General features: G+C 35.6%; 4 pseudogenes; 3 read left to right on the forward strand and 1 right to left on the reverse strand.

The window, feature by feature from the left end:
• OR2T27HP (olfactory receptor family 2 subfamily T member 27H, pseudogene) lies at nt 8,912-9,865 on the forward strand (annotated as a pseudogene).
• On the reverse strand, nt 27,828-28,727 carry OR6AA9P (olfactory receptor family 6 subfamily AA member 9, pseudogene; annotated as a pseudogene).
• Nucleotides 43,795-44,619, forward strand: OR14AC2P (olfactory receptor family 14 subfamily AC member 2, pseudogene; annotated as a pseudogene).
• Nucleotides 58,106-59,071, forward strand: OR6AN1P (olfactory receptor family 6 subfamily AN member 1, pseudogene; annotated as a pseudogene).

Raw genomic sequence — 72,089 nt, forward strand, 5'->3', positions numbered from 1 at the left:
ATTTAACACCTCTGAATTGTACACTTAAAAATGGTTAAAATGATAAATTTTATGTTTTGTACATTTCATCACAATAAGATATTTAAAATTATTTATTTAACAACAAAGAAAATTCAGATGCAAACACGTGGACTATTATGTAAAGGCAATAAATGTGAGTTAAGTATCCATATAAGATATTCTTCAACTGAGGAAAGAATAATAAAATATATTTACATCATATCATAAATGGAAGAGAAATATTTTAGTAAAAATAAGTACTTGTTTCTTGGAATTTTTAAAATCCAATTAAAGAAGTCATTCATGTGATTGAGTGATTTATATCATATGCAGATACAAATTTCTCAAATATATACTGCATATATAACTGATTTGACACAAATTACGATGTATAAGTAGATAATATAAAACATTACATTCTCAACACCAAAAGTAAGAAAGGTCACTGCACAGGAGAAGTTGAAATATCCCAAAATCTTACACTACACATATACACACATGGAACATATTTTGAGAATTCTCATGGTTTTACCTGTTTCTCCTTCCGTCACTGCTGTATCAACATTTTTGTTTTGAGCTGACCAGTTTCATACTGGCAAGCCAGATGGGGCCCCATCATGCCAAGCCTCTCTTTCTGCCCTTTGCCATGAAGGGGCCACCAGGAACAATATTCTGAGTTTGTACAGGCACAGCTTGGAGGAGAACATCATAAAGGACCGCGTGGCTGGTTAGTGGAAGTTGCTCCTTTTTTTCCTCATGAAAGGCAGCGCTAAGATGCATCTGACCTGCCTTCTCCAGGGTCATCTAGAGGGTGCTTCCACACAGCCTTGGTAACTGTCACCGCAACAGATCATCTGGGCACTGACTTTTTTCCCCTGCTTTAACCACTATTCTTCTCCGCCCATCCCATTTGCTCTCTGGATCACATTCCTCAAGAAAATACTTGCAATTCAGTACCTATTTCCAGAAATCAATTTTCTGGTAAGCTCAAGCTAAGGAAAATTATGTATGAGAGTAATTTAATAGCAGTTATTGCAAATTGAACCCAAATCCTAAAATAGTAGGAGACACAGAAACTGTTCTAAAGTATCAAAATTAAAAAAAAATCCTCAACCAACCATACTAGAATAATTGAATTATCTTTTTCTTTTTCTTATAGAAAATGGTACTGTCTTATAAAGCACAATCACAGAATATGCAGCACAAAATTGTTGGAAAAAAATGGTTAAAGTGTTATATCAAGCAGTTAAATGACAAGATTATGTTAGTGTTTTTCTGAATTTCCTTTCAGTATTTGTTTGGCTTTTTTAATTTGTAATTCAAAGGGATTTCTTTTCTCATCAAATGAAAATATTTATGTTTGAAACTATGTAATCATGCTTTTATATCCTTTTTCTTAAGGAAGTCTCCGCATATTACACAAACTTTAGGCTCAGAAAACTTGAAATCCCACTGTCATTTATGCACATAGCAGGGAGAGGTAAATGTGAATTGCATGATAAAGAGCCAAGAGATAATGCAGAGGGAGATATCAGCATAGCAATACACCTTGGCCTAGGATTTTTTTCCAGAGTGTGAGCATTTGGGATAATATTGGAAAAGAGGGGAAAGGGAATCTTATTGTTCTTTAAGTAACTCAAAGATTTCATTTTCTTATTGCTTTTAGTTGTTTCATTACATATTTTGAATCCTTTGCAGCAATGAAATTTTTCTTATATCATTATGGGTGAAACTGGTGGCCAAATGACTATTAATGATTATCTTAAAAGTCATGTGGGATAAGCAACCTATTATCAGACTCCCACTAGGCTCCTAATAGATAACTTCTCTGACACCTGGGTCACCATGGTAACAGTTGCTTAAGTTGTTTTTGAGGAACTGAGAGTTGACTCCTTGTCCAGTTCAGGCTGGTTGACACCACTGACATGTCAAGTTTGCCTACACAAATGTTAGATAGGTGACCCTTTGACATCAGGGGGTGCCAAAATCTCCACCAGTCAGATCATGCTAAGGCCACCATTTTATGAAAGTGGATCATATGAAAAGCCATGCAGCTTGACTACATTTACATAGATCATCAATTATCTCACTTTTCCTTACCTCCAATCATCTATCCCCACACTTCGGAGCACCCTGCCCCTTTATCCCATAAATACCGCTAATGCCCATTTTCAGGTAGGTGGATTTGAGACGTGTTCTCCAATCTCCTTGTTTGGCTGCCTTGTGAATAAAGCCTTTCTCTGCTGCAAAATTTGTCTCAGTGACTAGCACACATGCAGTGGACAAAATGGTCTTGGCTTGCTAACAGAACTCATAAGGGAGACAAGATGTTTACACATACCAAGTGAATCCCTTAGTAACAGAGTGGGTCTAAAATGTAGCATTTTCAGGAAGACACTATTTCCCTATGAGGGGTGGATTTTCCTTTAATTTTTGAAGAGAGGAATGCATAAGAATTAGAATTGTGAAAAAGGAATTTTCCAAAATAAAGCCATGGAGAAAAAACACAAAAGTAATTAATTTAATTTGAGTGCAGAGTCCCACAGTCTGATTTATTTGAGGGCAGTTTAATTACTGTAATTCTTTATAAATTGAAAGGTTACATTTTTATGAATTTAAAAAAAAAAGGAAGGTGAAAGACCTTATCATATTTACATAAACTGTATAATGGCAGGCTAAGGACGAATTACCCCAGGGAATGATATTCTGATGTCAATTATTCTGTCAAATGGGAGTACTCATATAACGTGATGATTCAAGCTCTCTTATTTAAGTTGCTTATTTCTTTGTTTTTAGCAGCCTACATAAAGTAGCTGGTGCCCACTTTCATGCACCATCTTTCTTAGGCATTTAAGGACTTGGGCTTGTCCATATCTAGGTTATGAATCTATTTGCTCATCCTTGACTATTTTAAAGCATCTCACACTGATTAGGGACTGACTCTTAACCTTATGCCAACAAGATGTAATTCCATGCTCAAGCCACAGCACCATTTCATTATTTTTTTCCATTGATGGCCCCCCCCACCTTCATCCATGCCCTTCTCTTCGATTCTCTTTCCCCTCTTTGCTTTGCTTCTCTTCAGAATACCAGCTCTCAGTTTGAAAGGTCTGAATCATGTCTCTAAGTTACCCACGCTTACTTAAAAAATGCTGAGCAATTCCATTTACTACTTCAGTTCTATAAGATTTTTCTCCAAAAAGTAGGTATTTGACCTTTAGTTCAGACTGTCGGGTTTGGTGGAGGCTACCATGTGAGGTAAGTAATTTTGAGAACTTTTTGTCAGTTATGGGTGTTTGAAATATCAGATTCAGGAGTTAATTAATGGGAAACTGGTTCAAACTAGGGACATATTAGGAAATCTTGAGGTTGATATGTCTCAGTATTCTACTTATAGATATTCATGAATCAGTGCTACTTTTGTAAATTTTATACATTTTGATTTCATTTCTTCTCTCAGCTGACATTATAGATTCAGTTCTCTATTGTGTATTTCACAATGTAGGTGATTTTTCTGCTCAGGAAAGTTCTGTACAGATTTGGTTCAACGTAAAACTTGTCAACACAAATAAACCATAATCAATCCATAAATCAAAATTGGGGTGAGTTTATTCTATTTGCCAGTTTTGGGGACTATATCCCAGGAGAACAACCTTCACCAAAGAAGGAAGCCCTCCAAAGAAGTGGGCTGTACGGCACGGTTATATTTTGTCTTGGAACAAGGAACCCACAACTATGACAGGAATATCTGTCTTATTACAGTCACAAGATATTTTGCTAACACAACAGGTCAATGGTCACTAGATGAGCACAGGAGGACAGTAATTAATCCTTAATTTCTAGGAAAAATGCTTCTCTTTAAGAAATGCTGATATGAGGGAGACATACATCCCCATCTTTAAGAGCATCATTCTTGGTTTTGTGACAGTGTAAATGTTTAAAGTAGATGTGCAATGCATGCTTGACAGGCTATGTCAGTCCTTTCTGGGAAAACAATGTCGGGCCAAATTAGTTTTAAACCAAATAGCTTCCTCATATACCACACTATATTAAATTTTCTTATTGCTTTTCATTTATTCACAAACTTCAAGAAAGTTCTCATTGTTGAAAAAGTATATTCACTTATATAATTTTAAAGTATTTATAGGGACAGGAGTTTATCTAATTTAGTTGTACTATTATGTCTTCTCAGGTAATTTATTAATTTCTTGAAAGATAACTTAGGTAGAAAAATCTTAATATCCTACTCTAAGAAATTATCCCACCACATTTTCTTATTTTATGCTTAGAAACTACCGAAGGTAGACAGGACAAAATATATGAGTGGCTTTCCAGATATCAAGAAACTCATAAGTGATGAAGATAGGCAGTGAAAACAGGTTCCTGATCCCAAATATTGTTTCACGTTTATAATATTCATACAAAATGCCAAGGAAAATAAGTTTTAAGGGTGGGAATATACACAGGAAGACCTAGGTACAATTTTTCTTAAGATTTAGCTGAGAAAGTGATTAGGCCATTACTCTGGTTTCAAAATGAAAGATGGTCCTTTGCTTATGTTAAAATTTCTCTACCCTTCTGAAGATTCCCCAAATAACTTTACATTAAAAATGAAATTTTATCGCACAATTAGAGGTGAGGCTTGATATGAAAACACTACTGGGAAGGAAATAAAATGGATTAGATTATACATAGGACTAAATGACTTACAGTGAAGGTCAGTTTTTATCCCTGTTTGGCTAAGTCAGTCCCAATTTATGCCAATTGTCATCATGTCTTGTCTGGTTTAGACTTTTAGCACTTTCAAACATCATCTGAATTAGATGGTTACTTAGGGTTGTGCCAAAATTTGACATACAGCGTAGTTTGACAGGAAAGTGACAATATAGAAAAGGAAAGAGAAAAAGAAAAAGAAAACTAGCTATCTGCTATTGGACACTATTATTGGAGAGAAAAAATTTGGAAAGCACAGGGTAAGATTCCAAAATTTAATTGTCGCTGCTTTTACAATTTTGCTTAAGACTAACCTAAGACCCATCTGTTTTTAGTATCCATATTTTATGCCAGCATTGACACATGCAACACGGGTGAAGATTGACTCCACCCATGCTGACATTCCCCTTCCCAACACAGAGAAGTGGTGGACCTCATTGAGGTTATTCTTCATTTGCATCTGAACTATTTTGCTTATTTGAATAAGTAGAAATAGGACTTCTTGGCACCATCTGAAAGTACAAATTTATTATATATTTGGCCTTGTAGGGACAACTATAGTCTTAAATTTTTCAACAAAGAGCAAAATAAATTTATTTATGTACTAAAATATTAGACATTTAAAAATGTTGATAACTGGATTAAAACATAATTACATATTAATCAGAGACAAGTATGAGGAATAATGTTCCAAGCCAAACTCATAGGTCAAAGGAAAAAATAAATGTCTTAATTAAGTAATTAAATATTTACACCCTTTTTGGCCTAAAAATCAAACACAGTTACAATTTCAAGTAAAGGTTTGGATAATATTGTTGCAATAAATATTATACATAAAGAATGTGCTTATCCCATAAAGAGAAATGCTAATTTTTGAGAAACCTCCAATATAGAAAATAAGTAGGATCATGAACATTGAAAGCCCACAATAGAAAGACAAAATATACATATACTAATAAGTTTAAATTTCCAATAATCAAAGGAACTCATACTAAACTGAGTTTAGATACGATTGCTAAATGCTGCAGTGAGCACTATACTACAAGTAAGCTCCATTGTTGTTATTTCAGCATGACTGGCTACCAGCTTTGTATACAAATTTGGCTATGCACTTCAAAAGCCTAATAACACATCTTCCATGATCTATCCCATAAAATTAGCACCATAGTATTTTACATTATAAGCAAACATAGAAGCAATGTGAATGTCAACCAACTGAGGAATAAGAAAGTGCATGATATATCATTTAACAATATTCTGTGTAAAGACGGCGCATCTACATGGAAAGGGTATGCTTAGATTTAAAACTTATGCATAGACACAGACATAGATATTACACGGGGACGTGGAGTATTTCGGTTGATTCCTATTTTCTCATTTTCTAAATATCTTTAATGTTCCTATACTGCCTTGTAATTTTTTAAATGCAGGCATGAGTCAACACTGACAGAATGGGAGGGAAATGTTTTTAAAATCTGGGGAATTATGGAACTGCTGAAATCTCCCTTTCCCTTTGTGAAGAACGTTGGGGAGATCTCTAAGGCTTCAGTAGTGAGTTTCGGCACCAGGAATATTCACGGTCAAGGCTAAGGACATTCATGCTCTGAAAGGGAGATTTTGGGGCCCATTTGTCCCTCTTGGGCTTTAACATTCCCTGTGGACCAATAGCAGTCACTGTGCTTGGTCTCCACTTACCATCTACTATCCCCTTAAATTATAGTGAAATAATGAGCAAAACCCTCCAAGGAGCTTGCTCTTATTAAACTTCTGATGGGCAGGGCTGAGTGGGCATTTCCCATTCTCTCCATTCTGTGGATTGCTGCTGAACACTTGCTTTTAATTTCCCCAGTGGTTGCGAACAGTGAGGGGAAGAAAAAGAGAAACACAACAAAGATATCTTTTAGGAAAACAATTCATGGAAGTACTGGTGTAAAACTAGTAATATTTCAAGAATGAAAAAGCTTAAAAATTTATAAGGATGCAATGTGGGTCTCCTCAATAAAAATCTGGCTGATAATGTACTCTTCATAGTTATAGATGAATTTATCATGAAGTAGCCACTGGATTTCAGGTTCGATCACTTCCATTGAACTCTTCTCTCAATGTTCTGCCCTTTTCATGTTCTCCATTATACACTAGCTGGGTCAAAACCCCAGAGATTCTAATCAAAACCAATCACAAAGTGCACATGGGGCCAAACATATTATAAGAATTCCTATTTGCCTCAATTCTAGGCTCCTTGAAGGCAGAGATCACATCTTGTACATTCTTTTAGATCTCTTCAGAACTTAATACTTTAACTCATGCAGTGTGCCCTGGGAAATGTATGTGGAATGAATGAATTGATATCTATTTAGGATTATTGCAAAACCATATAGAGCGATCATAGTGTCACTTGTTAACTGGAGCCATGTGACTCTGAGAAAGTCTCTTAACCTGTTTAAATCTCATTAAATAGATAAAGCAGTGGCATAGTATTTCATAGGGTGGTTGGGGAAAGTAAATCAAATAAGACATGAAAAACTAAGCACTCTGCTATTAATGTGTTCTTACTACTGTTTGCAGGTGAATGCATATAGAGGTAATTCCTTTACTTTTTCAAATTTGCTTTTACTCGTGAATTTTTTGCTCAATTATTTCTAGTTCGGTTTGTGTTCAGTTCTGGGGGACTTGGTTTTATGGAGCAATGTGGAGCCATCATATCCTGGAAAAGGGATGCTCCCAAACGAGTGATGCCCAGTAGAAATCTGATGGATGCCACAGGGGTGATTTTAAATTTCATAGTAGCCAAATTATAAATGTAAAAAGAAACAGACAGAAATAATTTTAATCTATGTTATTAAACCAAATATTATCTATTTAGCATGTAATCAATATAAAATTTCAATGAGATATATTGCATATGTTTTTATCAATATAAATATTTAATGAGTTATGTTGCATACTTCTTTTATACTGTCTTTGATTCTTAATGCAATTTGTACTTAGAGTACATCTCCCTTCAGAACAGCCATGTTTCAGGTGCTCAACAACCTCATGTGGCTTCCAGCTACCATACTGGACAGTGCAGATCTATATGATGCTGATATAAACTGTTTGTCCAAATAACCTACCAGTTTATAACTGTAGTAATCTTATTTAACTAAATAGCTATCTATGCATAATTAAACTTCAGGTTTAAGCGGAAATTTTCCTCTTTGGGAAGACAATGCTCTATAGTATTATTTAAATCAGTTTTTTCCTTCTTTTTTCTATTAAATGTTATTCATTAGTTTTTGCTCCCATCTCACTAATCATATTAATATGGTATGTTATTAATCAGCAGTTTTCTGCTAAAAGAAGGAAAGTAAACACCACTTTATCCTAAACACTTTTTCCTTTGATTGTCTTCTTTCTCCTAATTCTTAGATTGTTTCTCAGAGCTCAGAGCTCTTGTATTTTATTTTTCAACATGAAATCATTATTTTCAAATATCCAACACCTAATAAATATAAGCTAAACACTCAAATTTTACAATGTACAAGTGAGTCAAGAATGTTGTAAACTAGGTAAAATCTGTCAAGGTCATTATCATTTCATAGGCAAAATGTATACTCTTGATCAGTGGTTTTCAAACTGAATTTCAAGTGTGAGAACTAGAGCCTCATGTTGGGAGAAAAGTGTATGGTAAGGATCCCCTCCCTTCCTTACCCACCACTCTATCCCTATTCAATCAAACAGGTTGCATATTAACTGTTTTATGTGTATCTTCCTCAATGAAAGATTACGCTTGAGCAAAAGTGAACAAGCTAATTAATTAATTAATGTTCTTGAGCCAAAGGACATAAAATTGTTTCATCATGACATCTAAATTAAGAATAGTCAGCAAGTCAAGCATATCATCCTTGAGTGAATGGTGTGACATAACATAATCCTGCTGAAGATGTTCTTCCAGAAATTAAAAATTCTGAGATTGATGAATGGATGTGTATCATACTTAGAACCCAAAGGTAAAAGGCTAATTTCACAAAGCAACCCATTAACTGGAATCAACCACAGTAAGTATTAGAAAAAGGAGGAAATTGCACAATGAGATGTGATTAATTTGCCTTGGTTTGTGCAGGGCCACACCATAAGGTTTTAATAAAATCAAATATTTATCTTTTGTGTCCAGCTTTGCCCATCATATCCATCTCTCTTTTGTGTAACCTACAGAGCTATGGAGTGGGGCAATTATTCCACGTATGCTGACTTTGTCCTCCTGGGCTTGTTCAGGAACTCCAGTTTCCCTTGGCTTCTCTTTGCCATCATCCTCCTGGTCTTTGTGATCTCCATAGCCAGTAACAGTATCATGATCATTCTCATCCACATGAACCCCCGCCTCCACACCCCCATGTACTTCCTGTTCAGCCAGCTCTCTCTCATGGACATCCTGTACATTTCCACCATTGTGCCCAAGATGCTGGTTGACCAGATGGTGAGTCAGAGGGCCATTTCCTTTGCAGGATGCACTGCCCAGCACTTCCTCTCCTTGACTTTGGCTGGAGCTGAGTTCTTCCTCCTAGGTCTCATGTCCTATGACTGATATGTTGCCATCTGCAACCCACTGCACTATCCTGTCCTCATGAGCCACAAAATCTGCTTGTTGATTGTGGTGGCAGCTTGGCTAGGAGGTTCCATAGATGGCTTTCTGCTCACCCCAGTCACCATGCAGTTCCATTTCTGTGCCTCTCGGGAAATCAACCACTTCTTCCGTGAGGTCCCTGCCCTTCTGAAGCTCTCCTGTGTGGACACATCAGCGTATGAGACAGCCATGTACGTATGTTGCATCATGATGCTCCTCATCCCTTTCTCTGTGATCTCAGCCTCTTACACAAAGATTCTCATCACTGTTTATAGGATGAGTGAGGCAGAGGGAAGGCGAAAGGCAGTGGCCACTTGTCCCTCACACATGGTGTTTGTCAGTCTTTTCTATGGGGCTGCCATGTACACCTATGTGCTGCCTCACTCTTACCATACCCTTGAGCAGCACAAGGCTGTGTCTGCCTTTTACACTATCCTGACTCCCTTGCTCAATCCACTCATTTATAGCCTTAGGAACAAGGATGTCACAGGGGCCCTACAGAAGGCTCCAGGGAGATGCTTGTGCTCAGGAAGGGTAATCACCTTCTAAAGAAACTGCATTTGCTGCTAGAGATTTGAACAAAAGGATACAGGAGTTTATCATCACTTTTGGACTTAAATATTCTCCACCTGGAAAATTAATGTAACTCATATGCCAGCTACTGTGAGGCATTCTTGGGATTTGGAAGATGACTGTGGGATTTTGAGGATATGGTCATGTTTTGAAAGGTGTGAGGGTTCTAACAATGGGCAATTTTGGATGGAAGGGGAATAAAGTTGGGGTTTCAGTGGTCACCCATCTGTTTCCCCTAAAGCATACTTACCACTGGAGACCATACAGTTTCCTGTTTGTTGTTGTGGTCAGTCACAGCAAAGAAATATTCATCTTCAGCTCCTTCTCTTACTTTTCACCAATGTCTCTCTTTAGACGCTCTGCAAATTGACCACTTCAAATATATAAACTTGTAAAATATTATTTTGATTGTATTTCAAATGTTATTTCAATATTTACTTGATTTTTTCTACAAATGGTACTTCTGATCATCAAAAACACTGAATTCAATCAAGCCAATATTGAGATAATAATTATTGAAAAAAATTGATTTGACTCTAACTTTCTCAACGGAATTTCATCATAATGGCTTGTAGATACAATAGTATACATCAAATTTTTGAGGATATCTTCACATTTATGTTTTCCCTACAAGATTTTGCTAAGCTCATTCCAGAAGGAAGGATTCAACGTAAAAATAAATGTAGTTTTGAGGCATTGATAAATATGGGTGGCTCCTACGTTTTCTACCCCTCATGTTCCAACCTCCTAAAATAATTTAAGAGAAGTAATCAGGACAGTTTTAAATCACATCTTTTTCACTGTATTTAAATTGTGTGGTGGCATAATACATTTCATTTCAAAGATTCTCATGCAAAAGAATGGGAGTTTTTTGAATGTTAAAGATTGATGTATCCTTTTGGAATTTAATATAAGTACTTTGTTCTATTTTAGTAGTATTTTAATTCAGTTTAATTTATTTAAGCAATTCAATGCTTGAATATTGACTAGCATTTTTCTGAACTAGGGAAAATTTTTATTTCCTCTTTTCCATGCCTTTGCTGAATTGACTAAAACTCATTTTAAGTCCTCTGTCTTTCCATCTTCCGACTTTTATATCTTGGAGTTTACTTATCATATATTTCATTCTCTAAGAAGGAAATATTTTGCATTACAAAGAACAATATATAATTACAGATAAATTCATTTTTATTTTTTGAGGAAGATTAGCCATGAGCTACCATCCACCACCAATCCTCCTCTTTTTGCTGAGGAAGATTGACCCTGAGCTTGCTCTACTTTATATGTAGGACACTGCCCACAGAATGGCTTGATAAGCAGTGCATAGGTCAATGCCTGGGATCTGAACCAGTGAACCCTGGGCTGCTGAAGCTGAGTGCGCAAACCTAACTTCTATGCCACTGGACCGGACCCTATAAATTCATTTTTAAAATGTAAAATATTAGGGTGGTTTAAATGTGTTTAGACAAGTTAGCTGGGGTTTGACATATGTTTTAGAAAATCCAGTACTTCCATACTCAGGAAAAGAAAAGGAGAAACATCTCATTATAGAGCTTTCAAAGGCACCTTATTTTTTATCTTGCATTTCCAAAGAGGATACATGGGTCAAATATGATATTGTTTTTTAATCCCTAAATGTAGGCATCTGTCCTATTTTCCCACAATAACATCCAGATTGGAACCAAGCTAGAGTCCACCACTGTATCCTAATCCCCTAGGATTCCTCAACTCAGTCCTTTACTCTCCTTGAACTTTACTTTCCAACACCTGTGTCATGGGGAGGATGACTGAGGTCAGGATTAGAATTTTTGCCATTTTCTGATTTATAAACTGTGAATATGTCTTAAAAATGGATTCTAGACAGGAAAGAAATAGTGAGATTAGGAAAATTGCATTTTCAAGATAGAGAAGCTTTGCTGTTATAACTCTTGTGAAGCTCTAATTATAGATGTGTTTACTATGTCAGGTTGAAGAAATTAATTCAACTTTTTGAACTCCTCTTTCTCAATATATTAAATTATAATATTCTAACCTGTTTCTTACCTTGGAGGGATAATTTTACAAGAATATGATAACTTGTACAAAGCAACTTTAGCTTTGGAAGGTGCTTAAACCATGAGGTATTATAACTAACTCATCACTACAGAGAAGGGGCAGTGAGATCTGTCTCCCTCAGCCACTTCTATTCCAGGACTGGGCTTGTCTCTTCACCTTGACCTTTAGGAAGAATTATTTCTTGCATAGATGAAGCTATAGAGGTTATTAAATTCTTCCAATTTCAACATAATACATTTTATAGAACATACAGAAAATATTTCAAGGACCAGTGTTAGTCTGACTGGCCATTACACATCCTTGTACTAAAATAATAGCCATTGCCTCTAGTGTGGCATGAGGAGCTGGACAGCATAACGTCTTTTCACACTCATTTCCCCCTAATTTTGGAAACTAAAGAAAACAGGCAAAAAACACCCCAACAAAAAGAAAATTTCTCCTTGGAAGAAAACTACTCAACCAACTGTGTATGGCTGACCCCACCTTTCCTAACCCAGTGAATCACAATGGGCCACATGCTTCCAGGCATATTTCTCATATATGTTTGCTGTCTTTCTTTTCCAGCTTAGTTTTAGGCATATAATTGGCACTCAAATAATATAAATTGAAAAAAAATAAATGTGTGTTCTATAATACATTTCTTTACAACATCACCTCATTCTCTCTCCTCTAGAGTAGTCTTATCAAATCTATGTCTCTCTGTCTTTCCCCAATTTAAGCCCTTTTTTCCTACCTTTCTTCTACCTTTTTCTGTTCCATAATTTGTAACCCTTCCTCTTACATACTTGACTAACAACCCCTACCTCCAAACCCATTTCCTCCTTTCTTTTTTCTCCCCTACTCTTGCAGTTTGTCCACTTCCCCTTTTTCTACTCTTTGACTGAGTTCCAGCATCCACTGCTGTGTGCAGTGATGCTGCTCTTCCCCAGTGGTGCGCTGGGTTTTAATTATCCTAGGTTAGCAGGATATCCAGGGACAGGGGAATTTCAGAATCTTTTAAAATGAGTTTCTAAAGTGTATTGACCGTGATATGAGAGGGAAAGGAGATGTGGCTAATGAAGAGATATTTGTAATGGAAACTTATTTAACACAGAAGTGTTTCTCTTGGTCAGATGCAATTAGTTATAGCAAGAAGAAGGTTTTGCAGAATGGAAAATGTAGGTAAATCTATACCTGCTCCCTTTATAATGCACAAAATAGGTCTCTTTGGTTCTAGTATATTGATACAGGTAAATTGTAGTCTAAAACAGACAGAAATTCCCTAACATTCAGAATCTACTGTTTCATAGTGAGCTGGATAAGTGTAGAGAAGTGCATTCCCTAATCTGGTCAGACACCTGATTCTTAACTGTGACTCCATTCCCTCTGTCTTGGGTGCCTGATCCTTCATGCGTGCTCTGGTTAGGTTCTGGCATCTGCTTATAGTTATAAGCACACTATTTGTTTATAGTCATAAACAATGACTGCTCATTGTTACTTATATCAACACCTTTTGCCTTAGAGTATAGACTTTAATTTTAGTGATTTCCAGTCTTTGTTTCTTGATACCCAAGAGCACCTTCAATAATATCAAAAGAAAAGCCCTAAACATAATTTTATTCACTTAGTTATTTATATCAAATAAACATGTTAAGTTAATAATAATAATAATAGAAGCCTGACTTAATTGTTATAGCAGCACTTCTCAAAAATTTTCATGACATGGATACCAAAATAAATGGTAGTCTTCTGCCACACTGGGGTAAACTGAGGTGGCTGTTGGCAGCTGACTCAACTACCTGCTGGTTGTAGACTGCTCAGGCATTACAGACAACTGGAGGACTGAGAGGGTCAATATCTAGTTTTCACCCATTCATGGCTCTGTAATGAACCCATCACACTGGAGGGAAAATTCTATTCAAACCAATTTGATGTCCAATTGAACAACTTTTATATTTATTGAAGACATAAAATATTCTTCAAGAAGAATTAGTTATTGATTAGCAACCTAAATGGCTGGAAGTGTGTGTGTTTTTTCATCTGTAATATAGAGGGTATGAAGTCTTAGGTTTATGTCTAACAAACTTGTGATGATTAGAAATCATATAACTAGCATGCCCATCGCCAGGCCTAGTGCACGAGAAGCATTCTATCATGGTATTTATTACTCTTATCATCGTTATTATTGTTACTTAAGTTCTTCACCTCTCCAAATGAGACCACTTCCTTTTTCATCTACCTCTCTAGAGAAATAAAAGAAACGAGTTTTAGGAAGTTCAATGTATCTCATGTTTAAATCTCTTGATAAACTTACGCAAAATAACCTTTAGAGAATATGTGACTCTGTTTTAATTCATCACTTGTTCCTTTCTTCCTTCTTTGCTTTCTTATTTTTCCTCTCCTCTTCACTTTTCTCTTCTCTTTATCATGTCTTCTTTATTTCATACTGAATTTGAATTCCTCCTCCACTACTCCCTAGATGAATGATTATTAAAAACAGTTAAATTCTGTGTCAAATCCATAATTTTAACGTAGTTTTTCCCAAATAAAATAGTCCAATGACATGGCAGAGATCAATTTTTAGTTTGGCATGCCTCTTTTTAGAAATTTTATGTTTTAACTTTAAGTTTAAGGTGAATCATACCCTCACTCCTAGATAACAATTACTTTTATTACTCTGAAGAGACTCCAGGATTATATAAATAGTCCTATGATGAAATATCAAGAAATGATTACAAAATTTCACTCAGGAAAACAACACACCCTCTGGAAATAGGGATGGGCTTTGGCTGATCTTCTTCTAATGCACAAGGTAAACCAAGTAAATTTAGATTAATTATTAAGCTGTGGATTCCTCGTTTGGGATGCTGAAATCCACTATGAATAAAAGTTTTATTCTGACCTAGTTCTACTTCCATATCTCAGCATTTAAGAAGTCCGCCATTTCACTGTTGACGTATTAAGGCTTGGACTCAGCTACTCTGAGGTAGGATCTTAGATTTTCATGGAAATCAGAAAAAACTTTCCCCATACACTAGGATCTTTTTTTTAGGCATCACTCTATGACTATTAGGAAATCTCTTCAAGATGAAGAAGGATGAATTGTGAATTTACTTTTTGGCTACCAGACTATTGAAAAAGGGATACTGTAGCTTAAAATATGGGAAGCTAAAGAGAATCAGGTAATAGTTTAAAAAGGCATGAACAAATTTACTGAAGAGGAAAGGGGCTTATAAGTGCTGATTGGTTGGAAGAGAGATCTTAGTATTCATTAAAGAGTTTACAAATACTAACAGGTAGGTGACAAGTTCCTATATTACTAAAGGAGAAACATGAATTTCCCTCCATTTTTGTCTGTCTGACAGTATTTATGTCCCCATTAATTTGAAGGATAGGCATGCTGGGTACAATATTCTTGGTTGGCAGTTGTTTCTTTTTTCCTTTCAATACTTTTAATACATAGTCTCACTCCCTTCTGGCATGCAAGGTTGTGCTGAAAAAAATCCACTGATAGTGGTTGCGTTTGCATGTTCTGCTTGGCAGCCTGGGCTTTGCTAGTTCAGATCCCGGGTGTGGCCTACATACCTGTTGACATGCCATGGCATGGCAGGTGTCCCACATATAAAGTAGAGGAAGATGGGCACAGATGTTAGCTCAGGGCCAGTCTTCCTCAGCAAAAAGAGGAGGATTGGTGGCAGATGGTAGCTCAGGGCTAATCCTCCTCAAACAAACAAATAAACAGAAATTCACTGATAATCTTATGGAGATTCTCTTGTATACAAGTCACTTTACTCTTGCTGCTTTCAAAATTTTTTCTTTGTCTTTAACTTTTGACAATTTGATTATAATATGTTTTGGTGAGAATCTCTCAATGCATCTTTTTCTTTCTCTTTGAATTTCTTGATCTGTGTGTCCATCTCTTTCCCAGGTTGGGAAAGTTTTTAGACTTTATTTCCTTGAATAGTATTTCTACCACTTTTTTTTCTCTGTTCTCCTTTTGGGGCTCACAGAATGCATATATTGGTCCATCTGAGGGTGTCCCATGAGTGCCTAAACTACCTTCACTATCCTTCATTCTTTTTTCTTTTACTCCTCTGTTTAGATAATTCCCACTGGCCTTTTTTTTGTGTGTTTGCTGCACCTTTCTTTTGCTTGACCTAGTGTGATGCTGATTCGCTCTACTGAGTTTTTCAGCTCAGTTATAGTATTTTTCAGCTCTATGATTTCTGTTGGTACCTTTTACAGTTTCCATGTCTGTGTTGAAATTCTCACTTGGGTCATGCTTTGCTTTCCAGAGCTCAATGAGCATCTTTATCACTATCATTTTTGGTTCTCCTTTGGTTACATCACTTACCTCTATTTGATAGAGTTGGTTTCAGAACACTTATCTTGTTCATCTTTTTCAAACATATTTCCCTTTCTGTACTTTGCTTGACTCTTTGTGTTTATTTCTGCACATTAGGTAAAACAGCCACCTCTCCCAAGCTCCACAGACTAGCTTTGTTTAGGACAGGAAGCTCTCCAACCAGCACAGTCAGAGATTCTGGTTGACTCCGTAACTTTTGTTTTAGTCCAAACTGCTGTCATTGTTCTTAATGGCTCTCAAAAAACTAGAATTTTATAAAGACCAGTCAGTGTCCCTCAGGTGGAGGAACACACACACCCTTTCAGGATTCTAGAAAACTACTAATTGCCTCTTCCTTCAGCTCCTAGGTGAAAGGTAATTGGAAAACCCACCTTTGGGCAGCATCTGAGAAAGTTTGGGTGTTAGATATGCAGTCTAGCCACTTTCACAGAGAAACTAAGACCTGTATATTGGCCTTCTGCTCTGTGCTGGGGTAGGGGGAATAGCCTCTGTAACTGCTTATGTGCCCATTAAAAAACATAAATTTGTTATCTGTGGTCCTGGGGTTTCGGGAATGCCAACTTCCATCAGCCCTCAGAGCCAGCTGATTTAGGAGTCACTCCCTCAGGTGGCAGTAATATAAGTTGGAGCCTGCTAGATGTGTGTCCAAACTTCTTCCAGGGAGAAGATGTAAAGTTGATTTTATCCTTGGGATGAGCCAGAGGAAGATGTGTGAAAGAAACAAATTAAATAATTTAAAAATATATATTTAAAAATAATTAACTGAATATTTGGAGAATAAAAAAAGCTAAAATTCTTTATGGGAGGAAAAAGTATGAGAAGAAAAAGAGGAAAAACAAACACATATCTGCAACTCATGGGTGAGCTATTAGTGAAACAAGCATCATTTCCTGCAACACCTTCAGGTTTTGAGTTCTTCTCCAGTTATGGGACATCACACCAGGGGTGGGGTTATGGCAAGACTGTGTCCTACCCTGTTCTGCCAGTTTTTATGTTGTTTTCTTCTCATTTGCCCAATAGGTAGTCATCATTCAGACAGCCTTTAGGGTTTTTACAGAGGGAGTTGTTCATATGTAGCTGTAGACTTAGTGCGTCCATGGGAAGAGGTGAGTGCAGGATCTTCCTGTATCACCATCTTAAACCAGAGCCTATAGCTTTAGAATATAGCTTGAAATCAGGAAGTGTGATGCTCCCACCTTGTTCTTCTTTCTCAGAAATGCTTTGCCTATTTGGGGTCTATTGTGGTTCCACCAAAATTTTAGGATATTTTTTCTGCTTCTGTAAAAAATGCCTTTAGAATATTGAAAGAGATTTCATTGACTCTATTGATGGCTTTGAGTGGTATGGACATTTTAACAACATTAATTCTTTCCATCTATAAGCATGGCATGCCTTTCCATTTATTTTTTTCTTCTTCAATTTCTTTCATCAATGTTTTGTATAATTTTTTTATAATTTGTATTGTAGAGATTTTTCAACTCCTTGGTTAAGTTTATAACTAAGTATTTTATTGTGTTTGATGATATTACGAATGAAATTTTTTTTTTATTTTTAAGAAATTATCTTATCTTTTATTTTTAAAGATTGGTACCTGAGCTAACATCTGTTGCCAATCTTTTTTTATTTTTCCTTCTCCCCAACCCACCCACCCCCCCCCGCCTCCCAGTACGTAGCTGTATATTCTAGTTGCAGGTCCTTCTGGTTGGTTGTTGCTGATGAGAAGAGTGGATAGAATCACTGAGATGGATCCTTACCTAGTGAGGTTATAGGATGGCCTCAGTTGTGGCCTGGGTTCTCTGGTCAGGGTAATCTGATTTTTGGGACTTAGTACTATATGCAGTAGTTGGAGCTATGAATTAACTTTTCTGCCCTGTTAGAGCAACAGAAAGAGCTTGAGGACTTGCACAGCTGGCTTTTTGTGGACACAAATCAGGCAAGGTTGGGCACTGAATTCACTAGCCAGGTAGAACTTCTGTTTTTGCCTCGCATATGGGTAAAGCCACAGACTGTGTGCTCACTTCAAGTGCCACTGTAAGCAGGGCTATTGGGTCAGCTAAGCAACTTCCCATGTGATTTGCTTAGATTCCCTGGTCAAGGGACTGAAGGCTGTATCCAGCAAAGGGTGGGGCTACAAATTAGTTTCCCTGGTCTGGGAAAGCAGGAGAATCAACTCCAAGACTGTCTAGCCTCTTTGTGATTATGATTCAAGGTGACTTGTGCCCCAAATTCCCTGGCCAAATGAGGACACTGGGTTTGTTCTGCAAATGATCAACTCTTCCTGCTGAACTCTCTGCATGAGCATTGCTGGATTATACAGTTTTCTTGACGTTCCAGCCAAGCTTTCTGGTTTAGTGGGATCTGGAACTAAACTCAGCAGTAGGCACGGCTATTAGTTACCTCCCCTGCAAGAGCAGAATGGGAAGGCCAGCTCTAGGCAACCTCCAAGGAGTTCACAGTCAGGCTTTCTGGTCAGGAAGGACAAGGAGCTATACTCAGTGGTGGATAAGGTGATGGTTTTCCTCTCTTCTCTGGGCTGAGGAAAGAACTTACTCTAAGCCCAGAAAGACTTTTTGTTTATGGTCTTAACTCAAGCCAAACTGATACCCATGATTGTTGGCCCAAAGGGTGCCATGGCTTTGCTTGGTGGACACTCAGCTCTGCCTACCATACACTCTGCTTGAGCATTGCCAGACTATACAGTTTTAAGGTGTTCTGGCTAGGCTTTTAGGTCAGATGGGGCTGGGAGCTATGCTCAGCAGTGAGCTGTGCTATAACTCAGCTCCCTTGCCTAGGTAAAGGCCAACCAGGCTCCAGTTCTAACAGGGCTTTTTTGTTTAAGGTCCTGAATCAGGCAGACCTGCACTCTGCTGAGTGCTCTGCTCAGATTGCACCACTATCTTGTCTGCAGGTGAGCATAGCTGGTGGTTAGGACTTCTACTTGGGTGCTGCAGGTAGGAATTTGGTGTGCCTAGATCTGAGTGCTTGTTGTCGAAAGCCCTTCCCTGCTTCTTTCTTTCCCAGTGGTCAAGCCCTGCAGATTCCCTTTCCAACCCCGTGGTCCAAGACTAGAATGGAGGATCCCAAGAAGTGATCTACAAGGCTGGTGAAACTGGGTGTCTATCTTTTCCCACTGGAAGAACTGTAGGCTCAGGGGAGAATTTTTAGTGTGGTGCTGCACCAGCCTGGGACAAAGCCTGATATTCTGACCCTTATAATGCTGTCCATCTCAGTCTCCGTGGTGCAGGGAGCGTGTTTTGGCTTCAGCCCTGTGTCATAGGATTTCTCAGTGGTATAGTTGTTAGCTCTTCTGAGGGGTGGTGATCAGGAATGACCTATGTTGCCATCTTAGTGACATCATTTTCTCTCTAATTTCTTAATATACATATTTATTCCTATAAACTTCCCTCTAAATTTCTGTTGCAGCATCTCATAAATTTTTGTTAGTTGTTTCCATTTGGCTTGTTTTGAATTATTCTTTGATTTCTTATTTTACGCAATGGCTGTTCATGAATGCATGGTTTAGTTTCCACATATTTGTAGATTTCCAGCTTTCCTCATATTGTTGATTTCTATTTTCATACCATTTTGGTCAGAAATGGTACTTACTATGATTTCAGTCTTTTTTAATTTGGTAAGATTTGTTTGTGATTTAATGTATGATCTATCCTGGAGAATGCCTTGTGTGAATTTGAGAAGAATGTATATTCTGTCACTGTGGATGGATTGTCTGGCATTTGTCTACTAGCTTCCTTTGTGCTAAAGTATAGTTTAAGTCTAATGTTCTCTTATTGATTTTCTGTCTTGACAGTGTTTCCGTTGTTGACAGTGACCTATGGAAATCCACTACCATTATTGTGTTGTTGTCTATTTCTCTCACTTCATATTTGTTAGAATTTGCTTAAAGTATTTAGTTGCTCCAATGTTTGGTGCAAATATATTTATGATTGTTATATATTTTTGATGAATTCTTCCCTTTATCATTTTATATTGATGTCCTGTCTGACTTCATATAGCTTTTGATTTAGAGTCTATTTTGTCTAATATAGCTATAGCTACCCCTGCTTTCATTTGTTTTCTATCTGCATTGAATGTCTTTTTCCATCCCTTCACTTTCAACTTTTGTGTTTTTTAAAATTGAAATGAGTCTTTTGTAGGCAGCATTTACTTCAATCTTTTAAATTATCTATTTTGCTGCTCTATGCTTTTTATTGAAGAATTCAACCCATCTATATTTAAAAATAATCATTTATAGTTAAGGACTTACTAATGATGTCTTACTGTTTTTTTCTTGATTTCTACTTCTTTTGTACTTTCTTCTTCTCTTCCTTTCTTTGTGAATGATGAGTTTCCGTAGTGATATGCTTTGATTCCCTTATGTTTGTTTTTTGTGTATCAACTGTAGGTTTTGGCTTTGTGTTTTCCTTAAGGCTTACCTAGAACATCCTATATTTATAACATTGTATGTTAAGCTGCTAACTTATCTTGGATTGAACACAAATATTCTACTCTTTTACTCCTGTCCTCTATATTTCATGTTCTTGATGTCACCACTTACCTCTTTTAATATTGTACATCTATTGTAGCTTTGTTTCTAATACTTTGTCTTTAACCTTTATACTAGAGTTAAGTGACAACACACCACTATATACAATATTGGAGTATGCTGATTTTGAATATACTAGTATCTTCAGCAGTGAGTTCTCTATTTTTACATGTTTTTAAGTTACTTGTCAGTGTTCTTTTATTTCGACTTGAAGAATTTCTCTCAGCTTTTCTCATAAGGCAGAACTAGTGACGAAGAATCCTCTTAGCTTTTGTTTGCCTTGGAGAGTTTTTGCCTCTTCATATTTGAAGGACACCTTTGCTGAGTAAAGCATTCTTGGCTGGCAAGGTTTTTTCCCTAGCACTTTGAAAATATTAGCCCACTCTTTCTGACCTGTTAACTTTCTGCTGAAATATCCAGTCTTAACCTTATGAGGGGTCCTCATATGTGTGGATTTTTTTCTCCTTCAGCTTTTAAAATTTATTTTTTGATTTTAACAGTTTTAGTCTAAGTTAAATAACAGCTTATGATTTAAATTGTTAAATAATAGCTTGAAAACTTATGAGCTTTATAAACGTGACTTAAATTTCCTACCCCACTCCCTCTGTTCCTTCTGGCACTCCAAAATGCATAGGTTGTTTCTCTTGATGGTTTCCAATAACTCATATAAAATGTATTCATTCTTTGTCTTTCTTTCTCCTTTGTTCTTCTCTTACTGGATAATTTTAAATGATCCATCTTTGACACAGGAGTTCTCTTTGATAAAGTCTGCTGTTGATGGTCTCTATTCCATTTTTTAAATTCATTTATTGTATTCTTCAGATCCAGAATTTCTATTTGGTTCTATTTATGATTTCCATCTCTTTAAGGACATTTTCATTTTGTTCATGTATTTTTTTCTGATTTTTATTGAATTGCCTTTCTGTGTTGTTCTTGCCTCTCTAAACTTCTTTACAACAACTATTTTGTGTGATTTAATGGGTAAATCACAGATCTCCATTTCTTTGAAGTTGATTGCTACAAAACTATTATTTTGCTACTATGGTGCCATGTTTCCATGATTCTTTATGTTCTTTGATATCTAGATTTAATGTCTTCACATTTGAAGGACTATCATTTCCTCTAGTCCTTACTGCCTCACCTCCTTAATGAGTGCAATCTCAGAATTTTGTTGTTTCCCTAAGGATGTACTGGAACACTTATGAGGCTATTTTCCCACCTCTGTTGTGGTTACATGGATGTGTTCACTTTATATTTGTTCATCAATCTTGCCACTTCTAATTTTTGCACTTTTCTATATACAGATGGCCAACAGGAACATGAAAACATGTTCAGTGTGACTAATTATTAGGCAAATGCAAATCGAAACTGCAATGAGAAATCACCTCACAACTGTCAGAATGGCTATAATTAATGTGATTACAAATAATATGTTGCAGAGGATGTGGAGAAAAGAGAGCCCTATTACACTGCTGGTGGGAATGCAACTAGTGCAGCCACAATGGAAAATATGGTGAAGATTTCTTTAAAAATTAAAAAAGAAATATCAGACAATCCAGCTATCCCATTACTGGGTATTTATTAAAAAATCATGAAATCAACAATAACAAAAAGATTTATGCAGCCTTATTCAAAAAATTCAAGGTGCAGAAGCAACCCAAGTGCTCATCAATGGATGAATTGATAAAAAAGATATGATGTATACATACATATATATATATATATATATATATATATGTATATCTCACACACACACACACACACACAGTGGAATACTACTCAGCCACAACAAAAAAAAAACAAAATTGTCCCATTTGCAACAACATGGATGACCGTGAGAGTATTCTGTTAACCAAAATAAGCCAGAGAGAGATAGGCAAACCTATGATTTCATTCATATGTGGAAGATAAGCTAATATATTGATAAAGAGAACAAATTAGTCATTACCGGAGGGTAAGGGGGTGAGAGGATAAGCAAAAGGGGTAAAGGGGCACATATGTATAGTGACGGACAAAAACTAGACTATTGATGCTGAGTACGATGCAGTGTATACAGAAACTGATATATAATAATGTAAACTTGAAATTACACAATGTTATAATCCAAAACAACCTTAATAAAATAAACAAGTAAAATAAAATACAGAATTGCCTACAAACAAAGAATAACAAGTGAAAAACCCTCTTTACCCTGGCATCAAACATATTTCAAGATCTTTATTAATTGAAAGCAAGGCAGAGTACAGTGTATATCCTATACTAGATTTTTGTGTTGGAATTACTGTAAATTTCTAGTTATTTTCTATGCTTTCTGTCCCCAGCCTCCCACAAAAAAATTTAGAAGTATATCAAGTAATCACTGCATCTATACACAAGGAGCCACTTTAAATTGTTTACTTATTTAGTCGAAGGTAAACAGTGTAGACAGGTAAAGTGAAATATCATAATTTCTAAATATTTATCTTATATATTTTGGGGGTTTTGGAGGAAGATTAGCCCTGAGCTAGCATCCACCACCAATTCTCCTCTTTTTGCTAAGCAAGATTGTGCCTGACCTAACATCTGTGCCCATCTTACTCTATTTTATATGTGGGATGCCTGCCACATCATAGCTTGATAAGCGATGAATAGTCTGTGCCCATGATCCGAACTGGTGAATCCAGGGCCGCACAAACAGAGAGTGCAAACTTAATGGCTGTGCCACAGGGCCAGCCCCTAGTTCTGGTTTTTGAGACACACTATCATTTATTTTTGAAGTGAAATAAAATAAGTCAGTTAAATATCATGATCTTATAATCATACAGATTGTGTGAATTTGTAATTGTACAAAATTTGAGTGAAAGTTACATGGTGATTTGAAGTAGGTGATTTAGAGACCCTTGAGTTTTAGCTGTGCGTTCAGGGACTCTGCCTTAGGAAAGTGATACCTGAGGGGAGATCCTAAGTAAGAGCCACATGCACTGACAGCTACAGGTGGGAGACTCCAATGTGAGCAACATGTGCACAGAATATGGGGGAAAGTGCATGGTGAGTATATGGTGATGAGACTGTCTACTGTTGTTTGAACTTTGACAAGAGAAGGAACAAGGAAATAAGAAAGGCCAGACCATACAGTGTTTCTAGTTTAGGATTAGTGATTTAATTTATATTCTTAAAAGTAGGAGAAAGACATTTATCTGTTTTAAGAAGGAAGAAAACATGTTCTGATTGACGTTCTAAAATGTCTATTCTGATTGTAGTATGCAGACCTCATTGGAGCAGGTCCTGAGAGGAAGGGGTCAGATCCTTAAGGGAGATACTGTGCTATCCAATATGGACATTTCTAGGTCAGATTCTGCTATTGGTTAAGGAGATGAAAATGTGTCGATTCATTTGTGAAGAATTTGGCATCAAAAATAAGAATTTGCAATGGATTGGCTATGAATACTGATGGATTAGAGCATGACAGGGAAAACTCTAAGATGCCAGAATTTCTGACTTAAATAATGAGGGGCCACGACACAATATAGTTTATTTTTCCTTCAAGATGGTGTACTAAAGCTGACTTCATTTTTCTACAACTAAAGTTGCACAATTTACACCTGTTTTCACAAGGAAATGTTCAGTGAGGCAGACAGATACTTTACATGGAAACTAAGTACAATGATAATTCAGCATAACAGGATTACAATATTAACAATCATAATATAAATTTTGACATATGTTTTAGCAAATTTAAACCACAGAAAAATGTACAGCCAAACAAACAAGATGTTTACAATTCCTAAGTCAGGAAGTTGCTTTAATACTTATAAAATTTGCCCTTTATACACATTGCCATCCAGTTTGTAAAACTATGTGTATAAATGTATTGTCAGTATTTAGAAAATAACTTGTAAGTAAATGTTGTCTGTATAAAATATTTACCTACATTAAATTATGTAAAATTTCATTAAATGTTCTTCGAGTTTTATGAACAATATAAAATTAAATATTATTTGACTTTCCTTTAGGCTTTTTCACATTGGGTTTTTTACATTGTCTGACATTTGCCTCTTGTTTTATGCTATTACACAGCTTTATGAAGATCACCAGCAGAAAGGTCCTGAGACTCCATAATAATCTGCTTTAATGCAATCTGCTTAAAGGAAATGTAATAGTTATTATTATTACCAAAACTTCCCCTTTCCAGTGAAACCATCCTTATTGCGGTTTTTTAAAGTAACACCAAGGAGTTTGCAAACATATAACAATGGAATAAAAATAAGCGAATGTGACAGGCAGGGTTCTTTTGTATGATTTAAATTGTAGATGGAGAAGGCAATGCACTCTTTCCCTTATGAGTGACTCCAAACCGCCCATGTCTCCTGGCTTGCTCTAGGAAAAAAAGAAAAAAGTTCTACTGAGAGCTTTATGTTAAACAAAATGAGAAAAGGGGAAAGGCTTTACACATTCTGCCAAGGAATTGGATTTGGAAAGATTACTATCACAAAATCTCTCTTGAGTTGTTAGGAATTAAGAATATGCTACACCTGAATATGCTGCTTTGGCATCTTGACTATTTTGAGCTGAAGACACTTGAGAAACAGCAGAAGTAAGGAGGGCTCACTGACCTCCCACTTTCTACCTAAAAGTGGGTCATATGATTTCCTATTGGATGTGCTCTCCCTGTGCCAGGAAGAGAACATTCTTATCACTGCAGACTGTGTGTTGATCCCAAAATGGACCTGTAAAACAAACCAAGTAAAATAATCCTTTACATTTTTTTGGTAAGATTTTATTTTTCCTTTTTCTCCCCAAAGCCCCTGGTACACAGTTGTGCATTTTTAGTTGTGGGTCCTTCTAGTTGTGGTATGTGGGATGCCGCCTCACTGTGGCCTGACAAGCAGCACCATGTCTGCGCCCAGGAAACCCTTGGCCACCAAAGTGGAGTCTGTGACCTTAACCACTCGGCCACAGGCCGGCCCCACTTTGTTTACATTTTTATTTATTTATTTAATATTTTTCTAAGATTGGCCCTGAGTTAATATCTTTTGTCAATCTTCTTTTCTTTTTCTTCTTCTCCCCAAAGCCCCCCAGTACATAGTTTTATATTCTGGTTGTAGGTCCTTCTTGCTCTGTGGGACACCATCTCAGCATGACTTGATGAGTGGTACCATGTCCAAGCTCGGGATCCCGACCAGGGAAACCCTGGGCTTCCAAAGCGGAGCATGAGAATTGAACCACTCTGCCACACAGCTGGCCCCATGCTTACCTTACTTTAGTTTCTCCCATATATTTTATAGATACTCCCACAATTTACTGCCCCTTGCTCAAGCTCCTTCATCTTGTCATATACTTACAATTTATTGTTCTTTGTTAAAAATGTATATATGCTTTTGAGACTAACTACTTCTTTGAGTAACTTTTCTCTTTGAAGACACCTATGTGCACATAAAAATGAAAATAAAATGTGTATGCTTTTCTTCTGTTAATCTGTCTTATGTTACTTTGATACTTAGGCACAGATACAAATCCTAAGAAGGTAGAAGGAATTTTTCCTCCCCTACAATAGGATGGCATACAGATTTAGCTGTGTGTTGTTACAGAATGTTTCACTATTATTGTGAGAGTTTTCATATAGATTTCAATATTCTGATGGGAAAATTAGGTTAAAAAATGTTTTTGTATGTCTTAAGTTTTTCATTTCCATAGTAGGTAATTTTGACAATAGCTTCCATTAATGTGTACTGTTTTAAAATTAAAACTTAATTAGGCTTTCAGGAAAATATATTACAGTTTTCATATGTATTAGAAAATGACATGTCAAAGTTTAAACAGAAAAATTTCTAGCATTGGTATTTGCAAGAAACTCCTGATTTCATTATATATTATTGCCATAAAAATAGATTGTTTAAAATCTTGGTTGCCTAAAATAGTCCTTCTCATGATTTAATCTGCATACCAGTCAACTGGGGAACTTGTGGCAATGCATGGTCCCATTCAACATGTCTGGGATGTGGTTCTGCATTTCTAACAAGATCACAGATGACCCTGATGCTTCTAGTCCACTGACCACACTTTGAAAAGAAGACTAGAGGAGGTGATCAAGTGGAGGATACTTACTCTAGAAATCTCTGATAGGATTTATTTTTCCCAGCAATCTACTTATCCCATTTATTACTAAAATGTACTGAAATAATGGAAAATCATAAAACTACTTCATTAACATAGGGATGTGAACATAGTAATGGAAAAACATTTTTCTCTTTCTTTTTTTCTATTTTTTCATCTCTCTCTGAATGAAATTCGTTTATGCTGAAATGATTGCCTACTTGAATATTTTATAACAATGATTGATACTTGTTTTACCATGTTAGATATCACATTCTTAAACTGACCAGTTCTAAGTATTTCCTCTTTTCCTTTCCAATTATTATTCTTATTACTTCTGCTAAAATTTTGAAATCCAGTTATATTATCCAGAAAAAACCTTTATCTAGTATTTTCCTACTGTTCTTCTTCTAAGTCTCCAGTTATGTTTATATTAATACTTAAATCAACATTCATGCTTAAGAATAGTGCTTGGCTCATTATATATGTGTAATGAATGTTTATTGAGTGACTTATTTTGAGGTACCAAGTGATATTCTTATAATAAGCCCATCTACCAGATGGAGTAACACTGCTCTACTTAACAAAAACAATTTTTGGCCCATACTTAGTCTTATGATATAAATTATGAAAACATTCAAATAAATGGGAGTAAATCAGCCTATTTTCTGATTGTTAATGCCTATGTTCAGGGAGCTTTTATTATCTCTTTATCCTTATGACATTGCACTAAGACATTCTTAAACACAGTAATTATAGAATATCAATTGCATTAGAATTCAACTCAAAATGTAAAGTGCAGAGAGATGTTCATATTAGGTGGTATCAATTTCATAAAATAATTATCAGTGCCTGCCATTTGTAAATGTGATTTGGGAATCCATTCCAAGTTGGTCATTTTAGTTGATCTCTCAAATATCATGTGTGTTTCTGGTCAACAGCAAGGTCTTTTGTGCTAGAGCTTTCCTGAAAGCTTTCTTCATGTCTTTGCTTCTCGGGGTGTATTTGAGAGGATTTACCAATGGGTGACCACACAATAGAACACTAAGACCACTTTAACAATTGTGAAGTTGTACTTGGCTGGAGGGTGAACATAGGCAAAGATAATGATGCCATAACAGATGGTGACCACAGTGAAGTGGGGGTACAGATGGAAAATGTCTTCTTCCAAGCCTCCCTGGAAGACTGTACAATTATTATGACCACAATGAGTCCACAGGCAGATGTAGTGAGAAAGTAACAACTTAGAATCATGACAGAGCTACATTCTCCACCAAAAAAGTATCTGAGCAGGACAGTTTATAAATGGCATCAGAGTCATAAAAGAAATGGTTGATCTTCTGGGGGCTACAAAAGTTTACACAAGAAAGGAGCGTGGTAGATGAGAAGTGGGCAATAAGGCCCCCAGTTCCAGATCCAGCTGAAAACCACAGGCACAGACAAAAAATTCATGAGCAAGTAATGTAGAGGGCAGTAAATGGCCAGATATCTGTCATAACCCATCACTAGTAAAAGGATGCACTCTGTGGCTCTCATGGAGAAAAGAGAAATAGTATTGAGTTATACGAGCAGAAATAGAGGTAATGACAACTGGGAGAGGCAGGTGGCCAACAAATTAGGCGATGTGGCTGTGGGGTACCATATTTCCAGGAAGGAGAAATTTCCTAAGAAAATGTACACGGGCGTTTGGAGTGTGGGTTATATCACAAAAAGAAAATGATGAGGATGTTTCCCATAAGGGAGAGGAGATACACAGTGGGAACTATCATAAACAATGTGAGTCACAGATAGAGAACACCAGAAAACCCAAGAAAAATAAACTGTCACTGCAGTTTGATTTGTGACATCCATATGTTATCTTCTTTGACTTTGCATGAGCCACCAAATAACAGAATATTATTGATGAGCAAAGAACAAGATTAGAACATGTTTATATTCATTTATTTCATGATGATAATGAACCCTTAATAGTAATAAAATTGATGTCTGGCTAAAACATAATTGGCATTTTATAAAAATTTTACATGGATTGCCTCAGTTGATTCACAAGATAAATCTCCGTTATAAATATTCTAATAATCTTCATTTTACAAATGAAGAAGCTTAAGGGAGTAAATAGTTTTCCCACAATTACTTCACTTTAAGTGGTGGGTAAAGTTTTGAACTCAGGTAGGTTGATTCAAAAGACAAGGTCCAAGCTAATAGGAAAAATGTGATTGGGTGATTGTCTCATCACTGAGGAATTCAAATCCTAGACATTAGAGGATTATGAATAAATCTGTAGACATTGCAGATAAGGGACCAGTAGATCTCAGGGGGAGCATGGGGTGCCACTCAGAATGGAGATTCTAGGCCATGCTAGTTGTCACGTGAAGACAAAATTTTATCTTCAAGATCTCTGATTTAGTCCATCAATTAGACTTATCTGAGAGATGTGTAAATGAGTAAACTATATCTCCAGAAAACAGAGAGTAGGATTCAGAGTCTATATGGGAGACATTATGTTTATAAATATTAAATTTCTTAATCTTTGGCTTGTCTGTTTTTAGAATCATCACATTCATCTGATTTCCTACATTTCTTGGGAATAGGCAAAGAAATAAATTTTTTAAAGTATCAGAAATCTATTTATCCTTCAATAGACAGTGAAGTTGTTTCCATATCTTGGTTGTTGTGAAAGAAGACAACATGAGATCTACCCACTTTCCAAATACTTAAGTGTACAATGCTGTATTGCTAACTACAATTATGTTGTGTTTACACCATAATAAAAGAAAGAAATTTTGTCTTTAAAGAAACACAGAGTGTTTCTTTAAACACATGAGTGTCTTCATGTATACATGTGCTTTAGCACCAAAGGATACCAATGATGAGTGTAAAGTACAGCAGAAAAAAAGTTTTAGTACTCACAATAAAAACATTCTTGTACATGTGATATTTTGATATTCTTTAAAATTCTCTGTATTAAACATATAGACTTGATATCTCCTATATCACAATGAATAAATCAGTTGAATGAAAAGCATGGGTAATCGGACCCATTCCAACGGATTTTTTGTTAAACTTTTATAGAGTTTTGGAACCATAAAACTATTAAAAATATGTGTATGGGGGCAGGCGTCATGGCCGAGTGGTTAAGTGCACGTGCTCCACTGCAGGCAGCCCAGTGTTTCATCAGTTCGAATCCTGGACGTGGACATGGCACTGCTCATCAAGCCACGCTGGAGTGGCATCCCTCCTGCCACAGCTGGAAGGACCCATGACTAAGAATATGTACAGGGGGCTTTGGGGAGAAAAAGGAAAAAGAAATCTTTAAAAAAATATGTATACATTTTATGCCACAGCATTAATGGTCCACGTGTTACATTATTGATGTAGCAGAGAATCGTTCAAGATACAGATCATAGAAATTATCACTTAGATGTAAAGAGTCAAGAAAAGTTGGTAAGGAGAGGAAATATTTATTTGTTCCACTACACCAACCTGTAGGTAGAAAACCCCTAAAAATGGCAGGATTTTTGATATTTTACTCTAACAAAAATATCCTTGTACTTTTTGAAGTCTACAACTATTCAAAGACATATATTTTTAAATTTATTTTGATGAGTTTACATTGTTTTATAACATTACATAAATTTTGGGTGTACATCATTATATTTAGACTTCTGTATAGACTGCACTGTTTTCACCACCAAAAGTCTAGTTTCCATCCATTCACCACACATGCGCCTCTTTACCCACTTCTCTTTCCCCCCATCCACTTCCTCTCTGGTAACCACCAGTGTGTTCTCCATATCGCTTTGTTTGTTTGATTATCTTCCATATATTAGTGAAGTCATACAGTAATTGTCTTTCTATGACTTATTTTGATTAGCAAAATGCCTTTAAAGTCGATTCATGTTGTCACAAAAGTCACAATTTCCTCTTTAAAATACGATTAGCAAATACACAGAACTTATAATTTAAGAAACTCATCAGATGAAAGAGTTTGGGATGTTTTTAAAATATATTTCTTTATTTTGATTTTCTGGCTCCATATGAAAAAATTTATGTATACTATTATTATATTATGTATAGTTATAAATTATACTGCTTATATCATTCATTTATATTATGGTATTCATATATTTTATTTATATTATTCATTTTCAATCAAAAGTCCAAGATATCTGTATTCTTATTATGTAAAGAAGATTGCATGGCTATTTTTATCCTAACACAGAAAAAGCAATAACAATTTGAAAAGAAAAATTATAGCACTTTGGCAACAGAATTAAGTCAAAATCATGTCAAACAGAAAATATCTTTTTTTTTCTAAAATATGTTGCAACTGTCTAATTCTGCCTTTGGTAAAAAGAGGGTTATACACTCTTTCACTGTATATAATCTTATAAGGAACTGGGAATTAGAGAAAATTCCTTTTCAGTTAATATTTTATAAAATTAAATAACATTTAAATATGAAAAATAACTTAGATATCATTTGACATACTTATTGTTTTTAATTTATTACTTATTTTCACTAATCCTACATGCTAAGTGAATGCTAGAGGAAGTTTATTGCCTCTGATTACAGAAGTGTCTAAAATTATAAAAGTACTGTAAATCCACTAATCTTTAGAAAAGGCAGAAATAACATGAATGCTATAAATTAAATTTCCCTTTAAACGTTGCTTTTCAGCAAGGCTATGTATTAGCAGATAAGGCAATGCAAATGGATCATAAGAGAAGCTAAAAAGTCTCTTCAATGCTATGTCATTGTCTGTCTCACACCTTCTATGCTACAGATAAACACTGAATTCCCTGTTTGTTTGTTTGTTTTATTCCACTTTTTCCCCTTGTAGCCACGATGCAAGGAAAATCACAGTCTGAAATCCTTCTTGTGACATTTAGTAAGATTTCCTCAGCCTGGAGCCTTGGAGATCTGCCCTCCAACTTCCAATATCCACAAAGATCACATGATGACTTTCCTTTGGTGAGAGGTAGAGTATTCTCCCTTTGGGACAAAAGGAACAACAAAGTGTGGGGAGCAACAGAAATGTATCCATAGGTACTTAAGGAATAGCTTCCAAATTGACTTCATTAGCTGCCACTGCCTGCAATATTCACACTTCATTTATGATTACAGAATTGCATTCCTCAATATTTCAGCCACCACAGCATAGCCAGAAGATCATATTCTCTAGCATATAATGCACACAATACATCACATTTAAAAGTCTTCCTTTACAATAACAGAGCTAAAAAACAAACAAAACAAAAAACAACACTGACATGGAATCTCTTTACAGCAAATAACTGCACTAAAAATCATTTACTTAGTGTGTGTGGAAACAATACTGCTCAATGTAGTAGATATTGAAGTTGAGTCATGTCACAAAAAGTTTGTCACAAGAGCATAGAGAATATGTGTAGACCATATGAAAAACTGGCAATCCATGGGGCAAAAGAAGAAGAGAATGATGATATAGGACATTGAATAAAATAAACCTAGACAGGTGTGGTGGAAAGAGAACTCAGAATACAAGGTTGAGGTTGTTCACATCAGTCAAGGAAAACAATGTTTTGTTCAATATATTATTTGTGAAAATTGGTTAGCCTACAAGCAAAATGTTAAAAAACTCTCAATCTTTATGCATAAATAAGAAGTGGATCAAAAATTTATGCAAAAAAGAAAAAAATTGTAAAAAAGTGGTTATCATTGAGAAAATTAAAGGTACCAGGAGATACTGGAAAATGTATGGAGGCAGTTTGTTTGAAGGAACATGGGATGTTGGTGGCATGTTTTGATATGAGCATGAAGAATGCTAAATATCTCAGGATGCCAAATACCCCACACAAGGTATTAACAGTGATCCCATTCAGAATCACTGGCCTGAAGACAATATAATGTTTATTGAGGTCACGTTGGTTTATAAAATTATGTAAATTTCAGATATATATCAGTAATTATCCAAAGAACATGAAAACACTAATTTGAAAATATGCATGCACCCCTATGTTCATTGCAGCATTATTCACAATAGCCAAGACTTGGAAGTAACCTAAAATAAATGTTTTGAGCTATAATTCAAATAATATAAAATACACCCATTATAAGTATAGGGTTCAATGAGTTTTGATAAATGTATACATGTATGTGACTATCACCATAATCAAGAAATACAGCACTCTGGAGTGACATCAGCAACATGGTGGACTGAGTTGTTCCCTTTATCTCTCCCCCTTTGAACTACAACTAAATGGGCATTCATTGTCCAACAGAGGTTACCCACACAGCACAACAGGACACCTGAAAGACCCATAAAGCTCTACATCTGAAGGTGGATGGATTCACTGTGCCTCTGAGAATTAGTGGAGATAGGTGAACACTCCCTCATGCTGCCCCACGAGACCTGTGTGGGCACACAAATGCTTTCCTGCTGCCGAGACCAGCTAGGCAGCCAGCTGAAGGGGCAGATGGAATTAATATACAGAATACATCTATATAATAGACACAACACACTCTATATTATTTAATGGGACAGGGACCATCAGCGTCAAGGTCTGAGTTGACATCCCTCTGATGGCCATGTATTTATTTGCAAGCTGAAAAGTACAAGCATAGCAGGAACTCATGCCTGCAGGAACATGCAAGTCAAAGCTCAGCAGTTCTAATCTTCCCCCTTTAATGTACCCCGGCCCTATGCAAGGCCATTCTTTGAGAGAACATCCTGTGAACAGACAATCTGGCAAGTTATGCAGAGGGTGTTCTGTTCCTGCAAGGGCCCAGCGTTCTTAAGCCCCTTGTCTTCATGTTTGGTAAGAAACTACCTTCTGGCCTTTGATTCCAAAGCACAAACTGTCTAACACAGTAATTTATGAGAATCACCAAGTTGCATATTTCTCAGTCACCCATTTTGTAATTTCTTCTTGCTGAGCTTAAAGCCTTGCAATAATGATGCTATGCTCTCCTGCAACACTTTCGCAGCAAGGAATGCCCATAGTGACCATGCGGTCCCACAAGTGGGAAGGGACCTTGGCTTGACTGTAAGAAGAGTCAGAGGCAGCTCTGAGGCATTGCATGAACACTTTCCCAGCTGACAGGGGAGCCCACTATGCTGCTACAGTCCCAATGGCTGGGCGAGGCTCAAACCTCATGAAGAAGTGCCAGTCACCAATCACAGTGGCTGGTCTGACCATAGGAAGAAGTGGTGGGAGACACATACACATGTATGAAACTTTGTCAGCCAGCAGGAGCACCAATAGTACTTCTGAGGCCACACAAATGGGAACACATGTCATTGTGACTGTCAGAAGAAGCAGAGGCAGCCTTGAGCCCATGCATGAACGCTTTCAGAGGTGGGAGAAGAGCCCACTGTGCTGCTGTGGTTGCAAAAAGTGGCTCAGGCTCAGTCCCCATGAAGAAGCCCTGGCCACCAAGAATAGCAGCTGGCACAACTCCCAGAAGAGGTGGCAGCAGATCTATGAATATGCATGAATGTTTTCATGGCTACCAGGTGTGACTATACTGCCACAGTAACCCCACAAGTGGGGATGCATCTTGGTATGACTGTAAGAAGATATGATGGCAACACTGAGCTCAGCCATGAATGCTTTTCCAGCCAGTTGGGGTGCCCACCGTACCCCCAAAACTTCCAGCAGATGGGGTCAGATCAGAAACACAGCTCCTGTTTCCTCCTAGAGGTAGCAGGTGGAATCTGTGACTTGATACTAACATAAATGTGCTAGCAAAAGATTAGTTCATCAAACACCATGGGAAACTACAGCAACAATTCAGAGAAGGAAAATAATGAGTCTCCAACATCCAGCTCTGAAGTCACAGGAACTTACAATCTAAATGACAGAAAATTCAAAATAGCTGTCATAAAGGAACTCCATGAGTTAAAAGAAAATTCAGAAAGACAATTCAATGAGCTCAGGAATAATATTAATGAGAAGAAAGTGTACTTCACCAAAGAGATTGAGACTATAAGAAAAAAAAAAAAAAACAAGCAGAAATTCTGGATATGAAGAACACAATTAATGAGATAAAAAATAATTTAGAATTCTTTAAAAAAATAGAGCTGATGTTATGGAGGAAAGAATTAGTGATTTGGAGGATAGAAATATAGAACTACTTCAAGCAGACGAGTAGAGAGAACTAAAATTTTAAGAAAATGAAGGGATTCTTCAAGAAATATCTGACTCAATTACGAAAAGCAAAATAAAGATTATAGGTATGCCAGAGGGAGAAGAGAGGTAGAAAGGAGCGGAGAGTTTGATCAATTAAATAATAGCTGAGAACTTCCCAAACCTGGGGAAGGAACCAGACTTACAAATACATGATGCCAGGAGCCGTGGCTACATCATTTGATTGGCTGTTTGACAGGGTCCAGCCGATTAACGCCTAGGGGTGCAGGGTAGCCCCTTGGTGAAGAATAACTGGCCAGCCCCTCACGTAGTTCTGAAACCTGTGCTGCTTCTAATTGCCCTTCATTCCTTTTCCTTTCTTAACCTCCAGGTTTCACTCCTTTTGGTGGCTGCTTGGGAGGCACTACCTCCGGGGAAAATTAGATATAGTAAGAGAATGTGACCACCTGCAGGTAACTTTCAAGATATTTTTCAGTTAATTATTGGAGGAGCACACAGTCCCATTTGAGACAAGCAGAAAGGAATCCTACCCAGATAAGATGTCGAATTAGGTTTATGGCCTCTATCTGGTTAATGTTTCCTTCTCCCTCCAGTTCTTTGTCTAAATATATATGCATCATCCTTCTAAGTTTGCTGGTTAATTGGATGATCAAGAAGTATCTACATATTATTCTTGACCTTCTGCTTTCTGTTAAAATGTTATAGAGGTTTTCTCCTAAAAGCAATAAATAATAAACAATTGATGAGTAGAACGGCCGAGGGGTGCAGGGATGCCCCTCTGTGAAGAATGGCTGGCCAACACCCCTGATATTTTCTGAATTATATGCATGCTTTCTAGCAAGGTTATGTCTATACTTATTTCTGTTTTTTACTCTTGAAGATATATAGTTTAGCTTAGCTTTTCAGCACTTTACTTTACTAACAAAATGGTACTTTCTCTGGGCAGTGTGCTTAAGGGACTGTTAGCTCCACAATCTAAAAGACAAAGGAATGCTTTCACCCCATAAAGGGCGCGAAAATGTAAAGATGTTTAACTGCCCGCTGAGAATGCAGATAGCCCTGGGGATAAGATACCCTGGAGTCGCCTTTTGTTCCCATTAACCATCTACACTAATGGCATAAATGATTGAGGGAGGCAGAGATGGCTCCCCCAGGATGTAAACAGAAGGACTGCTGTCCTGTCCGGATGCCTGGGCCTTCTCTCTTTGATTTAACTTTACCATGAATTACAACAGGTGTCTAGGTACCTATCTCTTTCAGCTTAGAGACAACAAACACTAGTTAGTTGCGGAGAAGATGATCATTAACCTTGTGCTATATAGAATGGAACGCTAATAAATATTCTTGTGCTCTTTTTTTACTTCCTTATCTCTCTGAGAATATTTGTAGAACCATTTCTGTACTAATCCTGAAAAATATATAAACGATACTTGTGCACAGTAAAGTCGGACTTGCTAGCACCAACCCAAGTCTCACGTCCTCTTTATTTTCCCCTCCCTCAGTTTTTCGCCAATGCCGTCTCTCCCGCGGGAACCTGGACTCTGCTGAGGCAGGACCCCGGCAACATGAAGCTGACAGAACTCCTAATTCCATCAATGTTAAAAGACCCTCTCTGAGGAACATAATAGTACAACTGTGAAAAGTCAATTAAAAAATCCACAAATACTAATGGCAGCAAGGCAGAAGAAAATAACCTAACAGATTTATCAGCAGAAACCTTACAGTCTAGTAGAGAATGGAATGATATGTTCAAAATACTGAAAGACAAAAACTTTCAGCCAGGAATACTCTATCCAGTGAAGCTATCTTTCAGATACAATGGAGAAATCAAAGCTTTCTCAGATAAACAAAAGTTGAAGAATTTCATTGCCACTAGACATCCCCTATCATTCAGACAGAAAAGCAATGAGGGAATAGTAGACTTAAATGAGATGCCAGAGCAGATAAACTTAAAGACACATGTAGAGTATTCTATCTTTAAAAAGTATAGTAAACATTCTGCTCAAGTGCATATGGAATGTTCTCAAGGATAGACCATACACTGGGAAACATAGAAAGTCTCAATAAATTTAAGAAGATTGCAATCATATCAAGCATCTTTTCCAACCACTTTGCTATGAAACTAGAAATCAATTAGAAGAGAAAAGCTGAGAAAATGACAAAGAAGAGGGGACTAAACAACATACTACTGACTAACCATTGGATCAATGAAGAAATCAAAGGAGAAATCAAAAATACCTTGAGACAAATGAAAATTAAAATGCAACATATCAACACGTATAGGATGCAGCAAAATTGGTACCAGGAGTAAAATTATAGCAATACAGGCCTATATCAACAAGAAACAAAAATCTCAAATTTATTAATCTTAAATTACAACTAAAAGAATTAGAAAACGAAGAACAAAGTCAAAGTCAGTAGAAGGAGTAAAATAATAAAAATTAGAGCAGAAATTATTGAGATAGAGGCTAAGAAAAAATATAAACAATCAATGAAACTAAGAGCTGTCATTTTGAGAAGATAAAATAAAATTTCAAACCCTTAGCCAGACTCATTAAGAAAAAAATAGAGACGTCTCAAATAAGTAAAATTAGAAATGAAAGAAGAGAAATTAAAATGGATACAGAGAAATGCAAAGGATTATAAGAGAATACTATGAAAAATCATATGCCAACAAATTGGATAACCTAGAAGAAATGGATAAATTCTTAGAGTCATACAGCCATGCAACGGTGAATCAAGAAGAAATAGAGAATCTGAATAGAGCAATCACAAAAAAGTGATGGAAACAGTAATCAAAAATCTCCCCAAAAACCAAAATCCAGAAGCAGATGGTCTCTTTTGTGAATTCTAACAAGTATTCAAAGATTTATTGACGATCAAACTAATCTGAAATATTAAAGAAGACAGAACGCTTCCTAACGCATTCTATGAGGCCATTACCCTGATACTAAAACCAGACCAGGATAGCACAAAGAAGGAAAATTAGAGGCCAACATCACCGATGGACATAGATTTGCTGAGGATGAAAAATCCTCAGCAAAATTTTGGCAAATCAAATACATCAATACATTAAAAATATCATACACGATAATCAAGTGGGATTTATACCAGGGATGCAGGGATGGTTCAACATCCACAAATCAATCAATGTGACACACCACATTAACAAACTGAGGAATAAAAATGACATGACCATCTAATTAAACACAGATAAAGCATTTGAAAAGATCCAACATCCACTTATGATAAAAACTCTCAATAAAATGGGGAAACAAGGAAATTATCTCAACATAACAAAGTCCAAAAATGACAAACTCACATGCAACATCATACTTAAAGGTGAAAATTGAAACCCATCCTTCTGAAAACAAGAAAAAGACAAGGGTGGCCACTCTCACCACTCCTATGCAGCATAGTACTGGAGTTGGTGGCCAGAGAAATTCGGCAAGAAAAAGAAATAAAAGGTATCCAAATTGGAAAGGAAGAAGTGAAACTCTCATGGTTTACAGATGACATGATTCTATACATACAAAACCCTAAAAGTTCCACCAGGAAAGTATTAAGAATAAGCAAAAACTACAGCAAAGTTTTAGGGAACAAAATCAGCTTACAAGAAACAGTTGCATTTCTATACATTAATAACAAACTGACAGAAAGAGAAGTTAAGAATACAATCTCATTTACAAACACTACAAAAGGAATAAAACATATAGGAACAAATTTGAAGGAGGTGAAAGACATATACACTGAAAACGATGACATTGTTGAAAGAAATTGAAGATACAAAGAACTGGAAAGATAATGCATTCTCATGGATTGGAAGAATGAACATAGTTAAAATGTCCATATTAACTAAAACAATCTACAGATTCAATGCAATACCAATCAGAATTCCCATGATAGTCCCCATGGAAATATAACAAAGATTTCTAAAATTTATGTGGAACAAGAAATACCTCAAATGGCTGAAGCAATCCTGAGAACAAAGAACAAAACTGGAGGCATCACATTCCTGGAATTCAAAATACACTGCAAAGCTATAATAACTAAAACACTATGGTACTGGCACAAAAACAGAGACACCGATGAATGGAACAGAACTGAAAACCCAGGAATAATACCACACACCTATGGACAGCTAATCTTTGAAAAAGTAGCCAAGAACATACAATGGAAAAAGGAAAGGTTCTTCAATAAATGGTGTTGGGAAAACTGGATAGCTATATGCAAAGGAATGAAAGTAGACCATTATCTTACACAAAACACAATAATTAACTCAAAATGATTAGTCTTGAATATTAGACCTGCAACCATGAATCTCCTGGAAGAAAATATTTGCCATACACTCTGACATTTGTCTTAGCAGCATCTTTTCAAATACCATGCCTACTCAGGCATGGAAATAAAAAATTAAGTAAACAAGTGGGATTACACCAGACTAAAAATCTTCTGCAAGGCAAAGGAAACCATGAACAAAACAAAAAGATAACCTAATAACTTGGAGAAGATATTTGCAGATCAAGTATCCAAAATGGAGTTAATTTCCAAAGCATATAAAGAACTCATACAACTCAACAAGAAAAAACAAACAACCTCATCAAAGAATGGACAGACAATATGAACAGAAAATTTTCCAAAGAAGGTATACTGATGGCCAACAGGTACATGAAAAGATGTTCAGCACTGCTAATTATTAGGTAATGCTATCAAAACTTCAATGAGATAACACCTTACACCCACCAGAATGCTATAATTTAACAAGACAAAAAATAACAAATGTTGGTAAGGATTTGGAGCAAAGGGAACCTTCATACACTGCAGGTGGGAATGCAAACTGGTGCAATCACTATGGAAAACAGTATAGAGATGTGTCAAAATATTAAAAATAGAAATACCATATGATGCAGATCTCCCACCCTTGGGTATTTATCCAAAGAATGTGAAATCAATCATACAAAGAGATTTATGTATCCCTATGCAAACATGAATCACAGCATTATTCATCATAGCCAAGATGTGGAAGCAATCCAAGTGCACATCAACTGATAAATGGATAAAGAAGAAGTGGTATATATATATATACAATGGAATACTACTCAGCCATAAAAAAGAGATTGTCATTCCATTTGCAACAATATGGATGGTTTTGAGGGTTTTATGTAAACTGAAACAGTCCAGATAGAGAAAGAAAACACCATATGATTTCACTCATTTGTCGAAGATAAACAAACACAGAGATAAGCAGAAGAAATTAGTGGTTACCAGGGGGAAGGAGTTTGGGGGTGGGCAAAAGGAATAAAGGATCACAAATGTCTGGTGATAGATAAAAATGAGAGTATTGGTGGTGAGCGTGATTCAGTCTATATAGAAATTTATATGTAATAATGTACACCTGAAATTACACAATGTTATAAACCAAGATGACCTCAATAAAATATTTCTAAAAAGGATTCCTAAAATAAAAACATGAAAAAATCCTTGAGATGGATGGTTATGATGGTTTCACAATAATTTTAATGTACTTAACACCACTGAACTGTATGCTTAAAATTGGTTGAGTCGATACAATTTATGTTATGTGTTTTTACGACAGTTACAAATATTGAGTATGCAGGGACATAGTAACTGAGTTGTGGTTTCCAGGCATTTTCTTGTATTTACAAATATAGAATCATTGTTCTTTGCTACTCATCACCTAAAATAGGTCCAAAGAACAAAATAAACTTACTTTAGCAGGAAGAGAAATAATTATATAAATGTAAATGAATAAACTCTCCAATTGAAAGGCAGAGATTGGTGGAATAGATTAAGAAAACATGATCCATCTATATGCTGTCTATAAGAGACTTGTTTTAGATCAAAAGACACAAATAGCTTGAAAATTAATGGACAATTTAAAAAAATTCATGCAGATAGAAACCAAAAGGAAACCTGAGTGGCTATAGTAATGTTGGAAAAATGTATTTTAAAACTAAAAAAAGTTATAAGAAAATAAAAAGACCTTATATCTTGGTAATATGTCAAGACAATATAACAATTCTGTACATATTTATACAAAACAACAAATCCTCAAAATATATGACATAAACTGGCAAAATTGAGAGGAGAAATTGTTAAGTTCTATATCATAATTGAGGATGTCAATACCTCACTCTCAATAATAGATACAACATCTCAACAGAAAATCAACAAGGATTAGAGAGCTTGTAAATCCAATAAGCCCAATAGACTTAACAGGTATGTATATATAGAACAGTCTACCAACAATAGAATTCACTTTCTTCTCATGGGCTCATGAAATATTCTCCAGGGTAGACAACATGGTAGACCACAAGACAAGAGTCAATAAATTTTAAAAAGATTAATATTGAAAAATATAGCTTCCCCAACCACAATAGAATAAAGCTGGATATTAATAACAGAAGGAAACTGGAAAATTCACAAATCCGTGGAATTTTAACAACGCAATCTAAAACAACAAAAGAGTTTAATAAAAAATTGCAAGGAAAATTAAAAAATAGCAGAAATGAAAGAAATTGAAAATAGAGCATTGAAAAATGTGTGAGATGCAGTGAATGAGGTCCTCAGTGTAAATGTATATCACTAAAAGCCTCTAATACAAATAATACAATTCTCAAGTCAATAATCTAATTTTATATATTCAGAAAAAAGAAAGAAGAGGGAATAAAACATGAACCTAGCAGAAGGAAGAAAATATTTGAGGCCAGGATTGCCGCACAGTTGTTAAGTTTGCATATTCTGCTTCTGTGGCCTGGGGTTTGCCTGTTTGGCTCCCGGGTGCAGACCACAAACCCGTTTGTCAAGCCATGCTGTGACACATCTCCCACATATAAATTGAGGAAGATGGGCACAGATGTTAGCTCAGGGCCAGTCTTCCTCAGCAAAAAAAGGATGATTGGTGACAGATGTTAGTTCTGGGTGGACAAGGTGAAGAAAACTCAGTACTAAAAAGAAAGACAAAGAATTCAGACAATGCAATAAATAGTAGTCACTAAATGGCAGAGACAAACTATATCATGGAAGATTTTCATAAATCATGGATGCTAGAGTGAAAGGTATAATTATCATATATAATGGGCAAATAATGGAAAGAGAAAATACTTTAAGAATATAGAATATATTAAAGAAAGACCTCAAACAAAATAAAAGTAAACTGTTTATTACAGCTTTAGCATATGAAGAAAATTATATACACTCTCAAACTAGTCATATTTCTCATTTATTCTGGTCATCAAATCTGACTTTTTTTGTTGGTAAACATGAATTTGAATGTTGATCAAATTAATCAGATATTCTAGGAAAAGTAAACTATCCCAAATGGTGATCAAGTGTTTTTCACAAAAATAAAATTGATTTAGTTTTGAGAAAACCTTACTCTTTTACCCTTGTTCATCATTTATACTGTTCTGTTAATTTAACCTGTCTTAAAATCAGTGATTTTTATTTTGGCATCATTCTCTGGCTCTCTATTGCTCATATTTTTTACATAGACTTGATCTGGAAGTAGAGCTCAGATGGATGTGTCTGGATTATTATTTTATTGTGGCACAAGTTTGATTTTGTAATCTGGCTCATTAGTTGATGTATAGCATTGTTCATTAACAGCTTTCTGTTCATTTTCAATGCATGTGTCATATTCTCTAACAAATAAGTAGAATTCTACTGTCTTTTTTCCTGAATAAATAAATCTAAATAAATTTTTGCATGTTACTTTTCAACAGATGAGACTTGAAGGAAAATGTTAATTCAGTGTTCAAATTAATTTGCTTGTTTGTATGTGAATAATATATTATGCAGACAAGAACTTATTTTTAATTTCAAATGCAGTACCCTCAACATTAGGCCTGAGCAGATAAAGATTCTGTGATGAGACTCCAATTCAGAGGTCTGAACCTCTGGACAAGAGTCTTCACCTCAAATACTACATTATTATCTTCTATTATTTCAAATTTTATGGCTTTGATACTAATGTGATCCGTTGCCCTCTTCTTAAAAAATCAACAGATAGGTGCCATCTCAGGGCCTTAATTTCTGAGTTCCATCTACCAACTATCCAGTCTTTGATTGCATTTGTACCTAAACTTGTAATCACTCCCAATCATTGTAATTCAATACAAAGAAATACAAGTCAAGAAAACTGAATGTAGCAAAATAGAAAGTGAAAAATACATACAATCTTGATTATGTGCAGATTTCTGAGCTGGCTGTTTTCACTGTATACAAAGATTTTATATACATATTTAGTGTTCACAACAGCAGATTGGTAGGAGTGTTAAGATAGGCAAATGAGAGTTTGAAGGACATTCCATGTCATACACAAGCTTCTTTAGATCAGCTGAAAAATAAAACAACATTCGTCCATGTGCTTTCTTTGTATCATTATGTATTTGTTGAACTGAAATAGTTCACAGGGGATAATAAAGAAAACTTTGAATGCTGGGCTGGATAAATAAGTAACCAAGAGTTCTCATATAATGGAGTCTTAACTTTCACAGTAATATAGGGGCTATACTTTTCTGAAAAGAGAAATATTTGTGAGAATATATTTAGTGTTTCCAGTTGTTAAAATAATTATACATGTCTGTCTAGGGGATAGGATAGTTATGATTTACAAAATTTTCATCCACACTGAGACCATCGTTGAGATGATGGCTCATTATCATCATAGTATCATATTTACCTTTCCTAATTGTCACCCTTCTGTTCTTCAGCTGAAGAAACCTACACTTCGGAGATGGCCAACCTCACTGGTATGTCAGACTTTATCCTAATGGAATTTTTGGAGATTCATAAGCTTCAAATCTTTCATGCTGAGCAATTCTTAATTATCTACATGACAGCTCTGATGGGAAATATCCTCGTAATCTCCCTCACCTTTCTTGACCAATGTCTTTCTACTCCTATCTACTTTTTGCAGAAGCCTCTCTTTTAGATTGTTTTTTCATCTTGGTCACCATATCATAATTTGTTATTAATTCAATAACACATGCCAGGGCATTCACTTTTCTAGGCTGTGCTACACAATTTTTCTTTGTCCTTTTCCTGGCATTTTCAGAGCTGGTCTTAACTCACAGTGATGTCTATCATGACTTTGTGGCTATTTGTCATCCTTTACACTACAAAGTGACCAAGAATAGAAAGTTCTCTATGAATTTAGCAGTAGCTTTCTGGCTTACTGGGGGTATAATTGGTGGCACGCACATTTCCAGTACTTTCTCATTAGCCTTCTGCAACTTCCTCATAGAGCAAATTTTCTATGATGTTCTTTCCTTAATGAAGATCTAATGGATTGGTGCACATTGAAAAATCTATCATAATTGCCCTAGTATTTTTATTGAGCTTGGCATGCTTTGTTTACATCATAGTGTTCTATTCTTATATATATTGTACTGTGCTAAGAAACTCATCAGGACAGGGTAGATCAAAAGCCTTCTTCACCTTCCTGCCTCATCTCTCTGTCATGACCTTATTTGTCTCAACTGGCAGTACACCCTATTTGATGCCAAAGTCAGATGTCCTATCACTTTTGGATCTTTTTTTTAATTTAATTCATTTTTAAAATTATTTTATTGAGGTGATTTGGCTTACAACACTGTGTAAATTTCAGGTATACATTACTATATATGTTTCTGTATAGACTGTTTTGAATTCACCACCAACAGTCTAGTTTTTATCTGTTATGATACATGCAAGCCCTTTCATGCCCCTTTCACTCTCCCTCCTACCCTCTTCCCTCTGGTAACCACTAATCTGTTCTCCTCATCCACATGTTTGTTCATCTTCCACATATGAATGAAATCATGTGGTGTTTGTTATCTGTCCCCTACACAGTGCTGATTCCACCTCTGAATCCTCAACTGGCAGTACTATGAATCCTATGTTCTACAGCTTGGGAAATACAGGCATCAAAGATGATCTAAGAAAGGTAATTTTGGGCAAAATTTCCTTACGTTGTACTCTTTTGTCTGAGCTGTCTCGTGTATAATATTTACTACACATATTTGGTGGGATTTCAAATTGAGATGATGTAACATTTGGATTCATGTAATTGGGTCACAAGTGTGGAATTGTGACTGTGGATGACTCCACATTGGAGTGGATCTATTGTTTGAATCATTGATCATGAATTTTGTCATTTGGTCTCAACATGTTCATTGTACTTTGGAATACATTTTTGAGAAAGCTAATCATTTTTCCTTTTCTTTTTTTTAACTTTATTTAAAGCATGTAGTTCAAGTTAAATATTTTCTTTCCCCAGAAAGATAATTTTGAAAAGAATGGCAATTAATCTGATAAACTGGGGATAATTTATCTCATTCCTATCATTTGAAGGCATCTTTCTGCAACAAACCAAATATCTGAAATTATCCTGTTATTTTCCTTTCTGAATCTGGTAATTTCACTCTATCTTTGAATCTCTGAGCTGCTTTACAACAAGCATTGCCTTTCTCATTAGGATAACCATGCTTGAACTGATATAGGATTTAGCAAAAGAGATAGAGATGAGTGTCAGTCAATATATATTCATAAAAATATTATTTCCAACTGATAATCTGGCAAATAAAGAAGTGTAAAGCCACAAAACTTCAGGTTAGGTTCTCAGAAGAGACATAGATGATTTCACTACTTAAATTTTCTATGGAGAGAATCTGATGTCATGTGGTCACTGAAGAGACTCTTCAGCGGGGCCTGGTAAACTCATGACGTAGAGCAATGTAAAGGCTGTGAGTTATTCCAAGAACTAGGATGGATTCTTCTGATGGTACTGAGTGATATAGAGCAACACTGGTCAATACACATTCTTCAGTGGTGAAAATGTGGCTAGAGTGATGGAAGAAATAAAATTTTAATTCAATTGTTTTTAATTAATTTAAATCTAAATAGTCACATGTGACAGGGGACTGCCATAGGGGACATTCACAGATTTCGAGTGAAAATGATAACATTCTGACATCAAATAATTAAATACATGTCATATATTTTTTATTCTATTTTGTGAAAAACATTCTTGTTTCAGCCTTTAGTCTACAAGAAACAGTATGTATATAAGATGATGAGGTTCACGTTGTCTTAGAGATAAAAATGTATCCTACCAGGGACCTGCCGTCTCACTGACACTTTTAGGAACAGAAGTGAAGAGATTTATTCAAGGTGCTGGTTTCCATTAAGAAAGAAGCAAAAGGACTCTTGAATATTTTAGGAATTTATTATCTGTTGTTTTATGCTACTCTGAACCATTAGCAATCAAAAAACAAACACATAATTGAAGCAAAATATTGACCAATTTCAAGGAAAACCCAAGGAGAAAAGGATTTTCTAACCATGATTTTGCCTATTCATCAGAGCCTATTGAAATGCTAATGACCTTACAATAAAGCGTTGCATAAAATGATTAAACATTTAAAATATTTTAGAAATTGCTCCTGATATAGCTAGTTTCTTAAAATTTGTTTCTGTTGTGCACAAATGAGTTTGTACTATGAGAAAAATGATGAACAGGGCAGTTTCCTGCATTCTGGAGAGTTTCTTGATTATGGCAAAGTCTTCGACCTCTCCCTGTTGTGCTTTAGCCAGTGTTAACAGAATAGTGTCTTGTGCATTCAAGGGGCCTCACTTGCCCTGTAGGAAACAAGGTATGATGTAAATCCCAGCAAGGATGTGGTAAAGGTCAACAGCATGCAACTTTGTTCTGATAATAATGAAGTGATCAAATAAACCCTTGCTTTACAAAAAATATGTAAATCTTATAGGAGAAAAATACATCTTTCTTTTTTTTTAATTTTGATTTTTTTCGGATGTACATCATATTTCAAATTCTGGATACATTACATCATGTTCACCACCCGAAGACTAATTATAGTGCATCCCTTCACATGTGACCCTAATCACACCTTTTGCCCTCCCCCAACCCTCCTTCCCCAATGGTAACCACCAGTCCAATCTCCAATGCTATATGTTTGGTTTTTTTTTTGTCATTTTTATCTTCTACTTATGAGTGAGTTCATATGGTATTTGACTTTCTCCCTCTGACTCATTTCACTCAGCATAATACCGTCTCACTGACACTTTTAGGAACAGAAGTGAAGAGATTTATTCAAGGTGCTGGTTTCCATTAAGAAAGAAGCAAAAGGACTCTTGAATATTTTAGGAATTTATTATCTGTTGTTTTATGCTACTCTGAACCATTAGCAATCAAAAAACAAACACATAATTGAAGCAAAATACCCTCAAGGTCCATCCATGTTGTCACAAATGGCTGGATTTCATCATTTCTTATGGCTGAGTAGTAGTCCATCCTGTATAAATACCACATCTGCTTTATCCATTCATCCCTTGATGGGCACCTAGGTTGCTTCCAAGTCTTGGCTAATGCCACAGTGAACATAGGGGTGCAAGTATCTTTATGCCTTTGTGTTTTCAAGTTCTTTGCATAAATACCCAGCAGTGGAATAGCTGGATCATATGGTAGATCTATCCTTAATTTTCTGCGGATACTTCATACTGCTTTCCATAGTGGCTGCACCAGAAAAATAAATAACAACTAAGCAACACAAAAGAAAATATGACAGGAGAGGGAAGACATGCCTTCTTATTTTGGTTGACTAAATATAATAGTGATTTCAATTCTTCCCAAATAAATCAATTCAATAACAATCAATATTAAACAATATTTTTGGGAGGGAAACAGAAAAAATATTCTGAATCTCCTATGGCAGTTGGGAGGCGTGACACCATGAAATGGCCAGGGCATTTTAGGGAAAGAACAAAGTATAATAATGTCAACTTGGCTTACAAGATGTCATATTATATTGTTAAAGTAATATATTAGATGAAATCACATACAACTGATAATATTTTACTATTTTGTCCAACGAAAAAAGACCATTTCATGTGTTTAAATATAATACATGTTTAAGCAGTGTGTATATCCTGGAAGAAAGCCTAAATCAGGCTGAACAGAGTCATGGTAGAAATCTGGACTTGAAGATGCTGCTGGTAAGAGTCTAGAAAGAAGTGCGAAACATGATATTGGAATCTGTAGTTAGAGGAATCCTTGATATACAGTCACAGAACTCTTAGTAAAATTATGTCTTGCAGTTATATAGAAAACAGAACTCAGAAACAGTGAACTTGGACATTTGGCTGTGGAGATTTCCAAGCAAAGTGTTGAAATTGTAACTCAGTTTCTCCTTTCTGTTTGTAGCAAAATGTGAGAGGAAAAAGATAAATCAAGGGATGAGATGTTAAAGCAAAAATAACCAGAACTTAATATGGGAAACTATCAGCCTATGCACAGAGCAAAAGATGCTAAAATTCAGAAACGTCTGCTGAAAAGATGACATTGGGAAACAGTTGAGTGTGTGGTTGCACTACCTTTTGCAGACACGTTGTCAAGATCAAAACTTCAGTGTATTCAGTCACAAGAGAGTGAGGATATTCATTACAGATCTTTTCAATCAGACTAGAGGCCCTCGAGGAAGCTTAGAAGCTGGATCCCAGACATCTCAACAGAAGCCAAAAATAGAGAAGAGGTCATCTCAAAAATCCTGTGAATTTGACTCTTGTTTAATGGAGTTATTTTCCCATACAATTTATGCAAGATCCCCCAGCATTCTGTGATTTTTAGATGAAGAGAACACTGTCAGCTGGGACTGAAATACACAGAGTACAAAATGAAGGAAAGCTGTTGGACATAAAAAATTTTACTATCATGAAGCTGACTGATAAAGCTACTCACCTACTAATGGGTGCTAACTTTCAAAAAAATAAGAAGGTAGCTTAGAATCTGGAACTAAGAGATTAGAGAGCATAAGGAAGAGCACAGATAGTAAAACCAAAAGCCCAGAAGACAGACCTGAGAGTCCAGAGCAGAGAGCTAAACATGGAGGATTGTCCCCAGTCCTTGAAACCTAATTAAGCAATTTTCAATTTTTTAAGAGAAAGTTACATATGCAATAAACATAAGGAAAATTTTTTTCTAATTTATCATTAATCAATTCCTTGCAGAAAAACAGTTAGGTAGGTCATTTTCACTCACATTAATAAATTTTAAAGATTAATAATAATCACTTAATAAGTGTTATAACAAATGTTTCCTTTTCACTCTGTGTGTCTTTTGTTTCCTATTTTCATGTTTTATCATGCTGGGTAGAACTTCCAGTATTGTGTTGAATAGGGTAGTAAGAGCAGAATCTTGATTTTCATGGAGTGTAATGATTAATTATGTGAGTTAACTTGGATTGGTCACAGTGCCCACATATTTGGTCATACATCATTCTCAATGTTTCTATCTGTTTTCTTCTAAAAGTTTTATATTCACACTTTATATTTCAGCCAATGATCTATTTTGAATTATTTTTACATATAGTGTGAATTTTAGGTTGATTTTTTAATTTGTCTTTTCATGTCTAATTACTACATCACCTTTTGTTATAAGAGCTTTACCTTTTCCACTGATAGATTGACTCCTTTGTTAAAAATGAGTCTATTTCTGTTTCTTTATTCTGCCCCATTGATTTATGTTTCTATCTGTGGTGGTTAAAATGATAGTTCTGCAAGTATATCCATATCAAATTCTCTAAAACCTTAAATATGTTAGTTACAGGGAAAGGGTAATTAAGGTTACAGATAGGTTTATGGTTGCTAACCAGTAGATTTTAAAATAAAGAGATTATTCTGAATTATCTGGCTGGGCCCAAAGTAATCACAAGAGTTCTTGGATAGGAAAGATGGGGGCAGAAGTGTCAGAACCAGAGAGATGGTAATGTGCAAAAAAATTGACCATTCATTTCAGGCTTTGAGTTGAAAGGGGAATATGAAGCAAGAAATGTGAACATTTCTTAAATATTTGAAAAAGACAAGAAAATGGATTATCCTCTAGAGTTTCCAGAAAGGAATGCAGCAGCCTGATGCCTGGACTTTAGCCTAGGGAAACAAATCTGGCATTACTGACTACCAGAACTTTAAGTTACTAGATATGTTATTTTAAATCACTATTTATTTGGTAGAAAATAAAATAAAAATAGATATGGAAAAATAAGATACAACCAGACTTTATTTTTTAATATTTTATTTTTTCCTTTTTCTCCCCAAAGCCCCCTGGTGCATAGTTGTGTGTTTTTACTTGTGAGGCCTTCTAATTGTGCTATGTGGGATGTCACCACAGCGTGGCTTGATGAGCAGCGCCATGTCTGTGCCAAGGATCTGAGCTGGCAAAACCCTGGGCCGCAGAAGTGGAGCACGCAAACTTAACCACTCAACCACGGGGCTGGCCCCCAAACCAGACTTTTTATTCAAATGTTTGAAAAAGGTTAAACATTAATGAGATGTTAAAACAGAGTGAAAACACAAATTGCCAACACCAGGCTTCCTAAAAGTAAATGCAGCATTACGATAGATCTCACAAATATTTAAAAGATAACATGATACAGCATGAACTTTATGTTAAACAATGGCATCATTGACGAGATTGGCATATCCTTTGCAAAAACATGTATAACTTTCATGATAAAAATTTTGATCTACGTCTTTAAAAAGAACCTACACAGAAATTCATAGATCCACATGATCTCATGAGTGAATTTTTATGAAAGAATATTTATGAAGATAGATTTTTATTACACAAAGCATTTCAGGAAATAGAGAAAAAGAAGCCCCTCTCACTCAATTTATGAACTCAAAAGAATAATTATTATAATTGCAATTATTATATGATTATAAAATAAAATTATAAAAATAGTATACACTTATAATAATATTACACATATTTATAGTATTTTTTAAATTAATAAAATGTAATCATAACTGAAAAGGGCATCAGAAAACTAACAACCAAAGAACAGTACCTGTCATGAATATAAACAAATAAAATTAAAATTATTTAAACTATAAGCAAAAGTGATAATGCTCTACATTGAAAAATAATAGATTTCTGATACTTATTCAAGGAACAAGAATTGGCTTATATCTTTTAAAATTAATTCAATAATTTATTATTTACCTTAAAGAATGAGGAAAATTATATGATCAACTCAATGGATCAAAAAACTACTTATCAAAATTTAAAATCTATTCCTAATAAAAACCATGATAAACAGAAAAAGCAACTTCTCTAATGTCACGATCATACTAATAGTGGATCTTTTGAAAAAATAGAAACATAGTATTTGCTAGCATGGAAGTCTTTATCTGTGGAATACTTTTGGCAGGATGTTACCTAACTGCCTAGGATTTCTTATAGTATATAATGGTTGAAACACTTGAATCTATGTATTTATGGGCTATGGCTCCCTGGAAAATGTCATGTAAGTTAATCAACAATATGTCTATACAAGACATATACTTTTTTAACTAAAACATTAGATTCAATATAAGAGCTGTGATTGCACACTGCACATATCATATATAGACATCATATGCTAAATTGGGTTGAAAGGACGTCCTGATATGGATAGTAACTATCTGCAAAACTACATTGGAGAGCTTAGACTTCATTAGCTACATTTAATTGTTGTTTATGTTTGAAATTATACATAAACTTGATACTAAGTGAGATCTCTAAGTTTTGTAAGTGTAATTTGAAAATTCAGTAATTTGTCTTATCTTGGAGGGAACTATATATAATAGAACACAATAAAGGAGAATTTGTGGGACAAAAGAAGAAAGAAAACTTAAGGTAAATTTAAACTTGAAATATAGAGAGACATCAGCAAGATGGAAGACTAAGAAGCTCCGTTCCCCACAAAGACAGCACCATGACACCAAATAGGGACCAGAATAACTTTGAGAACTTGAGACACCAGTTGAAAAGCTACAGCACACAGGCCATGGTAAAACCATGAAGGGATTCAAGGAAAAGGGGCAGGAAAATTCAGAGCATTCGCATGCTCACTTATGATACAACCCTATCCTTTTAGAGCATTTCAGCTAAGAGGAGCCTTCCATACCAGGGCTCTTCCCGTGGGATTGAAACAAAGAGGAGACTGTATGTTCAATGTTCTGCATGTCTGGTGACAGCCCAATGGACTAGTCTATGTCTAACCCTGCTCAGAGTGCTGATGGGCCCTGTGGCAGTGTTTATTTAGCAGCCAGTGAAAACAGAGACAGATACCATAGCACTTTACGGGTGCAGTTCTGCAGGCAGACACCAGGGGCAACAAAAGATCAGAGAAAGTTTCTGAGGTCTTAGAACCTCTTGCTGGGATGAGCAGTGAAGGTCTTCAAATTCGTAAAGCCAATGTATGAAAAAGGAAGTGGTGATTGTTTTTTCAAATGCCCAAATCTCATAAAAGGACCACAGAGCATAAAAGGAACAGGAAAACAAGGCATGTGTAAAGGAGCAAAACAAAACTACAGACATCAAACCTATAGAAAAGCAGATCAATTATCTGCCTTGCAAAGAATTTAAAATAACTATCATAAGAATGCTCAACGAAATAAAAGAGAATACAGATAGACAATGAAACAAATCAGGAAGACATTGCACGAGGTAAATGAGAATACTAACAGATAGAAAATGTAAAAAAGAACCAAACAAATTCTGAGGCTGAAAAATACAGTAACTGAGCTGAAAAATTCCCATGCAAATCGGTCATTTGAAATCATCAGGAGCAAAAAGAAAAAAAAGAAGAAGAAAAGTGGGAGGCTAAGGGACTTATGGGATATTATCAAATAGACCAATATTTGCATTATGGGAGTCCCAGAAGGAGAAGAGAGAAGGAAAGGGTCAGAGAGCATATCTGAAAAAAAATAATGGCCAAAAATTTCTGAAATCAGGAAGGAAAAGGAAATAAAAATTATAGAAATTTTAATGAAGTCCAATTTACCAATTATTTCTTTCAGGCATCATACCTTTGTTGTTGGATCTAAAATGTCACTGCAATACTCAAGGTCATCTAGGTTTTCTCTTATATTATCTTCTAGGATTTTTAAAGTTTTCCATATTGCATTTAGGTCTATGATGCATTTTAAGTTAACTTTTGTGAAGAGTGTAATGTCTGTGTCTGGATTTACTTATTTACTTTGTTTTTGAAAGTAGACATCCAGTTGTTACACTACCGTTTGTTGAAAAGTTAATCTTGGCTCCATTCTATTGCCTCTGTTCCTTTGTCAAAGGTCAATTAACTATATTTATGTGAGCCTATTTCTGGACTCTCTAGTCTCTTTCATTGACCTATTTCTCTATTCTTTCACCAATACCACACTGTCTTGATTAATGCAGCTTTATAGTAAGTCTTGAAGTCAAGTAGTGTTAGTCCCCTAACTTTATTTCTTTGATCATTTTTTAATCACACAATTTTATTTTGTAGTTGTTTAGTTGTAGGATTTCTTTACATATTTTAGGTATTTTTTCCTTATCAGATATGTCTTTCAAGTATTTTCTACCATTCTGTAGTTCGCCTTTTCACGTTTTTTTTCTTTAAAGAACTTCAGTCTGACGTAGTCTCACTTGTTTATTTTTGCTTTTGTTCCCTGTTCTTTTGGTGTCATATCCAAGAAATCTTTGATAAATCCAAAGTGATGAAGCTTTCTTCCTGTTTCCTTCTAGAAGTTGTATAGCTTTGGGGCTTAAGTTTAGATCTTTAGGCCATTTTGAGCTAATTTTTATGTATATTGTAAGAAAAGATTCCACCTAATTCCAGGTCAGTGAGAAAGAACATGTCCACGTGCTAGAGAGTGGCACACCCCAAACTCCCTGGGGACAAGAACAAACTGTACTGGGCTTGCAGCCCAGATCTTGTCCTATCGATCTTTTCATCTGGCTGTTGATTTGTATTCTTTGAAATATCCTTTGTAATTAATCAGTAATAGTAAGTAAAGCATTTTTCCTGAGTTCCATGATCCATTCTGGCAAATCATGAAACCTGAGGAGGGTGTTGCAATTACCCCCAATTTGTAACAAACTTGGACAGAAGTGAGTAACTTGAGGAGATGCACTAGCTGTGATTGGCATCTGAGAGGAGGTGGGCAGTCTTGTGTGACTGAGCCCTTAACATTTGTGATTTGAAGCTAACACCAGGCAGATAGTGTCAGAATTGAACTGTTAATCTGCTCACTACCCACACTTCAATTGCCATGTGTGTGTTTATGAATTTTCATCCTTCTACTCTGACCTAACTCCAACTGTATACATTCACCTGCATAAATAAAATATAACTTTGTTGAACCCTAGGCTTCAAAAACTCAACATCTTCAGAATAGATCTAGATTTCTTTCCCCAGTGGTTTTGTTTCCTGTATTTGTTATTCATTTGTTCATTTATCAATTCAAAATATAGTTTCTGAGTTGACACGGAATGTCAGAAAATGGTCTTAATATTTGAGATACAACATGAGGACTATAAACATGGTCTGTGTTCTCATGGAATGTTTTCATTAGCTGCATAAAAGTATAATACAAATTATAGGAAATATTATATTATAAACATTAGAAAAACAATAAAAATGCAATAGTTTTATGTAGAAGCTGATCTACCATAGCTGAGAAGCTGGTAATGTAGACAGAAGGAAAAAGTATAGGAATATACCTTTATAAGAATACACAGGTTTTGAATTGAAGCAGGTGGCAGGATATAGTAAGAATATTCCAAGAAGAAAGAGTTTTATTTGTGTCAACAATAATTTGAAAAATAGCCTGGTCTACATAAAGAAATAAACTGAGTCTGACAAAGTTGCAATATGGACAGTAAGGGAAAGGAGAGAGAAAATATGGCAAGAAAGAGGAAAAAGGAGAGTCAGGAAAAAGATTACAAGCGTTACCAACATTTGGTAATTGATCCTAAAGGCAAAAGGGGAAAAAAACAGATTAGGTGAGAAGAGTAAGTATTAAATGCCCAAAACAAAGAAAAATATGTATTCTGATTTTTTATATAAATAAGGATATGCCTGTCTGAATGATGATGTCTGTTGATTGGAATATTCATATATAAAATTTCTGTTTTCATAAGTAATATGGCTCTGATTTGTAAGCTAAGCAATTTGTTTACTGAAATTTTCTCTTGAGAACATTCACCCAACACATTTGTTTTGTGTGTTTTTTTCATTCTTGAATTATTTATATATCTCTGGTGGCATGGATTATATGTATAACTTAGTGTATCAAAATATGTATCAAACGTTCAATAAATGTTAGTAATTTATTTTTGAAAATAATGCTTTATATTAGATAAATTCATATGTTTCTGAAATTTTAATATATTTGATTCCTTATGTGAAGTAGTTATAATAAATAAGTTCGATAAGGAATAATCAGTTTGATATCAATAACAAAACAATCTATATGATGTTTTTTATAGTTAAAAAACTGCACAACTTTTAGAAAATTACCTAGTATATAGTGAGTATTCAATAAACGTTGATAGTGATGATACTGTTGAGGAGGATGATTACAATACGATGGTGATGATGATGAAAACACATCTCATTACCTGATGACTATATATGACATTATAATGCTATTAAAGGATTGATTTTTGACTAAAGGATTGATCTCTAGTGATGCTGCTGTGTTTTCTTTTAGGCTCAATATATTCATTATAGAAATTGAGCTTAGGGGCCAGCCCCATGGCTGAGTGGTTAAGTTTGCGCACTCCACTTTGGCGGCCCAGGGGTTCACTGTTTTGGATCCTGGGCGCAGACATGGCACTGCTGGCCAGGCTTTGCTGAGGTGGCATCCCACGTGCCACAACTGGAAGGACCCACAACCAAAATATACAACTATGTACTGGGGGGCTTCGGGGAGAAGGAAAATAAAAAATAAATAAAATATTTTTAAAAAAAGAAATTGAGCTTACAAGTTCTCAATTCTAATTTGAGATATTTTAACTTTTCTTTTAATTAAAATTGTTTCTCTAAATTATTCTCTGGAGACTGTTCTGCTGGAAGTGCTGCCGCTAGGGAAGCAGCAATAATTAACTCAGGCTCCCCTCCTGTTTCCCTGTTCCAATAATATGCAGATGTGATCACTGGAACTTCATAGCTTTGAGTCATTCATTTCCCCACAAAATCCTTATAAACTGTCCAACAGTCATGTTTCTATTCTCAACCCCATCGTTTCTTAGCATTCTGACTGTCAGAAGGAGGAACAAATCTATAGAAGTGATTCCAACCATGGACAGTACCTAAATCATGTAGTTACAAAGAAAGAATATTCTGCAACCATGCATTTGAGCACTCATAAAAGGTCTGAGGTACACTTCAACAGGTAAGTAAAAACTTTATAATCTCCTCTTTTAATTGATGTTCTGATGTTCTTTGCTCTCATTTCTTTTTCTTTTTCTATTTTCCCCATCACTCTGATTTTCTCCTGTTCTTTCTCCTCCGCTTTTCACTAATTGATAACTTTATGCAGAAACAGGAATTGACTGAAGGTATGTCTTCACTTGAGTGTTTAGTTTTTGCCTTACATTGCCAGTGCCCTCAAGACACCACCAATTGCTCATATTGAAACCAACTATTTATTGGACCACAGGAAAAGCTCTTTCAAATAATACACTTTACCATACCATTATTTTCCCTTTCTCACCAAATCCTTCAATATTTCTTTTTCTTTCTATAATTACAGGAAAGTAAACTGATCACAGTCTTCATACCATGTCGCTATATTGAGAAATTTAGTTCCTATTAACTAAAATATTGAATTTTTGTTATTGCATTCAAAGTGGTCATTATAAGAAATCACGGTGAAAACTCCAACTCTGATCCAAATTATTTCTTTTACTCATACCATAAAGCAAATAATATGCATAACTCTGAAATTTATCTGTGCCCTTACTTGCTTCCTCATTATGCAGCAAACATTTAATAATAAAGAGAGTGAAAGAATGAACTAATAAATATTTTGGGTGAGGAAAAAAAGCAAAACATAAATTAAAAAATACAAAGTTTTTACTTACTTCCAGTATTGACCCTCTGTGATGTAAATTTTAGCTAGCCTCTGCCACACGCAACCATCACATCTACTGAAAAGTAGCAATACACATTCTCACTTATCTAAAATTACCCCTTCCAACACCTATGTATATTAAATTTTTATGTGTCATAATTTGAGATTGGAAATAACTTTCTGATCCAAACCCTTATTTTTGCCTTTAATTGATAGACTTTATAATACAATATACATACTCCAAAATCTACATAGCGAGTAAATTAAAAAAAAAAAACCCAAAACTTCTCCAGCAAGGTTCCTGTTTTCTCTGTACTTTGGCCTTGGATTTCTTGTATGAACTGTACAAAGTAGGCGTTTTCTGCTTCTCTTAAAAGTAGTCAAAATTCAGAAGTTCAGTTTTGTATCCCTTTTGCTGAGTATTTTCTTTATTGTCTGAATTTCAAGATAAATATCATCAACAGTGATAAAGTCATATGTTTTGTCCTTTCCCTCCTCTTGAAAGACCTGTGAACATCTCATTCACTATGAAATGTGATTCTGTATGGAGATTACATGAGGCTGACTTCCTTTAGTGGCCAACTGAACAATATAGATGTTGGAACCTGTAAGTCAAGGGTGATGAGCCTATTATGCGATCATATCCAGTTGTTTTTTAACACTTTTTAAAAATGAAAATGATAAAAAGTCTTTAAAAGGCATTTTGTACATGCATATTAATATAGAATTAAACTTTATTGCAACTCTGTCTGCCAGAACTCTGAATGAATACCAGTACATCTGAATGGATTAAGGACACTGTGATGTGTCTATCCCAAAGAGAACTATGAATGCATTCACATGACTTGTGAACAGCTGAATTCACTGTTAGCCTCCCTACACTGAGGGGAGCCCCACAGGTCTTTCAAAACAATAGTTTGTACAGTCTTTCTGTAGAACTGATTCAGCTATTATGAGTGAACCTCACACTTGAGCTCTTACATCTTGCACGGTTCATCTCAGGACCTGTTCATATCCTGGGAAAGTAATATTTTCTTTTCATTATCACCCCTCTATTAAAAACAAAGATAGTTAATTGCTATAGGTGGAGTACTTCCAAATTTAAATGCAGGGACCAATGATAAACTTCTCTTTTTTATTATGCCACTGGAAGTGGGAACAGTATGGATCACAGAAACAAGATCAAAGTCACTGAGTTCATCCTTCTAGGGTTTCAGAATGAGAAAGAAGTAGAAATTTTTCTTTTTTATGCATTCCTGCTCATGTACATGACATCTCTGATTGGCAACACCATGATCATCCTTTTGGTGTGCGGTGACTACCGTCTGCATTCACCCATGTATTTCTTTGTAGCCAATCTCTCTTTCCTTGAGATTTCCATCACCTCCACTGTAGTGCCTAAGATGCTGGCCAACATGTTTTCCCTCAGAAAAGCAATATCTTTTGTGGGATGTCTTACTCAGTCTTTCTTCTACTTTCTTCTGGGATCCACAGAATTCTTCATCCTGGCTGTCATGTCATTTGATCGATATGTTGCCATCTGCAACTCACTGAGATATGCCATCATCATGAACAAACAGATATGCATATTGTTGCTTCTGGGATCTTATGTGGGTGCATTTTTGTCAATTTTGGCATCATCAATTTTAACTGCACCTCTGCCCTTTTGTGGGCCAAATGTAATCAATCACTTCTTCTGTGACAGTGCCCCTGTGCTAAAGCTAGTCTGTGCAGATATCTCTCTGGCTGAGCTGGCTGATTTTATCTCCTCAGCTGTGTTGCTCTTGGGCTCATTGCTTCTGACTGGCGTGTCTTACATATTCATTATCATTACTATCATTAGTATTCCCTCTGTCCAGGGATGGCAGAAAGCTTTCTCCACCTGTGTTTCACACATCACTGTAGTTACACTTTACTATGGAAGCTCCATCTTCATCTATGTCCATCAATAAAAGGTCAGTGTGATGGATGTTAACAAATTTGCCACAGTGCTGAACACAATTGTAACACCCATGCTGAATCCTTTCATCTACAGCCTCCGAAATGAGAAAGTCAAGGAATCCCTGAGAGATGCCATCAATAAATATGTAGGAATGCTAACAAATTTAAGATCTTTACGACCTCAAAAATGACCTTTTTAAGCAAAGATATGTTCATGTCTGGCAATAAAATGATTTTATCATGTAACTATGTAAAAATTAATATTCTTGCATATGGAAAAATTTAAGAAAACGTATATTACTTCCTAATCCCTGATCAAGTTTGCTTAACAGTGACTCCTATAGATAAAAAAAATGTACACATCCATTCATAATACATACACATATATTGACAGGTATACACTAATAAATACGCATGTGATTATTATTATTTCCATTCTCATGTGCCTCCAGTATCTTAAAAATCAAATTATTGTACAGTCTAGTGATTTGAACTCAAACAAAGCCAGTATTGGTTGTCTCTGCTTTAGGTTAGTTCTTAGCTTTATTACAAAATTTTCCTAGTTTGCTTTCTTTCTATAAAATTTATCTTTTTCATTTGATGCATTTGAATTCCCTTTAGAAGGAAATAATACTAAACATGCTCTGACTTCAATTTGGAATTTTTCCATATAAATTATCTCACTTTTTATTTGTTTGGATTTTAATTATACATTAATCTCTTCACCACTCCATGTCTGTTACAGTCTATAGCAGTTATGTTGCTACTCCAATGCCAGAGTGTGAGGGTACATCTAACGGTGGCAAAGGAATACGTCAGAACTTATAAGTCTCTGCTTATTATGTGGAGAAGGAATAGGGAAGTAGCAGAAATATATCACATTGGTATGTCCACAATACTTTTTCAGAATGGTAGGAAATTACTTCAGCTACTGAAATTCTACCATAAAATTTTTTTATAAGAAGAGATGTTTTGAAATTCTGTTACTAATAAGGACCTTGCAATGTCAATACAACTAAGTCACATTGTACTGCTTTTAACTAATTGAAAACACATTTAAAATAACCTAAATAGATGTGTGAGGAAATAAGTCCAAAGTACATGCTTAGATGAACATGAAGTATTATCTATCATCGTTCCTAAGAAATATATCTATTTACAGAGATTGAAGTGTCTGTCATAAGGAAGAGGTAATTTCAAACGTATTCTGTTGTCATAAAAAGGTTACTTAAATATAAAAATCACACATATGCTCTTCTCATATACATCATTTTCTGACCATTATATACTCTGTAAATGTTCCAGTCATGCCTTTAGCCTCTGTTTACAGAAACCAGATTAAAGAGCTATAATGATCTGCATTTAATTTGTCAATTATTTCTAGCTTTTTTCCAGTCGATATTTTCTGATCCCTACCTATTAACTTATCACCTCCACCTCTCAGACTTTAAAATCTTGACTCTTCTTCTTTTAGTAAAAAATAATGATTAATAATTGTGCTTATCCCATTTCATTATCATTCCCTCATGCTAGCAAGGCTTCTAGGGCATGACTGGAGCCCATCCACAGGATTCAAACCATTATTTGCAAGGAGAAGGAAAGTTAGAATTTTTATCCTTAAAAAACTATGGAAGTTATTGTTTTACTTTACTGTCATCAATAAAACCTGAAAATATCATTAGCGATTGCATGGAAGTGAGCATAACAGCTCTGAAGAAAAACTCTATAGCAGTGGGCCAGCTTGCTGATCAGAAGGGGCGACCAGCTAAGAGAGGTTCCCAGCAACAGATCCCACCTTTTTCATCATCAGCCTCAGACAAGGCAGACCTTTTTTCATGTTCCCCAGATATTGCCACTGCTTGCAACTCTCACATTAAATATATTCTCTGTTTATGAACACGTGTCACCCTCCTTGTTGCAATCGATTAGTGAGTTTTATTTCCTAGAATACAGAGTTTTCAAAAGAGGACATTAATGGTGACTATTTTATTCATTTGTGTATTTACATTGCTGGCTAAGTATGTTCCAGTTGGTTCAGGGTGATATATCTCTCTGTCTATATTGATTTATGTATGTACATATATGAAAAAGTGTTATATAAAATTTAGAATATTGTTCCTGCTTAGTAAATGCAACTAAAACACAATGCTTTTAAAATCGGTTGTATTCACTTGACTTTTTAAAATGTTTTTTGTAAATATACACTTTTGCATCACTCACAGGTATATGTAACAACACTTTAGGAGGAATGTGAAAAATGAATTAAAAAGTTTAGACATTTCACTTTATATATGTTTCTATTTCCCTAAAACACTAATAAAACTCAAATAAATCATGCCAAGGTAAAGTCATCACATAACTGCTTCAGGTTTTAAGGTGAGTTCAACTATTTCTCAACAGGATAACAGAATTTTTTGCGTCTGAAAGAGGCATTAGAAATATTTTATTTAAACTCTCTATATAAAGATGATGGACATGAAGCAAAAAGTTATGTGTGATATTCAAGATCACAAAAGGAGTAAAAGTATGAGTTTGAATTCACATTTTTAGTTACGATTTCATTAGTTTAATATTTACTTTTAGTCCTGTTATTTGCAAGGATGATTCACAGATGCTAAGGAAATACAGCAAAGAAGGAATCTAGGCCAATGTCAAAATGACATGGGGAATAGTGATGAATAAACAATCAATAATAGAGTTTCACAAATGATCTTTAATCCTTTATCTTTTTGGCCAATAATACCACCACATTTCACTTGTATCATATATATATATATATATATATATATATATATATATATATATATATACTCATTTAGAGTTATTTCTATGAACATTCACACATATTTTAATGCAAATATGTATTCCTACATGCTATTTTATTATATTAAAATATATATAGCAGAAAATGTATAATTTTTTTCCTTTTTGAGTGTGTAGTTCATTGGCACATTCATGTTGCTTTGAAACCATCACGAGAGCTTATTCATCATCCCAAACTGAAACTCTATGCCCATGAAAAAAATAACCCAGAGCTCATGTTGCTTCTCAGCACCTCGCACAGTGGCTGCTACATGTCATGTGATCAACAGACTTTTGAATATTGAAAAAAATGTCATCGTTGATATAACTCACAGAAAATTTGAAGAAGTTTCTAGAGATAGAAATATTTCTAGAGAAATGTTACAAGCTTATCTGCTTATACCTACATTCTTTACCATTCATCACACTGAAATTATTAGTAATGTTCACACTTCAGAATGTCAGAAGTTGCCACTACCCTAATTTCCATCAGCAATAGGATCTTGGTTGCCACTTGGCTGGTAAGAAATCCAATTTCAAATACTATTTTGAGAAAATGACTCCAAAGAACACCTTAGGAAAGTGAACTGAAATCCAACAGAGAACTCTTGGAACCACTAGAAAACACATACCCCAGGGTTATCCCATCAGTGAGGCAAGGTACTTGGTACACCAACTCCTTTCTGTCACTGGCAAAGAGCTGGGCACAGAATACATTAGATTTTAGTACATTTAGTCTGCTGCACAGCTGGGTTCATGAGGTCAGTAACATCACTTTGGCAATATATACAGGCATTTGAGTGAAAGTGAGCTTGTATACACATAGTGCTAAGAACTAATTTATAAGAGTGAAATGGTATCTGCTATTTCTTATTGTCATGACATATGTGGAAAAAAGTAGTATACAAATTTCCAAAAAAGAAACCATGCATTTCTCATTTGTATTCTTCCAACCATCCAAATAAATAGTAATTATCATTTAGAATTAATTTTTCAGAGAATAGGAAGAGACAAAATGCTTCTTTATATTACTATATTAGGCTAATACACCCTTGTTATTAAAACCAAATAAGGATGGCTCAGTTACACAATGTTAGAGTATACTTGTACTCATCAATATGGAGACAAATATTATAATGAAAATTTTCAGAATTAAAAATTGAAGCATGTAAAAAGATCATGCATATAATGTAGATGACTATATAGAAGAAATGTAATTTGATTTAATGTTTAATTAATATAGGATGTAATTCACCACTTTATCATGAAAGGAGAAAATAAAACATATTTCAGCAGAGGAAAAAACAATCAGTATATTTCAATCAACATTTACTACAAAATGTTTTAAAAATAATAAAAAAGGACATGGCCTAGGTTGTCACATCTGATGAGTAAGGAACACAAATATGATCTCACTACTGCCATTCATATCTCCCATTTTGTCCCTGGGTCCAGCAGGCTTGGTTGGAGTTACCTATGGCAAAGATAGAAATACAAAAGGAAGCAAGCTCACTACCACAAGTGTTTTTCAACACTGTGTATCATGTCCACTAAATTCCAATTGGCCAGGCAAGTCATATGGTTTAGACCAAGGAAGGCAATTCTGTCCCAGCAACATAGAGAGGGTGCTATCACAATATAATAAAAAAGACAAATAGGATGAACAAAAATGCAACCTACCACTGGTGGGTAAATCAATATTTACCCCCTGTGAACTGGAAGGAGTTGCTTTCCTGAACTTAGGGAAGATGACAAATGAAAAAGATAATTATGGAGACAGCAGAACTGGAGGGAGACAAGATGGATGGCAACCAAGACTGCTTCTTACAATTCTTATTTACATTTTCTGCATTTAGATACTCAGCACTAACCTTTGTTTCAGAGTGTCTCATCCAATAATGGTAATTTTTGGATTAAAATCATTCAGTTCTCTTCCAGTAGTTTGTTTTTCACAAAAACGATAACTTCTCTTCACTGTTATGCCATTATGCTTTAGGAATTCAACACGCTTTGGCAACTGGCTTATCTCTTTTTATCCCAAATGCCTTGTTCTTAATTATGCTAGTTATGTCATATGGAGTATATTTCCCTTTTTGAAAAACAGTGAAACATTAAAAAAAGAATCAGACTTTTAAAAAATATATTACTATAGATCCTACAAATATTGGAAAAGATAATATGAAACAGCTTTCAGGTATTTATGCCAATAAAACTGACAAATTAGATGAAATTGATAATTATTTTTGCAAAATGTAATTAATAACAACTGGTTCAATAACAATGATTTAATTTGTCTTACATATTTAAAAAAATATCCAAGAGGAAAATTTGCATCTTTGTGACTCCCCACATGGACACTTCTGAATATTTGGGAAGAATTAATGGTATACAAACTGTTTTCATAAAATAAAAGAAGAGGAAACCCCTTCCAACTCATTTTATGCTACCAAAAATCCACAATCAAGTAATAATAATAATGGATGACAAGGACATTGCAGAGAAAAACAAAGACAAATATTCTTCATGAATGTAGACAAAAAAGTCTGTAAAATATTAGCAAAAGTTGTCAGCATCTACATTTAAAGAATGATATATCATATATTTGTTTTATTACAGATAAGCAATGATGCTTATATCTTCAAAAATCAACTAATTAATCTACACATAATCATTAAATAGATGCAGAAAAATTTGCAAAAATTAAACAGCTATTCATAATAAAAATTATAATAAAGAAGGAATAGAAATAACTTTCCTCAACATGGTGAACATGCTATAAAGCAAACTGATTGTATTTGCTAGCAGGAGATTCCTTATCTATGGAGCATTTTGGCAAAATATATCTGGTTATCTAGGAATGTGTACAGCATCTGGTGCCTTATACTATGTATTTATGGGATACGGATTCCTCAAAAATGTCATGTAATCTTACCAGCATAAAACTAGAAAATATTTATGTTTCTTAACCCAGACATTGCAATCTCTGAAAGTGTTTCAATTTCAGATATCATCCAAATACTTGTTTACTAATGATTTTTTCATGTTTGGTATTCATTTAATTCATTTGAGTATTCATTTACTTTTTTGATTATTTTATTAATTGGGGTAAGATTGGATTATAACATTATATAGCTTTTAGATGTACATCATAATATATTTCGAATTCTGTGTAGATCGCATCATATTCACCACTTAAAAACTAATTACAGTTCATCCCCTCACATGTGAGCCTAATCACCCCTTTTGCTCTCCCCTACCATCCCCTATGGTAACCACCAATCCAATCTCCAATGCTGTGTTTTTGTTTGTTGTTGTTTTTGTCTTCTACTTATGAGTGAAATCATACAGTATTTGACTTTCTCCCTCTGACTAATTTCACTCAGCATAATACCCGCAAGGTCCATCCATGTTGTCACAAATGCCCGGATTTCACCATTTCTTATTGCTGAGTAGTAGTCCATCGCGTATATATACCACATCTTCTTTATTCATTTGTCCCTTAATGGGCACCTAGGTTGCTTCCAAGTCTTCACTATTGTGTATAATGCTGCAGTGAACATAGGGGTGCATGTATCTTTATGCCTTTGCATTTTCAAGTTCTTTGGATAAATACCCAGCAGTGGAATACCTGGATCATATGGTAGAGCTATTCTTAATTTTCTGAGGATACTCCAAACTGCTTTCCACAGTAGCTGCACTAGTTTGCACTCCCACCAGCAGTAAAGAAGGGTTCCCTTCTCCCCACATCCTCTCCAACATTTGCTGTTTCCTGTCTTGTTAATTATAGCCATTCTGACCTGACTGAGGTGATACCTCATTGTAGTTTTGATTTGCGTTTCTATGATAACTAATGATGTTGAGCATCTTTTCATATGACTGTTGGCCATCCATATACCTTCTTTAGAGAAATCTCTGATCAGATCTTTTGCCAATTTTTTAATTGGGTTTTTTTGTTGCTGCTGTTGAGCTGTATGAGCTTTTTGTATATTTTGGACATTAACCCTTTATCTGATATATGGTTTGCAAATATCTCTCCCAATTGTTAGGTTGCCTTTTCGTTTTGTTGATGATTTCCTTTGCTGTGCAGAAGCTTTTAGTTTGGTGTATTCCCATTTCTTCATTTTTTGTTTTGTTTCCCTTGCCCGGTCAGACATGGGACTTGAAAATATGCTGCTCAGACCTATGTCAAAGAGTGTACTGCCTATGTATTCTTCTACAAGCTTCATGGCTTTAGGTCTTACATTCAAGTCTTTAATACATTTTGAGTTGATTTTTGTGTATGGTGTTAGGGAATGGTCTAATTTCATTCTTTTGCATGTGGCTGTCGAGTTTTCCCAACACCATTTATTGAAGAGAACCTCCTTTCTCCATGTTATGCTCTTGGCTCCCCTGTCAAATATTAGCTGTCCATAAATGTTTTGGTTTATTTCTTGGCTCTAGATTCTGTGCCATTGGTCTGTGTGTTCGTTTTTGTGCCAGTACCATGTTGTTTTGGTTACTATGGCTTTGTAGTGTATTTTGAAATCAGGGAGTGTGATACCTCCACCTTTGTTTTTTTTCTCAGGAATCCTTTGGCCATTCGGTGTTTTTTGTTGTTCCATATAAATGTTAGGCTTCTTTGTTCTATTTCTGTGAAAAATTTTGTTGGAACTTTGATTGGGATTGTGTTAAATCTAAAGATTGCTTTAGGAAGCATGGGCATTTAAATGATGTTAATTATTCCAATCCAAGAGCATGGAATTTCTTTGTGTCTTCTTCAATTTCTTTCAACAATGTTTTATAGTTTTCAGTGTACAGATCTTTCACCTCTTTAGTTAAGTTTATTCCTAGGTATTTTATTCTTCTCATTGCAATTGTAAATAGGATTGTATTCTTAATTTCTCTTTCTGCTACTTCGTTGTTAGTGTATAGAAACACAACTGATTTTTGTACATTGACTTTGTATCCCGCGATTTGACTGTATTCCTTTATTGTTTCTAAAAGTTGTTTTAGTGGAATCTTTAGGGTTTTCTAGATATAAAATCATATTGTCTGCAAAGAGTGACAGTTTCACTTCTTCTTTTCCAATGTGGATCACTTTTATTTCTTTTTATTGCCTGATTGCTCTGGCTAGGACTTCCAATACTATGTTAAATGAGAGTGGAGACAGTGGGCATCCTTGACTGGTTCTTGTTCCTAGAGGGATAGTTTTCTGTTTTTCTCTATTGAGAATGATATTTGCTGTGGGTTTGTCATATATGGTCTTTATTATGTTGAGGTATTTTCCTTCAATACCCATTTTGTTTAGAGTTTTTATCATAAATGGATGCTGTATGTTGTCAAATGTTTTCTGTGCATCTATTGAGATGATCATGTGATTTTTATTCTTCATTCTGTTAATGTGGTGTGTCACGTTGATAGATTTGTGGATCTTGAACCTTCCCTGCATCCCTGGAATGAAACCCACTTGATCATGATGTATGATCTTTTTAATGTATTGTTGTATTCAATTTGCTGGTATTTTGCTGAGGATTTTTGCATACATGTTCATCAGTAATATTGGCCTGTACTTTTCTTTTTTTGTGTTGTCCTTCTCTGGTTTTGGTATCAGGATAATGTTGGCTTCAGAGAATGAGTTAGGAAGCCACCCCTCCTCTTCAATTTTTTGGAAGAGTTTGAGAAGGATAGGTGTTAAGTCTTCTTTGAATGTTTGGTAGAATTCACCAGGGAAGCCATTTGGTCCTGGACTTTTACTTTTTGGGAGGTTTTTGACTGCTGTTTTGATCTCCTTACTGGGGGATTGGTCTATTCGAATTCTCTACTTCTTCTTGGTCCAGTTGTGGAAGGTTGTATGTTTCTAAGAATTTATCCATTTCTTCTAGATTATCCAATTTTGTGGAGTATAGCCTTTCATAGTATTCTCTTATTATCTTTTCTATTTGTAAGGTGTCCGTTGTAATTTCTCATCTTTCATTTTTGATATTATTTATTTGGGCCTTCTCTCTTTTTTTCTTGGTGAATTTAGCTAAGGGTTTCTCAATTTTGTTTATCTTTTCAAAGAACCAGCTCTTGGTTTCATTAATTTTTTCTCTTGTTTTTTTTTTTTTTTTTTACTCTCTATTTCTTTTATTTCTGCAATAATTTTTTATTATTTCCTTCCTTCTGCTGATTTCGGGCTTTGTTTGTTGTGCTTTCTGCAGTAGCTTTATATGTGCGTTTAGATTGTCTATTTGGGAGTTTTCTTCTTTGTTGAGGTAGGCCAGAATTGCTATAAACTTCCTTCTTAGAACTGCTTTTGCTGTATCTCACAGATTTTGGCGTGTCATATTTTCATTTTCATTTGTCTCCAGGTATTTTTTGCTTTCTCTTTTCATTTCTTCATTGACCCAATCGTTGTTCAGTAGCAGTTTGTTTAATCTCCACATTTTTATGGCTTTTCTGGTTTTCTTCCTGTACTTGATTTCTAGTTTCATACCTTTGTGGTCAGAAAAGATGCATAGTATTATTTTCATCTTCTTAATTTATTGAGACTTGTTTTCTGGCCTAATATGTGATCAATCCTGGAGAATGTTCCATGGGCATTTGAAAAGAATGTGTATTCTGTGGTTTTTGGATGCAATGTTCTGTATATATCTACGAAGTCCATCTCATCTAATGTGACATTTAAGGCCAGTGTCTCCTTATTGATCTTCTGTTTGGATGATCCATCCATTGGTGTAAGTGGAGTGTTAAAGTCCCCTACTATTATTATGTTACTGTCTATTTCTCCTCTTATGTCTGTTAAGAATTGTTTTATATATTTAGATGTTTCTATGTTGGGTGCATAGATATTTGCAAGTGTTATATTTTCTTGTTGGATTGTTCCCTTTATCATTATGTAGTGCCCGTCTTTGTCTCTTGTTACAGTTTTTGTTTTAAAATCTATTTTTGTCTGATATAAGTATTACTACCCTTGCTTTCTTTTCTTTGCAATTTGCATGGAATATCTTTTTCCATCCTTTCACTTTGTGAGTGTCTTTAGGTCTGAAGTGTGTTTCTTGTATGCAGCATATACATGGGTCTTGTTTTGTTTTAATCCAATTGGCCATCCTATGGCGTTTGATTGGAGCATTTAGTGCATTGACATTTAAAGTAGCTATTGATAAATATGTATTTATTGCCATTTTGTTACTTTTTCTTTCTAGGTGTTTTAGTGGTTCTTCTCTGTTCCTGCTGTTTTCTCTTGCTCTCTTCCCTTGTGGTTTGATGACTATCTTTAGTAAGATGTGTGATTTCTTCTGTCTTATTTTTTTGGTTGCATATAATAGGTTTCTGATTTGTGATTACCATAAGGATCCTATTTAGTATTCTATGCATATAACAGTCTATATTGAGTTGATAGACTCTATAGCTTGACCTCTTTCTAAAAGCACTACTTTTTCACTCCCCTCCTCCTACATTTTATGTTTTTCAATTCATATATAGTCTCTTGTTTAGTGTGTGTCTATCCATTACCCTCTTATCATTGAAATAGGTGATTTTAGTAGATTTGTCTTTTAAACTTCATATTATCTTCACAGGTAGTTGATCTGCTACCTTTACTATATTTTTATTTTTACAAGTGATTTTATCACCTGTTTCTTTTTCTGATATTTCTTTAAATCTCTATTTGTGGCCATGGCCTTCCCACTTGAATAAGCACCTTCAGCATTTCTTGTAGAATTGGTTTCTTGGTGATAAACTCCTTTAATTTTTGCTTGTCTAGGAAGCTCTTTCTCTCTCCTTCCATTCTGAATGACAACCTTGATGGATAGGGTATCCTTTGCTGTACATTTTTTCCTTTTAGCACTTTAAATATGTCATGCCATTCTCTTCTCGCCTGTAGGGTCTCGGCTGAGAAGTCCACTGACAGCCTTAGGGGTTTTCATCTCTATGTCACTTGTGGCCTTTCTCTTGCTGCTCTTAGGATTCTCTCTTTACCTTTAATTTTGGACATTTTAATTATAATGTGCCTTGCTGTGGGACTATTTTGGCTCAGCTTTTTTGGAGCTTTCTGTGCTTCCTGTACTTGGATGTCTGTTTCCTTTCTTAGGTTAGGGAAATTTTTATCTGTTATTTCTTCAAATAAATTTTCTGTCCCTTTGTCTCTCTTTTCTCCCTCTGAGACACCTATAATCTGAATTTTAGCATGCTTGATATTGTCCCAGAGTTCCCTTAGATGGTTCTCATTCTGTCTAGTTCTTTTTTCTTTTTTCTGTTCAGCTTGGATGGTTTCCTCTAGTCTTTGTCTAGCTCGCTGATCCTTTCTTCTGTATCCTCTACTCTGCTATTGAATCCCTCTAGTGACTGTTTCATTTTCAGTATTGTATTCTTCATTTCTGATTGGTTCTTTATTCTATCTTCCAGTTCTTTGCTGATGAGCTCACTGTGTTCATCCAGTCTTCTCCCAATATCTGTGAACATCCTTATGATATTTTGTTTGAACTCTTTGTTGCATAAGTCACTTGTTTCTGTTTCATTTAGTCCTTTTTCTGGGGATTTGTCCCATTCCCTTGCTTGGAAAGTATTCTTTTGCCTCCTCATTATGTCTCTTTCTCTGTGCTTATTTCTATGTATTAGGTGAATCAGCTATATCTCCTGATCTTGGAGAAGTGGCCTTATGTAAGAGATGCCTTATTAGGCCCAGCAGTGTGCTTCCATCTTGTCACCAGTCCAGTTGATCCAGGAGTGACCACTTTGTTGGCTACTTGTGTATTTCTGCTGTGGCAGGGTTGCTGTAACTGCAGGTACCCAGGGAGTCTAGTCTTTCCTTCCCTGGTGAGTAGTTTGTAAATCCAGTTTGGCGAGCCTCAGCACCATTGGCTCACTCACCTCAGCACACTCCTAATTCAGTTTTCCTCTTAATTGGGTTGGTGCCCAGTGTAGCTGGTTTCTAGGCTCAGGGGCTTACAGTTGAGATAGGCCCCAGTCCTACAAGGCTGTTTTCAGATCTCTTAGGAGTGCAGTTAAATGGTGTTGACCCTAGGCAGGGAGAACTCAATTGTTTCAGGCTTTGGAAGGTGGGACTGATCCTTTGTATGGCTATTTGTGAAGCATAGGTCTTCTGCTGCTGATGAGCCTCACCCCCCACATGACCACACACACCGTCAACACAGTCCTGGTCCATGCACACTTCTCAAACCCCTGGAGCATACCCAGATGCTGCACTGCAGAGGCCCCGACCTCTCCACCAATGCCCCCCACCATTCAGCTGGTCCTCACACAGGCCCTGTCCCACAGAATCAGATACCCTTGCCTGCCTGTAGAGGATCAAAGCACCCAGTCAATGCAGGCTGAAAAGTAGCCTGAGGGCTTGATGTTAGGTCATGCCAGTTCCTAGGGAAGGCTGCCTACCCTAGCTGAACTTGATTAAATCTCTTCTCTAGTGGGCATTGCAGAACCCTGGGCTAACAGGTCAAGGGAATAATCTCAATGGCGCCCACTGGGATCCGTGTTTGCATGCCTGGACCAGCTTATTACAATGGCCCCCACCAATGTCTCAGTCTCTAGAGAGGTCTCTCCTCTCACCAAGATATCCCCAGAGCCCACCAGTTGAGCCTCGTTTCACCAAAGGACTGTCAGCCTTCTCTCTGGTGATTTTAGGTTGCTGCAATGAGTGAGTTTGTGCGTGGGCCCTTTCAGACCCAGGTCTTTTTGGCTTTTGGCCAATAGCTTTTCTGGGGGTATCCTCGCTGCAGTTTATAACCGACAAGCCAGACAGTAAGACTTTCTTCTCAGTTGAGCTGAGTCTGAAGGATGCTTATAGGAGTATTGGCCCCAGTTCTGGACCTCACTCGTCCAGGGAGGGCTGCATACCTTAAGGTGGCTCTCACCTGGCCAGCTGAGAAGCGCCACTGCTCCCAAAGCTTTTTGTCTCTCCAGCAGGAATTTCTGCCTCTTCTGCCTTAGTCGGGACTGTTCCTTGCTGTGGGGGTTCTTTTTATCCAGTTTTCAGTTTTACCTCCAGGGTAATTTTTCCAAAAATATTTGTAACCTGGTTATGTTCATGGGAGGAGATGAGTTCAGAGTCTGCCTACCCTGCCGTCTTGATGAGATCTCTCAGAATCAGTATTGTTAAGGGATCAATTCTCCCAAAATTAATCTGTACATTTGACACAATCACTATTAAAATTCCAGGAGGAATTTTTTTAACGCACATTGAAAAGCTGAGACATTCATATGGAAATTCAAATGTAAATACTAAGAATCTAGAAGAGTCAAAATAACTTTAAAAAAATGAACAAAGTTGGTGAGCAAAATTTGCTCAATTTTGAGAATAATTATAAAGTTACAGCAATCAAAACACTGTGGCATTGATATAGATATAGACAAAACATTCCATGGTACAGAATAAAGAGTCCAGAATCATATTTGTTTATATGGATAATTTATTTTTGACAACAATTC

This window comes from Equus caballus, chromosome 14, assembly GCF_041296265.1.
Source record: "Equus caballus isolate H_3958 breed thoroughbred chromosome 14, TB-T2T, whole genome shotgun sequence".
NCBI lineage: Eukaryota > Metazoa > Chordata > Mammalia > Perissodactyla > Equidae > Equus > Equus caballus.